Source organism: Mus musculus, chromosome 13 (assembly GCF_000001635.26).
Source record: "Mus musculus strain C57BL/6J chromosome 13, GRCm38.p6 C57BL/6J".
NCBI lineage: Eukaryota > Metazoa > Chordata > Mammalia > Rodentia > Muridae > Mus > Mus musculus.
The window spans coordinates 37615852-37687179 of record NC_000079.6 but is presented as its reverse complement, the minus strand read 5'-3'; the positions used below and the strand labels follow the sequence as shown (position 1 = coordinate 37687179).

General features: G+C 46.1%; 4 long non-coding RNA genes across 9 annotated transcripts; all 4 read left to right on the top strand.

The window, feature by feature from the left end:
- Nucleotides 1–19444: 19444 nt before the first annotated feature.
- Nucleotides 19445–30167, top strand: AI463229. 3 transcript variants are annotated; one of them, XR_382206.3, is made up of 3 exons: nucleotides 19445–19682; nucleotides 28410–28486; nucleotides 29019–30167. It is a non-coding gene; the product is annotated as an expressed sequence AI463229 (long non-coding RNA). The 3 variants fall into 3 exon arrangements; XR_382207.3 differs by having other exon boundaries at nucleotides 19543–19682; nucleotides 29563–30167; XR_873256.2 differs by having other exon boundaries at nucleotides 19451–19682; nucleotides 28410–30167.
- Nucleotides 30168–39080: 8913 nt separating this feature from the next.
- On the top strand, nucleotides 39081–43275 carry Gm40917. The gene is made up of 3 exons (XR_873257.1): nucleotides 39081–39129; nucleotides 39777–40011; nucleotides 42709–43275. It is a non-coding gene; the product is annotated as a predicted gene, 40917 (long non-coding RNA).
- Nucleotides 43276–43837: 562 nt separating this feature from the next.
- Nucleotides 43838–53388, top strand: Gm40916. Of its 3 annotated transcripts, XR_873254.2 has the most exons (5): nucleotides 43838–44453; nucleotides 44915–44998; nucleotides 46599–46823; nucleotides 50224–50345; nucleotides 53129–53388. It is a non-coding gene; the product is annotated as a predicted gene, 40916 (long non-coding RNA). The 3 variants fall into 3 exon arrangements; XR_873255.2 differs by lacking the exon at nucleotides 50224–50345; XR_873253.1 differs by lacking the exon at nucleotides 53129–53388 and having other exon boundaries at nucleotides 50224–50426.
- A 6220-nt stretch (nucleotides 53389–59608) lies between these two features.
- Gm40915 lies at nucleotides 59609–70579 on the top strand. Of its 2 annotated transcripts, none has more exons than XR_873251.2 (4): nucleotides 59609–59665; nucleotides 59790–60205; nucleotides 64162–64331; nucleotides 69295–70579. It is a non-coding gene; the product is annotated as a predicted gene, 40915 (long non-coding RNA). The 2 variants fall into 2 exon arrangements; XR_873252.1 differs by lacking the exon at nucleotides 69295–70579 and adding an exon at nucleotides 68387–68693.
- Nucleotides 70580–71328: the final 749 nt, after the last annotated feature.

Sequence of the window (71328 nt, the reverse complement as noted above, 5' to 3'; positions counted from 1 at the left end):
GCATATGTGAAAGTGTGTGTGTGTGTGTGTGAGCTCATGTGTATGTATGCGTGTGTTTATGCTCATACATGGCATGTGTGTGGAGGTCAGGGGACAGCTTTGTTGAGTCCATTCTCCCCACCCCCATCTTTGTGGGTTCCGGGGACTGAACTCAGTTGTTAGGCTTCCATGGTAAACACTTTTATCCGTCTGTCTGGCTATTTTATAATAGCCACTTAAGATAGAATTCATGTTTTCTTAGGTATATGATTCATGTAATAAGTTTATTCTTCAGCTATTTATCTTTCTTTTAAACTTATTTTTAAGTTTAGTTTATTGAATTATTGACAATTTGTAAACTCACAAACAACTTTAGCCAAGGAAACAACTGTGAACTAAGGTTCAGGCCTCTCTCTATGCAAGCCAGACTGGCCTGAGACTCCCAGAGATCTGCCTGTTTCTACCTCCTGACTGCTGGGATTAAAGGTGAGTGCCAACATGCCTGACCAACCGGTTTTAAAGCTTTTGAAACCACACTTAAACATCTAGGATGGACGGTTACTTTTTTTTTTCTCCTTGTCCCTACTCTTTTCTTCTTGATACAGAGTCTGTGAGGAGACTGGCCTTGAACTAGCCAGGCTCCAATTCTCAGCTTCCTGCTTCCACCTCCCAAGGGATTACTGGCACAGATCACTGCATATCAAAAGCCTGATTTTATTTAATATTTGCATTGTTTCTGCTCTTTTCTAGATAAACCTCTCCCAAAGGGTGCCTCTTTAAAAGCTGTTACCATTGGCTGGTACTGAATGGATGCCAAGCTTAGGTATCCTGCTGTATCCGGTAGAGGCTGTGACAAGCATCAGATCTCATTTGCATACAGCAGGGTAGGGCACAGCAAAATAGAAAGTAGGGCTTTATGGTCTTGGGTGGAGTGTGCCACTTTCTGAGGGAGCTGGGGAATACTCCTCTCGAGGCAAGGAAGTGCAGTAGGATGAAGAGCTGGGTTAGGTCAATCAAGGAGACAGGTAGACCTGGAAGGTGGGGGTGGAGTGGAGGGTGGAAGCCAGTTAGAAACCTCACTAAGCATTGAGCAGAAGGCTTCAGAAACTTGGAGTGATGTGGATGTGAACCAAAGTCAAGGTCAAGGCCAGGAGGAGCAAGATCGGAGAAGTGAGATCTAGTGTGGATGACAGGCTAAACAGCCTGCTTTCTTTGTGTCTTTGGATCACTGAAGAAATACATTAAGCTTTTAGGTTTTTAAACATTTTGATTTTTGTCTTGAGAGAAGGTCTTACTGTATTGCTCGAGCTAGTTTTAAACTTATGGGTTTGAGCAATCCTCCTGCTTCAACCAATTATGACCTCCAGTTGTCCCTGCACCTGGCTTGAACCATCTTAAAGATGAGTGTTTTATGGTTATCTCTGAGTAACAGGCTCGATGACAAACACCTTGGTGCCTTCATCCTTTTGGAAGTAAGATTTATCTTAAGCCCCCATGCTTAAAAATAATGTTCCTTTCTAAGAGGCATAAAATATTGAGAAAAAATATGATCTGGAAAATATAAAAAATGCAAAGAAAAATAATGACAGTAATTTCATCTTTTGATGACAGCCTTATCCATTTTTTTTAAATGACAGTGGCTACTTTTAGGGTGTATTTTCTTCCATTTTCTTTTTATTAATGTTTTATTACTAGAATAATAAGAGTTTTAAAAACATTTTATATATTTTTATTAGAGTGTGAAGAGGTATATATGTGTGCGTGCCCTTGAGCTCAAGTGATCTGAGATCACAGAGCATCTACATGGATAAACAGCTATTTTATTTCATCACTCTTTATCTATCTCTGATCCTTCCTCATGTCATTCTGACAGATGACAAGGAGTGAGTTAGCCTCAGATGCAGGTGCTGGCATATATGTGAGAAGTCTTTCATTGAACACGTGCAGTAAGTCATTAGGTCTTCATGAATGTAGCTGTAATAGCTATATGCAATTGCTTCTGTTTGCATGCCCTAGTTTATAGAGGCATTTGTCATAACCCTCTCCTTCTTATCAAGCCGCATGCCTTCCCCAGCTTTGACTACTCTTAATTTCTAGAAGGTTCTCCTTTACATTCTCACATTTTGTTCTTCTCTCTATATCTCCATGGGTCCTGCATGCCACACTAACTTGTTTTTGCCTTTTAGGTTCCAGCTTAGGGAGATATTTCCAGCATGATTATACCATGCCCTGCCCACAATGGCTAGACTTCTGGGTCCTGTGCACAGTGGCTAGACTCCTCGGTTGTGATCCCATGGCTTTGTGGCATATCAACCGCTCAGGCTCCTGCAGGAAACAAGGGCATCATCTAAGAAGGTCATAAAGTGTTCCTCAATGACTTGTCCTTGACAACGGGTATGGAGAAAGCTGTGGGAACATCACAGCCAGCTTGAAGCCTGAGGCACGAATTAATAGTTGTTGCAAGCTGGAGACTTTGTATAGTTGCTTCGTTGGGGAGCATGTGCTCCGCCCATCTTCTGCCAGATCCCTTCACACTCTGTTCTCTCCCTAGAGTCTTCTACTGCTCAACCACATAGGAAGCCAAGAAGTTAAGGAGCCCTTTGAGACCATTTATGAAGGACAGTTTTAGGGTCCTCTGATGTGGGAGTGTCCTCCCAGAAGGCAGACAGAGTGTCCAGTACCTGTTCACGTGTTTGTGACTCTGCATGGTCTCCCTTGTAAGACTGAGTTCAGAAGCCATGCATTACCTTTTGTGGGAAGTGTGCCACTAGGAAACTACTTGAAGAAGGCAAGATTTGCCTGTATTACTCAAATCTGTATTTATAATAATGAAGAATGAGAAATTACCCTCCTCTCCCCAAGGAGGCCAGCATGGTGGCAAGCCAGGACAGTCACTCTTGGACAGACAGGAGGCAAGTGTGGTGGTGCACACCTGTCTGTTCTGAACACTCAGGAGGCTAGGGTGTGAATGTCTAGAGTCTGAGGCCAACCTTGACTACATAGGAAAAAAGAAAAAGAAAACAAAGATTCTTCAATGGACTTCATTAACACGGTGTATTAGTGAGGGTTCTCTAGAGCCACAGAACTTAAAGAATGGAGATACACACACACACACACACACACACACACATATACACACACACATACATATAATATATCTTATATATATGTGGAATTAGAATGACTTACAGGCTGAAGTCCAACTAATCCACCAATGGCTAGCTGTGAATGGAAAGTCCAAGAATCTAGTAATCTCTCAGGCCCACAAGGCTGAGTATCTCAGCTGGTCTTCTGTCTATGCTGGGATCCTGAAGACGTAGGCTCCAATGCCAGTGAAGGAATGGATGTGCTAGCAAGGAGGGCAAGCAGGCAAAGAGGGACAAACCCTTCCTTTTTCCATTGTCCATAAATAGACTTCCAGCAGAAGGCATGACAAAGATTAAAGCTATATCTTTCTGCCTCAACATCTGGATTAGAAGCAGGTATCCAGATCAAAAGCCTGTGTCCTCCTGACTCAAGATCCAGATCACAGGCATGCCCTCCATTTCTGGATCGTAGTACATTCCAGATATAGTCATGTTGACAACCAACAATAGCTATCACAATCAGAAAAAAATGGGATTATGCAAAACAAGTAGAAAAAGAAAATTCTACTTCACCGTACATTTCTCAGCATATAAAACCCCATGTCCTATATAGGAAAAATGTTAAGAAAAACTGGGCCACATGCCAATTCTTATCCTGAAGAGATGGTAGTAAGTTTCTCAGAGAATTTGTCTTAGAAATATGTGACATGTAGCCAGGCTAGTAAGTGCTGACTCTGTTCAATATGAAAAAGAGGTTGACAGTTTACTAAAAGTTACATCAGGAACAGCTGGGTAGCTTTTCTCAATCATTCCCTGGCATCCCATCGTTCTCCTTGGATACAAAGCCCCATTTTCGACACACTCTGGCAGGACCAGGGTGAGTTAATTTACAGGTACAGCAACTTTCATACGCATGAGACTCTCCCACACAACACAGCAAGAATGAATGAGCACTCTGCTCTTCTAGGTCCAGGCAAGCTTGAAGACTTCCCTGAGTCTTTCAAAAGTTCCTTAGCTATTTGATGTGTAAGCCTGTGGACCATGTGCATGCTTGGTACCCATCAAGGCCGGAAGAAGACACTGGATCCCTTGGAACTGGAGTTACAGATGGTTGTCAGCTGCAATGTGGACATCAGGAATCGAACCCAGCATGCCACGGAAGAGTGGCCAGTGCTCTTAAGTGATGTCTAATTTGGGAACACAGCCTCTAGAGAGTGAGGTACAGCCAGCTCTCTCAGGCTGATGGGCAGTCCAGAAGACTGTGGGGTTCTCAGCTGGAGCACCAGGCACTTAACCAGAGGCACACCTCGGTCTGGAAGGGAGAAGGTGACAAGGATGCATAGGCTGTACATGTACCAACAGGCGAAGCAGGCTTTCAAAGTAATTAGCTGGGGACTAGCAAGATGGCTCAGCACCATGTGTCCTCAAATGGCTGCCTGGAGCGTTTCCTAGCACATACTATAAAGTTGAGTAGGCTTTTCCAAACTATATGCCTCTCCCTCTCTCTCTATCCCTTGTTCTCTCCCCCTCTCCCTTTCTCCCTCTCCCTGTCCCTCTCTCTATTCCTTTTCCTCTCCTTCCCCCTCTCTCTCAACACTCTTTTTATTAATATAGTGAATTGTTTGATTATCATGTTGTATCTTTCAAGCTGTTTTCATGTGAGAAACTTAAAATTGCCTCGATCCCTTCTACTTTAATGAATTCTTTCCCTATCCTATGGGGGAGATACGTGGCTTTAATAAACATAAAATTCCAAATAGTATTTAGTAGCCTGATAGGATTCAGCTGAAATCACAGAAGAAATAAGCTCCTGTTAAAGGTTTCTGTTCTAGCTGGGCGTGGTGGTGCACGCCTTTAATTCCGGCACTCGGGAGGCAGAGGCAGGTAGGTTTCTGAGTTCGAGGCCAGCCTGGTCCACAGAGTGAGTTCCAGGACAGCCAGGGCTACACAGAGAAACCCTGTCTTGAAAAAACAAATTGTTCTAGTAAAGCCTTTTGGTACTGTAATCAAATACTAGAGACAAGCAGCTTAAAAAGAACCTTTTTTTTTTTGGGGGGGGGGTTCTTAGTTTAGGGAATTTCAGTCCATAATCAGTTGGTCCATTTCTCGTGGGCTTGCACTAAGGTAACATGGAGGGAGCATGTAATGGAGCCATGATGTTAACCGTGTGTGTGTGTGTGTGTGTGTGTGTGTGTGTGTGTGTGAGAGAGAGAGAGAGAGAGAGAGAGAGAGAGGAGGGAGAAGGGAAAGGGAGGGGAGGGGGAGGGGAGGGGGAGAGGGAACTGCTGAATTCCCATAATCCTCTCTCACTGTTTATTTATTTTTATTTTTTATTTTTAAAGACAAGGTAGCATTTACTAACCTATAACTCTTCTTTATGTAGACCAGCTGGCTTTGAACTCAGGGAGATCTGCCTCCTTTGGCCTCTGGAGTGCTGGCGTCTTAAAGTCTCCACTCTCTCCTAGCACAGTCAAGCTGAGGACCAAACTTCAACCCATGGGCCTTGGGGAGCATTCCAGATTGAATTCTGGCAGTAGGCTTTTGTCATTTGTTTGTTTGGTGGTTTGTTTGTTTTGGGTTTGTTTCTGTGGTTCCCCAAGAAGCTTGGGATGGGAAATGGTCTAAGCAAGTCTTGCTGCAAAGTGAGCCTCTTACAGAAGGAAACAGCATCTACTCTCCTTGCTGCCATTGTGTATCAGCTGTCATCAGGCTTCTACTGAAATGCGTCAGCAAGGAACAGTTCTACCGTGGTCACAGTCAAGGTGTCTGGAGTCCCCCCTTCCTCCCCCCCCCCATTAATCATGTTTCAAGAATGTAAATTGAGTTTTCTTTTCATGCGTAGCCTTTGTTATTGGTTGTACTTTCTGGCTGGGATGATACTAAAATGTACTCTGTAGATCCAGAGATCTGAGAATAACCCTTTCCAACTGCCTGCCCCCTTCTACCTCCACCCTGCCTCACCCCACCTCTTCACTCCTCCTTCTCCCAGCCTGGTTGCTATGGAGCTATCTGATGGACAGCTGGAGAGAGGCGTCATCTGCCAGGATTCTAGAATCACCACAGCAGGTGCAGTCAAGGGGGTAGTTTCCCTTTACAGGGTACAGGTTGCCATGGCTGCCTGAGCTGGTTCCAGGGATGACTCTGGGATGGGGGTGAGAGGAAAAGGGCAGCATACTCTGTCAAGTAGTTCAGGCTCAGATGTTCATACTGTGTGTGCCCTAGCACTGTGTCCCAGACTGCTAAGAGCAAATTTTATGGATGGAAAGGTATAGATGTTTCTAGCAGCAAATAAGGAATATCTGATGCTCTCTCTCCTTCATCCCTCTCTCCTTCCCTCCCCCCACCCCTGACAGAATTCTATGTAGCCCAGGCTGGCCTCAAATTTAGCTATGTAGCTGAGGATATCCTTTCACCTTCTGATCCCCCTCCTGCTTCCATTCTGAGTCCCGGGACCACAACAATGTACCATTTTGGGAAGTTTTGTGCTGAAGAGGTCACCCAGGGCTACACGCGTGCTAGGATGGTATTCTGCTCTTGCTGACCTCTGTTTAACCAGAGGAATGCCCGAATGTGCTTTAAAAGCCACAGCCCGAGGTTAGTTTCAATGGGAAGTACTGGAGGTGAAGGACAGGGGTTTTGGGGGGACAGGGAAGTGAAGAGAAGAACAGCTGGAAAGTCCAAGTTCAGATACCTCCCCCTGCCCCCGCCCACGCTGGAAGTGACCTGTAAGCTCCTCAGGCAGGAGCCAGAGCTGGAGAGAGCCTGTCCCCCACCTACAGGGATGTACTGATGTTCAGAACCAACAGGAGAGTGTGGACCTCAAAGGTCATCTTCATCTTCCGCCAGTTTTTGGAAGGAGGCTGGGAAGTTGTGATGAAGTTGCTATGAAGACTGTTGTTAATCTGAGGAAGATGGCTGCGTGGCTAGGTGGGCTTTATGATCAGTAACACCTTGTCAGGAGGAAGATGAGGCAGTCACGTGCCTGAGAAGAACAAAGCTTCATGATATCTTTTTCTTTCCTTTAAGAACGAGGCCCTTTGAGATCCTGCAACTCACATTACTTCAACAGCTATGTACTTAGTCTTCCCGAGGAACTTGCTCTTATCACCCGAGTCTGAACCTGCCCTGATGTTATTGTCTGCTAGAGAGAACCTTGGAACTTTCCATCGCACCCCTCTAATCCACCAGATAGTGACCATAGTCCCCAGAGGGTGATTAGAGTCTTTGCTGTCCAGAAGTGTCCCTTAGATGTCTTTTCAAAGCTCCGATGAGCAGCTGACAGGTGGCACAATAGAATCAGAATTTGGAGGGTGGGTCCCAAGTTCAGGGGTGCTCAAAACTCCCTCCTGACTCTGATTAACACTGCCAAGGATGAAGGCTGGCCTGGGGTTATGAGTGTATCCTGACTACTTGCACTTGATTTTGTGCTGCTGGTCAGTTTCTCCCCCCAACCCCCCGCATCCTCCACCTCAGTTTCTTCATATGTGAAATGGGAACAGGAGTGCTACTACCGTACAGTGTGAGAAATAGGTGCATTAAAATGTGGCTGTCACAAGCCAGCACTCTCTCGGTGTTTGCCATTTATGATGTTCAGGAGCACATATTTAAGAGGGACAGGGACAACGGGAATGGGACAGGGTGGCCAAGGAACCCCAGCAAGGGCCTCGAGGGGTGAAGGTGTAAAGACTAGAGACACTTCTTCTGGGGAGGAGAGGATTTTGTTTCAAACATGGTGGCCCCAGATTCCTCTCAGGTGGGAGGGAACATGGCTGCCTTTGCTGAGCTATGGAGGAAAGAATGAAGGGTCGCAGTGGAAAGTTTCCAGAGCCATCCATCCACCATGAGGTTGACTGTGTCAAGTGATACTGTCCAGACACTGGGTCATCTCACTGGAGGGGAGCTGAGCATCCATGGACGTTTGGTAATTATCTCAGTGTTCTAGAGCCAACTTGTCATGGATATGAAGAAATGGCTACAATTCTCCAGAAATGAAGCTGGCTTCCCTTTTCATACGGGAAGCCCCTCTTCCATGCATATCGTGTGACCATTCAGTCACTTCCCTTGTACATGCCTGGCAGATGACCCTCTCCTTAGCTTGTGCCACCCTTCCCACCCTAATATTGTTCTGCTTTCAGACTAGCAGATCCTTCTTCTGGTCACTTCCTCAGCCTCTTCATCCTGGGCGACCTCCCCATCTTCCGCATCTCTGATTCAGCGCCTAGTCACACCCTTGGGACACGCCGCTTGTGGGAGGCTCTGCCTTCTAGATTTCCACCCCTTAAGTACCCTCTGTAGCCACAGCTCCTGGCCCTATCACTGGTCCCATTCCGATCCAATCTCCCGATGGCTTCTTCCTAGTTTTTGGCATCTTGGATTCATGCTGGCTGTTTCTGTCCCTCCCTTGTTGGAATTTGGATTCCTTGGTGAGGTGACTTAGCCAAGTTCTCAAAAGCACCTCATTCCTTACTCTTTGACCTTCTACTGAGTCTCCTTGGACAGCCCTTTTTTTTTTTTATCTCTTCCTCATCTTAAACTGCTGAAACCTGTTGAAGAGACCTGGGCCCCCAGCAGTAACCGGACCTCCTGTGTGTTCCTGCCTCGACTCTCCCAGTGCCCGCAGGCATCTTCCTTCAACTCCATTTTTAGCTCCCTATCGGATTCCAGTGACAGCTGCTCAGAATCTTTTCCACTCTGCTCCAGCCCTAGCTGACCCTGTTCTCCTCGTCTCTGAGACGGAGGAGGGAGCCGTCCCGACTGAGACTCGGTTTTCGCTTTTCTTTTAACTATAGACGACTTCTTTCTTTTCTCATCCTATCTGGGGAGGAAACGTCCCTAACTGTTTCTAGCTTTCTCTCTGTGTTCCTAACTTATCATCTATCTCTTTGTCAATTACGGCCTTGATCTGTTATCATCTCTTGTAAAGTCCAGCCTCCGTTGGCGCTGACTCTGAAATCTTGGACTTTCTCTCACTTCCTTTATTTTAAAGCACAACCCCAGAGCCCTTCCTTGGTCTCTCTCCTCTGTCTCTCCATCCTCTAGTGTCTTCCTGATTCTTTCCCTCCGTGTCATTCCTGGCCACACTCAGCTGATGTGCCTACAATATACCTTGCTGTTTTTATCTCCCCTGGGCTGCACACCATCTTGGGAAGTAGGGCCAACACTGATATAGGAGCCAAAGGTGCAGGGGTTAGAATCCTGGCTCTTCCCCATGTGAATAATAGAACCTCATTTAGCCTAACACTAAACATCCCAAGTTTTGTTTTCCTCTTGTGGACAATGGAAGCTGTGGTACCTAATTTACTGGGTTATTGTGAGTATCAAATGAGGATACGACTTTCAAATGCTAAACATCTAGTTGATGTCTACCCCTTGATTTAGCTACTGCTGATTCCTATGTGTGTGCTGTGTGTCTGCTTTCTTTGGTCCCCCTGATGAATGTTTACCTCCATGGCCAAGGTATACCTCTTTGCGTGTACCAGGTGGGCCCCAGCCTAGCTCCTTTTCCCTCTGAACTGTTTTCCTTTAGTTTAGTAGATACTGCATTCCATTTCTTTTTTTTAAAACAAGATCATTTGTACGTAGTTATGTGGGTGTTCACAAAGCAGAGAGGCTGTGGAGGTAGGAGTAATTGAGAATATTAAAAATAATAGCCTTTGGATAAATGTGATAGCTTATGGCTAGGCATACTCTGATAACCTTAGATAAATTAAAAACAAACAAACAAACAACAACAAAAAACCTCTAAGTTGACCTTTCTCCCCTCCGTGACCGTATTCTTTAACCATGTAGTATTTACAACAAAATAAAATGTGCAATAAAGGCTCTTCAAAGGACTCCTGAACAGGAGCACGTGATGGAGCAAGGCCGTGGGTGGAAAAGTGTTTCCCTTCAGGTTGCTGAGGTCGGATTGTGGCAAGTATTTAAGATAATCCTCACCTGATGGGACTGACCTCAGTTCATGCAGACGGAATGAAATGGTCAGAGAGCTGATATCTGAGACTTCGTCCTGCCTGAACCAGCTAAGACTGGTGAGCGCATGCTTTGGGTATGATGCAATTCTAACATGGTTATGGAAGAGGCCAAGGGTGCCTGCCCATCATAGCTGAGCTGGAACACAATTCTTTCAGGGACCTGACTCTTTTTAGCAGGCATGAGAGCTAATTTATTTGATCAGGAGATACATATTTAGCATGGCAGTGTGGATTTGGTTGGTGTGGGCCACTTGGAATACAGAGTCGAATTTAATCTTACTAAAGCTGGGGCTGCCCGGGTAGGCTCCTCTGGGGAAGGAAAGGCAGATGCCTGGAAGTGGGCTGTAGGCTGGGCGGCCGCCTGGGCTTAGTGGCTGTCAGACAGGACTGTGAGGGACAGTCTTCAGCAGCAGCCGCCCTTGCTGTCCTGGCAAGGCACCTCCACGTGGTTCCCCTTGTCACCAATCTCTGGGCTTGTCACATTATCTGTAGGCAGCCTGAGGTGCCTCCCGCTACATATATGGGTTTTCTCCCATTCATCTTTCAATCTGGAGGATTTTCAAAGGTTGGTACCATTAAAAGCAAGATCTCAAAAGCATGCCACGTGGGGGCAAAACATTTGTGTTCAGCCATATACGTATTATTCTGTAAACTTTCATAGGAAGGGACCCATTTTATGTGCCATGTTCTATGTAGACATTACTCTTCAAGGCCGATGACTTAGAAACCTGGGTCTATTTATTGACCTCAAGTCAATATTCAGCAATGAACACAGTTGTCTTTATTCAGGCAAATGGGCCTGGATTTTGTCTACCGTAGTTGTCCCTTGGTATCTAAGGGGATTGTTTTCAGGACTCTGACGGATGTTAAAATCAATGGCTGCTTACATCCCTTACATAAAGTAGTGCAGCATCACCAGAGAACCTGCATCCACCTTTCTGCATGAAATCACCTGTGGATGGTGGCTACGTAACACAGTATGACTGCTTCATGAATAGCTGCCATGCTGGATTATTTGGGAATTGACAAGATAAAAATAGTCTGTATATGTTCAGCAGGAATGCAGGTCCCCCCCCCCCCATACACACACACAATGTTTTTGATCCATGGTTGGTTGAAGCCACAGATGTGGGACTCTTGGGTTTGAAGGGACAACTGTATCCTTTCCAAACCAAACCAGATGGAGAGCGGTGATAACCACACTTTTTTTTTTCTTTCTGTGCTGTGACCTCTTCCTGGCTAAGCTGCTGCAAGGCAGAAATGTGCTTGCTCATCTTCCTCATGGCCCAGAGGCTAGGGCTTTGCCTTCTGCAGAGGTGGTGGGTAACCGGAACACACACACATACACACACACACACACACACACACACACACACACACACACACGAGCAATGTACTCAGACTGTGTAGTCACTGTCCCTGAAGATCATGCAGACATGCCTCACTCACTGCAGGATGCTGTACCCAAAATCCAGACTACAAGGACAGGGAATTCACACTACAGCCATCTAATAGGCAAAAGATGGAAGGGCCTTAAGGAGTCTTTATTAGTTGTACCTTCCTCAAGGAAGCTAATGGAGCCGTTTTTATACTTCCAGTTGTCTAAGGTAGGGGTTACCCTTGCCTAAGCGAGGGTACTGGATTTATTATGTCCGTCTCATTGTAGCAAAGCAGAGGAGGGGACTGGAGAGGTCCTGTATTTTAATGCTTCCTCACAATGAGTCAAGACGGGGAAGGAAGAGATTGATTGTAGCCTGAGAACAGGTGACAGTCTAAGCTTTCAAAGGCAGGAAGCCATCTTGAGCCTCATCTTGAAGTCTTGTCTCTGTTTCACCAGGAAGCTAACTAACAACGAAGACTTCTGCACATTTATAGACAGGTTGGTTAAAAGGCACTCAGCAATGCCCTCACGAAGCCCGAGTAATGATGTGGGATGTGTGGGTGGGGCTGACAGCTCCCAGGGGGCCGATTCACGTCTGACTTGAGGCCTCCTGCTTCTCTGGGGGCAGGGCAGGGCAGGGCAGGGCAGGAAGTACTGAGATGGAAAATGTCTTCAGAGTTTGTCCAGGAAGGAAGGGACACCATGTTTGATAGATTAGTTAAGTAAGCCGTTGCCTATTGGTAGAATGAAAAAGGAGGAAAAGAAAGTCAAATATACTGTCCTTCACAGTAAGCTTCAAACAGCACCACTGGTCTCAAGCATAATAATGTCTGCCTAGTGGGGGCGGGGCTTAGGTGGCTATTTCATCATGTGCCGTTGTGTAGAGTCAAATGTTTGATTTCGTAGAGAGCAAGAGGCAGCTGAGATTTACCTGGACGCGGTTCAGACTAGGGAGCAGTCAAGGCAAATAGCCAGGAGCCTCTAGAGAGATTTTGTTAGATGAACCACCCCACCCCAATCCAACTCACAGAGAGCCAAGCTCTCAAGAGAGTAGCTTACCCAAGGGCCCGTCTTCCTCTCTGACAGGTGCAATCTGGCTGAGTCCCTGCACGTGCCTGTCAGTTTCGCATCTTTTAGCTCTTCCTGGGAAACCCCCCCCCCCCGAGAAGAACATAAAAGAAATGGGACTCCGGAGGCATACCTCATCAATTTCTGATCAGCTAAAGAACACTTGGCTAAAACCCAACAAGTATGCTGGTGTCTGTTGTTCAGGGGGCCTTGATCCGGCCGGTTGGGAATGAGTGGAGTTTGAAACAAAACAGCAGAATGGAGAGAAGTCAGTCCTACTGCTCTTCTCTTTCTCTGGCCCGTTTTATTGGGTATCACTTATGTGTGCTCACTAAATGTCGCCAAGTGGTCATATGAGATGGGCCCAGCTGGCAGGTGAAACTCACTGGTCCACGTGTGGACAGCCAGGCTTGTTTGGATTCCCAAGGACCTCAACTAGCGCAGGTGAATGAATGCTCACTCGAGATTTAGAGTTGCATGTTTGAGAATAGAGTAGAAAGCATCACTGTAATTTGGGCATTATAATGTTTCATCATCAGATTAAGGAATTCCTTCCTTCCTTCCTTCCTTCCTTCCTTCCTTCCTTCCTTTCTTTTTTTTTTGAGACAGAGTTTCTCTGTATATCCCTGGCTGTCCTGGAACTCACTCTGTTGACCAGGCTGGCCTCGAACTCAGAGATCCGCCTGCCTCTGCCTCCCAAGTGCTGGGATTAAAGGCGTGCGCCACCACGCCTGGCCCAGATTAAAGAATTTATATGACAGGTGCAATAAGATGCTGTACTGTAGGGAACTATATCTTGCTACCCAAATGGTCATGGAATGATTAAAATCAGAACACACACACACATTACACACACATACACATATACACACATACACACACATACACATATACACACACACATACATGCATACATACACAAACACACACACACACACACACACACACACACACACACGAAATGGAATGGAAAGGAACAGATCTACTGTCTGTTAACAGGCAGAGCCTTCCTGGGTACATTTCTATAACAGAACCATCCAATTAGACTCTGGAGCTAGAAATGGTATCTAGGAGGTTGGCTGACCAAATTTTGGTGGAAGGAAGTGAGCAAAGACAGGAGGGATTGCTCACACCATATTGTGAGTGTAATTTAATGAAATTCAATGAAAATACTATTTTTTAGTCTAACAGGATGTATAATCTCTCCCACGTGTTAGCCACAAATAGTGAATGGGTACATTCCTGAGTGAGGTTTTTTTTTTTTCCTCCCCCTTTGAGAATTTTGAGTTTCACATAATGTATTTTGACCATATTCATCCTCCAACTTCGTGTCTCTTTTATTTTAAACTTTTCAAGACTAGCTTATGCTAAGTCCTCTCAGGTCTGTGGTCCTTTCCCTGGGGCTGCCTAGATTCACCAGGGGCTACACTCTTAGAGAAAACTCACTCATCTTCTCTCAGCTTCTAACCATTACCAATCGCTCCCCTAGCTAGGATGGCAGGGTGGCCCCAACACCCTTCCCAAGCTGGGATTCAGTTAGGCTTGGGCTGGCATGAGGTTTTTCTGTAAGAACCACACTGAGCAGGTTTTAAAAAGGGATCTTAAAAAAGAAAATCTGTTAAAAATCTTCGTTCACTTTCCAAAATGAAATGTTTTAGTGTAGTATGGAAGTAGCTCCCAGAGTAAAAGGTAGTCTGTGATGCTGTACAGGTTAGGGTTTTTGTGTTTTGTTTTGTTTGTTTGTTTGTTTGTCAGCTTGGCTTAAACTAGGTTCATCAGAGGAGAAGAGTCTCAGCTGAAAAATGATTCCACGAGCCTGGCCTATAGGCAAGACGGTGGGGGCATTTGTTCTTGATTAATGACTGATGGGTGGGGGCCTAGCCCACTGTGGGAGGTGCCACCCTGGGTAGGCAGTCCCAAGGGACGTAGAAGAAAGGTGAGTCTGGAGAGCAACCCAGTAAGCAGCATTCCTCCATGGTTTCTGATTCACTTCCTGTCTCCCAGGTTCCTGCCTTGAGTTTCTGTCCAGACTTCCCTCCATGACGGACTGTAACCCGTAAGGTGGCATGAATTTGTGCCACACAAGTTGCTTTTTGTTATGGTCTTTATCACAGCAATAGAAAGCCAACTGCCACAGGTCCTGGGCTTAGTGGCTGAGAGTGGAAATGCTATTCTTAGTATCACAACAGAATCAGTCGCTCTTCAACTCAGCTAAAATTGTCTTAGTGTGTGGCACCGAGAAGGGATCTTGGTGTTGTTTATCAAGACAAGATCACCGGTAGCTCAGGCTGGCCTCAAGTAGCATGTATAGAGGTTAACTTGGAGACCTAATCCTCCTGCCTCCATCTTCCAAGTGCTGGGATTATAGGTGTGTGCTCCCACACCCAGACCAACAGTATACCTCAATGCTAACATATGTTTTAAATGTTTATTAAGTACAGCCATTTAACCAGAAATGCTGACTAGTAGAAATGATTAGGTATGACACTTTTAAAAAGACAAGATAAAGCAAAATTTAGTTTTTGCTCACAAAATGTCTTCCTGACCTCCTATGCTATTTCTAGGCTTTTTTGGCCACATGGGAGGAATGTTGTGCAGCTCACTCAAGGATGCTCAGGCTGAGAGGATGAGGCCCATGGGATTCCTTTTCTCTTCCTCACTTCCTGCGCAGTCCCCCTTCTTCCTTACTTTTGGTTTCTAAATTTACTATTGTTATCACTATTATCAAAATTAATAATATTATATTTTATTATATCAATGTTAACATCACACAATTTATTATATTGACAGCAACTTAATATAACTGATATAATAGCAATATCATGTAAATGATTAATATCACAACATAGAATTAATATATAATTATGCAACACACAATTAACTGCATTATATAATTAATTGTGTATTATATATTATTAAATATATATTAGTATAACATGTAACATACAACATGAAATATATAATATAACATTTATTTACATTTATTTATTTTATTTTATGAAATATTAATTTAAACACTTGATATGTGATATTATTTATTACTATAATATACAATAATATATTACATGTATTATATATTACACATATATGTATATGTGATAAATGTAAAATTACATATGATATATTATATCATATAATTAATACAATATTATTATACTAATACTGATATTATTTATCATAGTAATATTATCATAGTTATTTGTATGTTTGTATGTGCAGACATGTATATACCATGATGAACATGTTGAGGGCAGATGGTGACTCTGAGGAATCACTTCTCTCTACCACGGATTCTGGTGATAGACAGGCTGCTAAGGCTTGCAAGGCAAGTACTTTGACCTGCCGTCTTAGTCATTGGTCTATTGCTGTTGTGAAACACCGTGACTAAGGCAACTCTTACTCACGGCAGGAGCTTGGCAGCACTCACAGTGCTAGAACAGTAGCTAAGAGCTACATCCTGACCTGAAGACAGACAGAGACAGAGACAGAGACAGAGACAGAGAGAGACAGAGACAGAGAGAGAGAGAGAGAGAGAGAGAGAGAGAGAGAGAGTCAGACAGAGACTGAACCTGACGTGGGCTTCTGAAACCAAAGCCAACCCTCAGTGACATGTCCAACAAGAACAGGCTCCCTCACCCTTCTCCCTGATGACTGAACATTCAAATATATAAGACTATAGGAGTCGTTTTTACCCAAACCACCACACTTGGAACCACTTCTCTCAACTCCCTTTTGGTTTTGTGTGGAAAGATCTCATGTATTCCAGGCTGAGTTTTACACTCTCTAAGTACCGGAGAGTGACCCTGAACTCCTGGACCTTCTTTTCCACAACGGAGCCTTGAGGTTCTTAGGTTCTGAAATTGGAGTTCATTAGGTAAGTGTTACCTGGGGCTCGTCTCATGCTAGCCAAGCCAACTGATAAGACAGTTAAGTGGTACACCAAGGACCTTGCCTTGCTCTCTGTGCTCATGACTGTGGAAGTGTGTGGCGGGATCAACTCTGTCAGTCTGTGTTTCGGAATGATTGTGGTGGACTGTGTGGGGCTGAAGAGGGAGAGACAAATACTCTTGCTATTTAATCTACAGAGAGGGTGGGAGTTATTTGTTTCATTTACAACCTAATCTATCCTGATGCAGCATCCTTTAACATGCTCTTGGTATGATTGGTAACTTCTAGTTCCAAGCATGGGAAAGAGAAATATAACTGAGTTCAAATAGGGTTTCCAGCTAATCTATGTGAAAATCTCAATGACTTGTAATCCAACTGATCAGCGCTTTTCTCTCCACCTTCCAGGCACTGGCCCAGGCCATGCACACTCTGGATTGTTAGGAAACCGTCTCTCACTTTCCTCCCAGTCTATCTTTGCCATCCCAACCTCCTTCCTGAATCCAGTCCCAGAACACCTTTTACAAAAGTCATGTTTTAGTTAACAATACATTTGAACTTTCTTGTTAACAAAATAGTTATTTTATTTTCTTTTTTAAGTATTTAAAAATATTTATGTGTGTGTGTGTGTGCATGCATGTGTGCACATGCACATCTGTTTGCCTATGTGTGCATCACACATGCACAGGTGCTCGCAGAGGGCAGAAGAGGGCACCTCCTGTAGCTAGACTTAGAGGTGGCTAACAGCCACCTAATGTGGGTGCTAGGAATCAAACCAGAATCCTTTGCAAAAGCAGCAAGTGCTCTTAACTGCTGAACCATTTGTCTAGGCACTTAATTAGTTATTCTTCGTCCTGAAGGGTCAGGAACAGCTTGGGACTCACTCTCAACCATTTGCCAAAGGTCCTCCCTCTGATTGGGTAGCTCATAGGGTTTTGCACAGAAGGGGAGGGCAGGTGGCAACATGATACCCAGAGAATTAGAACATAAGGCACTACCTTATCTGCCGGGGATATTTCCACCCAGCAGTGAAGCCCTGGTTGACTATGAGGCACATCCTGACTTCTAACCCAGTCTCTGGGAATACAATACATCGGAGGCTTGCTTAATCAAAAAGCCCGCCTGGCTGACACATCTTATTGTTCGCCCGTTTAATGGTGAGACTATAGGCATATTCTTAAGAGGCCTTGGGATATTAAAAACTAAATTAAAAAAACGATTGTTGGGATTGTTTAAATAGTAGGCATGTACACACCATTGCTATAGGTGTAAATGAAATGACCTTGGAGGCTCATGGGTAAAGACTTGGTCTCCAGTGTGGCGCTGTTAAAAGCTTGTAGAGACATTAAGAGATGGGTTTTAGAGTCTTTGTGCGTATGTCCCTGACCAGGATAGTGTGTCCCTGGTCCTCCTTTCTCTCTTTTTCACTTGTTTCCATCATGATGTCCTGTGTGGCTAATCAGTCACAGAGTGAAACTTCTAGAACTTATTAAAGCAAAACTCTTTTTCCTTATGGCTGTTTATTTTCAACACATGTTTAGTAATGAAAAGCTAACCTACCTACGGTTTTAAAAATTTTTTTTCTTGTAGATATTTTCATCATAAAGACAGTGAATTTATTTAGTAAAAGAAGTCTGTAACCAAAACTGACAAAGGCAACCTTACCATCACAGAGGGAACTCTGTGAAGCATACAAGATGAACAAAGTAATTAGTGTATTTACGAACCAGGGATTGTTGCATAGTTCAAGGATGCGGAAGGTAAGAAGAGAGGCAGAGTGGTACTTGGGCAATGAGCCACTGAGGCTAAGTGTGCCTGTGGCTTCTCACTCCCTTTGGTAGCAGGACCCAATTTGATCCTTTGAAAATGAAGTATGACAAGTGTCATGATTTGAATGCACCCCCCACCCCCAGAGGTCACATGCTAGATGAAAACTCATTTCCAATAAAATCATGATGGGAGGTGAGGCCAAATAGAAAGCCATGGAGGAACCACCATCATGAGTGGATTAAAGCCATCACTGGGGGTTGGGTTCTTCATAGAAGGACGACGTTAGGGCTGGAGGCATGGCTCAGCAACTCAGACTGCTTGATGCTCTTACAGAGGACTGCAGTTCAGTTCCCAGCATTCATAGGTGAGCAGCTCACAGATACTGTAATTCCAGAACCAGTACAGTACCAGATTCCAGCATCTTTAGTCTCCAGTGGCCCCTGTACACAATTATAAGGCCACATTCTCTAATGAGGGTTTATTGGCAGTTAATGGCTGCTGGAGAAAGGGGAGTCACCATACCCATGCTCACAAAAGCAACCCTAATTAAACTCAGGAATCATTAAAAAAAATGACATGAAAGTACAAAAGTCTTCTAGGAAGGCTGGGTTAAAGGATAAGAAATGGTTAAGGGGGGATACAATCAGATACACACTAAATAAATACTAATATTTCATTAAAACATGTCACCCTGGCTGGGTGGAGTGGTGCATGCCTTTAATCCCAGCACTCAAGAGACAGGCAGACAGCTCTGTGAGTTCAAAGTCAACCTTGTCTACCTAGCGAATTCCAGGCCAACCAGGGCTGCATCATGAGACCTCCCCACTACCTAAACAACAAAACAACAGCAAGGCTTGAATGAAAAGGTGTCCTGTGAGGAGTGGCGTTCTTGGGGTGACTACCATTTCTGGACCAATCAGCATAAAGGACACACATTGCTCAATGGGTCCTGAGCCACAGTTGGTTAGGAGCAAGGTGGTAGGGTGGCTAGAGGAAACAATGGTGCATTGTATAAAGTCTCTCAAGAAGGCATTTGGAACGGTTTCACTATAAGGAAATGGGCTGAGGGCCGGTTTAGCAAGTGCAGGATGTGAGCTTGATCATCTCCGGCACCACAAAAAAGAAAAAAGGATATGCTTATCCTATTTTAAATATTACCAAGTGTGTGCATGTACCAAACACCATATGGTGCCCTATAAGTGTGCACAGTCCTTATGGTTTAACAAATCAGTTAAAAGTGAAAAATTAAAATAAAATAAAAAAAAAGATTGAACCAAAAGAACATGCTCTTGGTCTTTCTAAGGTAGAGTGCCAGTCTCCATTGCAAACAGTGGCCCTTGAAAGAGCAAGCTTCAAGGAAGGACAGGCAGGGGGGGCATCCTGAAGCCTGTCAGAACCGTGGGCCTTATCCAAAGGGAAAAAGTAGCTGTCACTTGTTAGAGCAGAGTCCTCGGCACAGTGTGTCCGTCCTGTTTGGAAGTGTTCCCAAAAGGACTCGTGAGCTCTGTGCCATCAAGTACTTCCCTTCATCAAGCTGAGGAGGTGAGAGCTGGAAATGAGTACTGGACAAGGGAGGGGGGAGGGAGAAGGAGGGGGAGGGAGGGAGGGAGAGAGAGAGAAGAAAAGAAAGATGGAAGGAGGGAGGGGGAGGGGGAGGAGAAGAGAGGAGAAGAGGAGAGAGGAGAGGAGAGGAGAGGAGAGGAGAGGAGAGGAGAGGAGAGGAGAGGAGAGGAGAGGAGAGGAGAGGAGAGGAGAGGAGAGGAGAGATGTAGATAGGAACAGAGTGGAAGGAAAGAGGAAGAGCGAGGGAAAAGAGCGAGGTGCAAGAATCCTTCATATTCCCAGAGAGCAGGACTGCACAGACAGCTCTAGAACTGTTCGTGGTTGGGACGTCCAGTTCTGCGCAGTAGTTTAGAACCACAGACGGCTGGTTCTAGTCAAAGTCTTACTAAACCTTGGAGGAAGGTCACTTTTACCAAAGCGAAAGGCAGAAAGGCTGACTTGTAGCAGACGGGAGCTTGGTTCAGAATGTGGTTAACCCTTGTCCAGAGGAGACAGAATGTGCCCCTTCTGAGGGCTCGTGGAACCCTTCTCGCCGGTGCTTCCTCCTACGCAGGGCTCTGCCCTTACAGCTGGAATGCATCCCGCTGCTGGAGGCCACAGGTGCCACACACTTCTTCGTTGTGCCACAGATTAATCCACACGGTCAGGACTGTTGCTGGGGAACTCCAGCCGGCAAAGAATTCCAGTGGGTCAGAGACAAGTTGGTGTAAGTGCTGGCACGGCGCGGCTCACCTGTTGTGTGATTAAGTCATGAGCTGCCGGTTGTTGTCTTTGGGACAAGGCCAGGCAGCATTTGTTCAAGGGAAGAACGAGGCTCTGTGTGCTGTGTGACTGTATCAATAGTCACGGGCAAACAGATTCCCGCAGAAGGGTAGAATGGGAAGTGGGCGGTGCAGACAAAGCAGCTGTGTGGAAAGATATCTCCGTCAAGAATGGGTTGGTGGCGAGGAACAAAAACTCCCTTAGCCGGAGTAGAAATGGGATCTGTTGATGGTGTCGGGGAACTCAGGAAACATGGAAGGAAGGTGAGGCTGACGTCATGGGAACTGGAGGCCTCTCTAGGAGCTCCTCACTCCCTGACCTGCTCTCTCACCTCTTGGGTAGGTCAACCTCATTCCTCTTTCTTGACAGGAGGCTTCTTTCCAAGGCCTCTCTCTCTTATGACTTGGGCCTGTATGAGGATTGCGGTTGCCATGGTGCCCATGAGTCCTCCACCTCACCACAGCCTTAGGCTACTCCCCAGCAAGATACCCAGTGTTTGCCAGTGATGGACCCAATATTCCCAGGAAGGCCTGTAGTAGTCTTTAGCAAAGCACTCAATATTCTCCAGGGAGGGACTCAGTACTCACTGTCAAGATGGGCTCTTTCAGGAGTTCTTTGAAAATGACTCCGTGTGTGTGTGTGTGTGTGTGTGTGTGTGTGTGTGTGTAGGTGGTATGCCACAGGACAAATGTCAGAGGACAACTTGTGGGAGTTAGTTCCCTTGCTCTACCCCGAGGGTGGGTCCTGGGAATTGAACTTGGGTCTTCAGACCTTGGTGGCAAGCTCCTTTATCTGTTGACTCATTTTCTTGGCCATATTTCAGGAAGTCTTAAGATGGGTGCCCTTATGGTTCTAACCATTGGGAGCTAGCAAATGTGAGCCTAGGGTGAGCTTCTGGTCTCTGGCTTATCACTGGGAGTAGGTTCTCTGAGAATGAGTAGGGTGGGAGTCAAGATGGTAGATGCAGGGAATGGCAGATATATTTGTGTGAGCACTGATTGCTGGGTTGGGGTGGACACTGCTGTAAATGATAGCACTGATAGGATCTATCTGTACTGACTCTGGCTCCTGGGAAGCCAGGCTCTACAGAGGTCAGGATATGACCTTGGCTTGGAGTAACAGTGGTATAGCCAGCACTGCATTAAAGAGCCAATTGATACATAAAATGGCTGAGAAACTTAAGGAATAGTTAAGATCAGAATCTTGGTGCCTCTTAGAGGGCAGATGCCCCTGGCAGGGGCATCTTGGAAAGGTCGTGATAAGATGGAGTAGGGTTAGGTTAGACTTGGGTGAGCTCCCCTTGTAGCCAAGCAGGGAGTGATGTAAGACACTTTGGTAAGTTTTGTTAGTGTGGATGGCAGGGGAGAAGGCCAGGTGGCTTAAGATGGCTCACAAGCTGTAAAAGGGAAAGGCTGACTATACCCATAGTTGCCACTGGATGGTAGGAGGGAGAAAACTCTTCAGGGCGATTGTGGAGCCTGGGGGAGGGTGGGCAAAGGACCTGCATCATGGAAGTGGACTCACAGCAGAGAGGACAAGGAGGGGTGGGGTACACCTGAGAGGAGACGATGGGGAAGATGGGACTGATGGAGCTGGAGGAGGAGTTGCAGAGATATGACGGGGGCAAGATGGGACAACCTGTGCCTTGTAAAATACAGATAACTAATGTCACAAAAGCGTGTGGGGAGACAAAACAGAAGCATGTCAGAGCACATTCACAGGAGCACCTACATATACACTTTCACGTACACACACATACAAACACACAGAGATCCAAGATACTATGTCTGAGGTTAACTCAGGGAATGTGGAACAAGAAGAGTATTAGATCTTGTATCAAAGAAGCCCTTTGCCAGGGAGCTCAGAGCTTGCCCACACTGCATAAAGAGGGTTGAGATTCCTTGGGGAGCTGGGATGTGGCTGGGCTCTGGTGGCCTATTTTGGTCAGAATCTTCTTTCTGTCTGTCTTGGAAGAAAACCAATTTCTGGTTTGCTTTGTTGTTGTTGTTGTTGTTTGTTTTTGTTTATGTCAAAATATTAAAGAGTAAATTCTTCCTTACCCTGACTAATTCCAAGGCGTAGTTAGACTATTGAGAGCTGATCATTTTTTTGGGGGGGGGGATTGCTTCAGTAGAGGAGGGCATGTGGAAGCTTTAGGCAACATCTTTGAGAAGTGTAGTTGAAGGTGCAGGGGTTTTGAAGAAGCCATGCCTTAGAGTTTCTATTTCTGGGATAAAACCATACCCAAAAGCATCTTGGGAAGGAAAGGGTTGATTTGGCTTACACGTCCTGAGCTACAGTCCATTGAGGGAAGCCGAGGCAGGAACTGAAGCAGAGGTCATGGAGGAATGCTGTTTGCTGGCTTGCTCAGCCTGCTTTCTAATACACCCCAGGGCCACTAGCCATGGGGGGAGTATTATCACCCACAGTGTGTTGGGCCCTCCCACATCAATCACTAGTCAATCATTAGTCAATCAGTTATTAATCATTCAATCATTAGTCAATCAATCATTAGTCACTCTACACACACAAACACACACACACACACACACACACACACACACACACACACACACACACACACATTCTCCTATGGAGAATGCATTTACTGGGATTAGCTAACCCTGCCTCGTCCTCTAGATGTATATGATAACCCTGCCTCCTTGTTTATCTGTATACAGTAACTCCACCTTCCTGGTCACCTGTATATAATAATTACAGTGAGCTTCTGAGTTTGCCACAGCTTCTCCATCAGACAGCCCAGTCCATCCTATTGCAGCTTTTTTGTGTGTCCTTGTGTCTGGATTTTCTTCATCCCCTCACCTCCCCAGTTAGGTCAGGTCTTGGGAGCCACGCAAAGATACTGCATGGCTGACCAGCAAGCACTTGTAATATGAAGGAATCAATGACAGGTTCAAATCAACTGTAAAGATGACTGTTTATCAGCTGGGCAGTGGTGGCGCATGCCTTTAATCCCAGAACTTGGGAGGCAGAGGCAGGTGGATTTCTGAGTTCAAGGCAAGCCTGGTCTATAGAGTGAGTTCCAGGACAGCCAGGGCTACACAGAGAAACCCTGTCTCAAAAAACAAAACAAAACAAAACAACAACAACAACAACAACAACAAAAAACCCAAACCCAAACCAAAAAAACAAAACAAAACAAAACAAAAAAAAGACTGTTTATCACAGAAAATAAATGAGCAAGGCATGCTGGTACATGTTTGTGATCTCAGAGCTCAGAAAGCTGAGGCAGGATGGTTGGGAGTTCCAGGACAGGCTGGGGAGACTCTGCTTCAAATACTGACTGACTGACTCACTCACTCACTCACCCACTCTAGGAAAAACAACAAAACAAAATCTAAAACATAAGTAAGCAATTCGAACAAAGGACATGGTCAGAAGAGTCAGAAGAATTATAATAGATTAAATGTTTTTCTATCACGCACAGACTAAGAGAAATGCAAAATCATTGGGACCCTATGCCACTGTGTCACAAGCGTCCATGTCTTCTAAGGCTCAGGAAGGATTCAGAAAGGATAGCGCTAACTCCAGTAGGATGGCTGTGAGCCAACCTCTACGGTTTCAAGTGGGAACCTGAATAGTCACGGCTTCCATAAAAAGCTATTTGTAAATACATGTCAAATGTTATAAAAAAAAGTACACATTAGTTGCTCCTGCAAGATTCCATTTCTAATTTTATGACTAGATCACGGACTAACTATATTTCATTATCTTGAGTACTCCATGATAGTAGGGTATTTGTGAAGAGATGAGAACTTTTTTTTTTTTTTAAAGAAAACAGTGGTTGGAGAATCAGTAAGGTATTATGATAGAAATTTCTTGTGCATGTGTGGTGTATACATTTGTGTTCCTATGTCTTGCGTACATGTGTGTGGGATATACATGTATGTATGTATTCAGGCATGTAACTACGTACATAGTGGCCGGATGGGGATGTTAGGTACCCCTCTCCACCACTCTCCACAGTATTCTCTGTACACAGGGTCTCTCATTCAACAAAGAGTGCTTGTAGTTTTCAGGTAAGCAGGAGGCCAGCAAGGCACAGTAATCCTCCCGTCTCTTCCACCTTTTCTTGTTTGTTTTGGTCGGTTGAGACAAGGTCTCTCTACAGAGCCCCAGCTATCCTCGAACTCACTGCATGAGCCAGGCTGGTCTTGAATTCACAGAGATCAGTCTGCCTCCTCACAGGTGGTTGTGGTCACGTGACTTTTTCAAGTGTGCGTGTGATAGAAATCAAGATCCTCGTGTTTGCATAACAAGCACTTTCGAATTGATGAAATCTTCTGTAATTATTATTGTTATATACACAGAAGCACACATTCTTATCTATATGACCTACTGAGTCCAGTTGGTGCTGCCCATAGGCACATGTGTTTAGGGCTGACCACTCAGGGTTAAAACCTACTGGGACTTAGCCATGAAGTAATTGGAGTCTTCCTCTCTTGGCAGCTAAGAGCTGCTAACAGCTTTTCAGTTAGGGGCGGGACCTTATGAAATATTTCCTGTACATGTTGGCATGTCAACTGGTGTGGTCCTGTGAAGGCATTCTTATTTTTGAGAGTTTATGGCAGTAGCATCCTTACCATGTTCAGAATATACTGTCTCACGGCAGTTGGGCCTATCCTCTGGCTCTTTCGATCTCTCTGCCTCTCCTCGCTAAGGTTCCCTGAGCCTCAGAGTCAGTACCTCTGTTGTAGATCTCTCAATCTATCAGATCCCTCTTCTAAGGCCCGAGTTTCTACTACCAGTATTTTCTCCCCAAAAATTGATCAGTGAAATGATTATCCTAGAAACACGTTCCTGACAATGTAGTAGTTCTCGTGGGTGTTTTTGTTATTTTTATTCACTTACTATTTTGACAGTGAGTAAAATAACCAAGAAGCAAAACATAAACGAAAGCCAAAACCAAACCAATCCAAACAAAAAAAGACCCTAGGAGACCAGTTGCCAAATTAAGTACACACACACTCAGAGCCAAGTTATTCCTGTCATATTTAATCAACTTGCTTTTGTGTGACTCAAGTTTATTGTGTTTGTCAGTGTGTGTATCTGTTGTAGAGACCAGAGGAGGGCATGGCTTCTGCTTTACCCTCCGGCTTATTCCTTTGAGGCAGGGTCCTTCATAGAACCTGAATCTTGCAGCCTTTGGCTAGGCTGGCAGCCTTCCAGAAGAACCAATCCTGTCTTCCTCTCACTCAGTGCGGGGTTATTGGTGGGCTAGGAACCAGGTCTAGCTTGTTTTATAGATGTCGGGACCCAAACCCCAGTCTTAAGATTCGCAGAGTGGGTGAATGCCCTTAACCCCGAGCCACCTTTCCAGCCTGAGATTGGTTCGCTTTCAAAACATTCTAGTGAGCATTACTCTTAAGGATTCAATCATATTACTAGCGTATAGTCATTAGAATGTGTTACTGAGCTTTGGTTACATTGTGATCTGACTAAGGTCCTTCACTAGTGCATGGCTTCTGGGTGGAACCCCTGGGACTGAACTCCGCATCATTCTTTTTCATTCAGCATCCACGCACTGCATGGTAGAGCTGTTAAAAAAACAAACAAACAAACAAAAAAAAAAACAGTAAGACCTGCTGTTCCTGTACCAATGATACAGAATTCATTCTTCTTTAGTCTCAGAGCTAAATGCAAAGAATACATCTTTATTATCCTAATAACCATGGTCTGTGTGTATTTGGTGAGACTCATGGAATTTCTTTGTTTTGTTAATTTTCTTTTTGATGGACAAGTATGAATGCTTGTGGGGGGTGGGGAGGGACTGCTTGGGAACAAACCTCTGGGTTGCAAATGTCACACACCTGTCAGCCATGAATGGTCTTTTCTTTGGCCAGCAGTTGTGGTGTCTTTGTGCTTGGCTTCTCTTTCCAGCACCCTGTGAGTGAGCTCTCATCACAGCAAGACCTGCCTCCCCCCCACCCCCATCTGCTCTGATAGCCAGTTCCCTGTAAGCAAATGCTGAGAAAGTTCCAAAAGGTTGGGATCCAATGCAGGTTCAGTCTGCAAGGTCCAGAAAGCCCCTCCCACCAGACTCTTCCTTCTGCCCTTCCTCACTGCTCCGTATCCAATCTTAAAACCCCACACTGTGGGAATTTCCCAACTTTCAAACATAGCAATCCCCCCCCCACACACACACACAACTTATACCCATTATACAGCCGGACTGAGCCATTTAGTATGATTGTTCTTTGTCTATCACATACTATTATGCTCAGTAAATGTCCCGAGTAACAATGGGAGGAATACCCAAATTGAGCAACAACACCGAATGTACCAGACCATGTATTTTAAGTAAGATTAGATCAGGGAAGATGTCAATGTTGGCCATTTCAGGGGGTAAAGAACCTAGAGAAGGCAGAGTGCCTTGTGGGCCAGTTCTTGGCTTTTGCAGTTTGTTCCTTATTTCGGTTTCCTGGCTGCTTTTGAAAGTCCCTTCAGAGGTCACGCTGATGAGTTCTTGTAGGATTCTCTACTGGTCCATCTCAGACAGTCTTAGGATCTGGGGGGGAAACCATACTCTATGCTGGCTGAGAGCTTCTTGAACACAGCTAGGTAAACAACCCAAGTGCTGTTCATCACCTTCCTCCTCCTCCTCTTCCTCTTCCTCCTCTTCCTCTTCCTCCTCCTCCTCTTCCTACTTCTCCTCTTCCATCCTCCACCTCTTCTTTCTCCTCTTCCTCCTCCTCTTCCTCCTCCTCCTCTTCCTACTTCTCCTCTTCCATCCTCCACCTCTTCTTTCTCCTCTTCCTCCTCCTCCTCCTCCTCCTCCTCTTCCTCCTCCTCCTCCTCCTCCTCCTCCTCCTCCCCCTCCTCCTCCTCCTCTTATGTTTGTTTGTTTGTTTGTTTTCCCCAGACAGGTTTCTTTGTGTAGCCCTGGCTGTTCTGTTCTGGAACTTGCTCTGTAGACCAAATTGGCCTCGAACTCACAGAGATCTGCTTACCTCCGCCTCTGAGTGCTGGGACTAAAGACGTGCGCCACCATTGCCAGGCACCTTTCCCCAATCCCCCCAGGTCCCACAGCTCTTGATGCTTTTATCTCACTGGAGATAAAAGTAGATTCTGCACAATACAGCTTCCCACCACGGCAGCAGGCCTTCCAGGCACCAATACCAAGTCATCTAAGGAGAGTAAAGCCAGGGCTAGTTTCTGGAGCCTTGCTTACCCACAAGAGAACGTTTAATGTTTCTGCTGCTGGGTGCCAGGTATTTTGCTGGGGTGTGGCATCTGATGATGAGCCAAATGTGAGAAATAGATTATTATGGTCCTCTTTCAAAATGAGGTGTTTTTAGAGTTCATTAGTGTTACAGATGAGGTGGAGGCAGTAGATCCCTCTCTCCCTAGCTCATGTTTACTTGTCCTAGAGCCCTGAGAGATGGAAACTTACAGGTAGTCTCACTGCCTGAGCCCAGAGAAGGGGGCCAGTCTCAAGTCCCAACGTATTTGTTGGATAACGTTATGTCTTACAAACCAACGAGATGGGAGCATTTGGGACAGGGGGAAGTCCTAGCCTAAAAAGAGAGGATAGGAATTTCCTGTTATGGGCTGTACTGGGGGCAGGGGAGGAGACCTTAAAAAAAAAATCACAGCCTATGCCGATCAGCATGTTGACCATCTTTGCCCCGCCCCATGGTGATGTCCCTTTCTGCAGAATGGTGTAGTAAAACCGCTTCATTTTCACTAGTTTTAAATTTTTGTTCTTACACTATTCCCAACACAAGGACACATGTTGTTCCCTGGCCACAAGGATCCTAGGCCAGGGGGTCAGAAGGTACTCACGAAGCCTGGCTCAAATCCTAGCCAGGTGACACATCTTGCTACGGAGCTGTAGAGGTGGGACAGCAGGAACACAAAGGAGGGAGCAGGATGGGGCTGTAGACTGTGTGTGTCTCATCCTCCCCCTCCCCACCCCCGCAGGCCACAGCCTCCGAGAGGAACTGGTGAGTGCTTATGGAGCAAAGAGCATGTAGAACCTTCTAGTCTCTGACCACGTGGTAAGATGGAGCATCTGTCTCAGCAAGCTTTGCTCTCTCTTTTCTCTCTGGCCTATTCTGGTCCCCTTTCTGCAAGAGTTTGATTTTCCCTCTCTTTTCTCTACATGTCTGCAGGTGTGTCAGTACATGGATGGATAGACAAACACACACGCTCATGCACACATACTTAGGCACATACACACTTAGATACACACTTATACACACACACACACATGCTCATGCACACATACTTAGGCACATACACACTCAGACACATGCACACACTCACTCACATACACTCAGACACACACTCACACACACACATGCTCATGCATACATTCTCAGGCACACACTCAGACACACACACACTCAGACACACACATTCAGATACACTCAGACACACAAACACACTCAGGCACACACACACTCACACACACACTGAGACATGCATGTCCCATGTGGGGATAGGTTGCACTTCCTCTTTCAGCTGTGGCTTCTGGGCAGCTGCTCTACTCTGTCATTTCTGCCTTATGAAGCTTTGTCCCTATTCAAGTAACAGAAAGCAGAAAGTGGCCCGGGAAACTCGACCTTCAAGCACACAGAACAAAAGAGAGAGCCACTGTCTTCCTGGAAATGGTGCATCAAAACTATTTGCTGGGATTGGCTTAAAGCTGGCTTGATGGCTATGGTCTATTTTTGGATGGGTCAAGCTGGTATAAAAAGGATGTGTGAACGTGAAGATGAAGAAATGCACTTTCTATGGACAGAACTAAGACTCACCTGAATGAGTCTAGGAAAGAAACTTAACTCAGTTACAAAATGCTGGATAAAGCCAAGAGACTTAATAAAGTACTTTCTTGTCAAAAAAAAAAAAAAGAAAAGAGAAAAGAAAGGAAGGAAGGAAGGAAGGAAGAAAGAAAGAAAGGAGAGAAAGAAAGAAAGAAAGAAAGAAAGAGAAAGAAAGAAAGAGAAAGAAAGAAAGAAAGAAAGAAAGAAAGAAAGAGAGAGAGAGAGAAAGAAAGGGAGGAAGAAAAAGTGAAACTGTGTATCTAAATGACAAAGAGCGATTTCTTTACTTTGTGGGTTTCATGGCTCAGGCAGAAGAGGAGTTAACGCGCCATCAGTGCCAGGAAGCAACAGACCAAAAGTCACTCTGGCTATTGCTTGGAACAAGTTCTGCGCAACCAGTTACCGTTTCTCAAGTGTTCTGAAAGTGAGCCAAGAGCAGTCTGCAGAAGCGGCGGCCGGCCGGCTAAGCAGCAGCGTGGACTGTTCTCATCTCGGGCAGACGGCCGAGCAGCTTGTACAGTTATCTCTTTAATTGGCATCTCCTTTGCTTTTATTTAAAGCAGAGCCTTCTGGTGCGAAGTGCACTGAACTACCAGGGTGCTTGCCCCAGCAGACCACGGCAAAGTGACCTCGCTTCTGGAGGTGTCAGAAGAGTCCATCCACGGAGGCAGAGGCAATTAAGTCAGAGCCCTTTGACTATCCTTCCCAATCCAAGACTGCGCTCAAGATGAAGCGTTGGCAAATTGCGGTCCAGAGTGGGCCAATCCTGTCACAAGTCGAGCATGGCCTTTATGTCTCTCAATGGGGAAAAAAAAAATCAAGAACAAAGTCGTACTTTGTGATTCATGGAAATGATCTGACTTCAGATTTCAGTGTCTACAAATAAAGTTTTATTGGAATACCAGTGTGCACATCCACTTGCCTATTGTCTATGGCTGCCTTTCCAGTGAATGGAGTTGCTGAGTGGTTGCAACATAGTCTAAGGACTCACTGTCTGCTACTTTCGAGAGAAACTGTGCTGGTTTCTGGTGCCCCCCCCCCCCCCCCCCAGAAATCTTCCTTCCCTGAATCTCTGAGAACATCGTTAACTCACTGAGCTACAGTCAAGAATGAAATGAGAGAGTGAACATAAAAGCCCTGCTTTTAAAGCTCAACCCTTGTACATTCTAGGCGTGCACTCACATTTCCAACCCTATAAAAAGTCTGAGAAGCTTGAAGGCACTTGCACATATTCTTAATTCAGTTGTATCGAGAAAGAAGATCCGATGCACACATACCCAGCCACTAGGTATTGCTGGAAAGAGAAAGAACAAACAAGTCCTTCCTAATGCTTTGTATAAAATAAGTTCCATTTTTCTTCTTCAGGACTGGAAACAGTGTAAGGCTACAGATGTGTGAAATTATATACATCTGGAGGAGAGAGAAATAGCAACATGCTCATGTATGCCTCAATGATTTAAACTACTTCTGTAGTTTCATTTATATTTTAAAAGATTTACTTATTTTTACTTTATGTGGATGGATACTTTGCTTGTGTGTATGTATGTGCACTATGTGCAAGCAGTGCCCGTTGAGGCCAGTAACGGATCTGTGGAAACTGGAGGTACATATGGTTGTGAGCAGCCATGTAGGTGCTGGGACTCAAACCTGGGTCCTCTGGAAGAGCATCCATTCCTCTTAACTGCTGAGCCATCTCTCCAGCCCCATAATTCTGTTTTAAAATAAATAAGAAGAAAGACCCCACACACACACTTAGTTCAACATTAATGTTTCAAAGTCTCTCTCTCTCTTAATTTTCATAGTAAATGTATATCTGTTATGGATAGGAACTGGTTGACATGCATATCATATTAAATCCCAATGCCATGTTCCATGCAGTTGAAAGATTCAGAGCTAAGTATTAAAAGTTAAATAGAAACCAGCTATAAGCCGGGCGGTGGTGGTGCACGCCTTTGATCCCAGCACTCTGGAGGGAGAGGCAGGCAGATATCTGAGTTTGAGGCCAGCCTGGTCTACAAAGTGAGTTCCAGGATTCCAGGACAGCCAGGGCTATACAGAGAAACCCTGTCTTGAAACCCCCCCCCCCAAAAAAAACCAAAAAACCAGCTATAGTGGTACATATCTTTAATCCCAGCACGTAGAAAGGATAAGCAGGTGGGTCTCTGGGAATTAAAAGTCAGCCTAGTCTATGCGTAGTGAGTTTCAAAACAGCCAGGGCTACAAAGATGTCTCGAAATCAGAAAAATATAAAAAAGAAACTAAATAGATTTTTTTAGATAAATCATATTACTGTGATTTATATTTTCATGGCAAAATATCTGAATAACTTGCAACTAGTTAGTTTATCTTTTTGAATATGTTTAATTAAAAAGAGCAAAATTCTTCTTTTTAAAAATTTATCTTATACAGAAAGTTAGAGATTGTCAACCTTTAAAATGGAGTTATAGTTTCACAATGGCAAATGAAAACTGGTTGGTTTGCTATGACAGGTTCAGAGGTGCCCAAGAATAATCTAGAAACATCATCAGATGCATAGGTACATGTTTCTTCTTCTTCTTCTTCTTCTTCTTCTTCTTCTTCTTCTTCTTCTTCTTCTTCTTCTTCTTCTTCTTCTTCTTCTTCTTCTTCTCCTTCTCCTTCTCCTTCTCCTTCTCCTTCTCCTTCTCCTTCTCCTTCTCCTTCTCCTTCTCCTTCTCCTTCTCCTTCTCTTTCTTCTCCTTCTTCCCTCCTCCTCCTCTCTGTTCTTCCTCTTCTTCTTCCTCCCCTCCTTCCTCCCCCTCCTTCCTCCTCCTTCCTCTCTTCTCCTTGCTCCTCCCCACTCCCTCCCACACCCTTCTCTGTGTTTTCTGAGACAGAGTCTCACCATGTAACTCTGACCGGCCTGAAACTCACTATGGAAACGAGGCTAGCCTCAAACTGATAGAAATCTCCCTGCTTCTGCCTCCTGAGTGCTGGGATTAAAGGTGTACCCTACCACGACTGTTCTAGAACTTCTATTTGAGTTTCGTTTTCTAACCATGACTGTTTCTAAAGCTCCCAAATCAACGTAAACCATGCCCCCCTTGCATACTGCTAGAAATAGCCATGTTCTTTCCATTAGAGGCCAGCTGTTGTGTTCAGCTGGTGGGGCTTGCCATGTGGGCAGCTTTGCTGTGGGTTGTCATCTCTAGGAAGAGCCTAGATCCTGCTTATTCTCCTGAGCTGTGGAACAACATCAAGCCTGGAAAGGCAAACCTCAGGAGGTGGGAACATCAAGTTAGGCTGGTAATGGGGCTCCTGGGGCAGCCATGAGATGTGGGGTAAGCCATGGCATCCTAACTGCTCCTCATCAAATGGGGGTGACAACAGACTCCACAGCATCATACCTGAAGCATTCCATGGAGGAGCGCTCGCACCATGTATGGTGGGAGGGACTCTTCCAATAAATGCTAGCCATTTTTACTGGCATCATAAGGCAGTCAAAAGTAAAAGACTAATACATTTGTTTTCAATCCTGGGGTTGCTGGGTGGGTGGTTGGGTTTATCAGTGAGCTCAACCTCTAGCTTCCAAACACGCATTTCTTGATGGTAGAAGGAAGGAGAGCAATAGTTGTCTTTCTGTTTCCTACAAACCCTAAATCAAGGGGTGACCATCAGCTGTCTTGCTCACTCATTGGTGATGGACGGAAATGCCTGGAAAAACCCATTATCCATCTTAAGTCAGCATCGAATGCCTTAGACAGAGACGGCTCTTTAGTGTTGAATGAGTTTTGCTTGTACATTAGTCTCCATCCAACAAAATGATGAAGTACACATTGGTTGTTGATGTGTCGGGAGTGGCCAATAAACAGTGATAAAGGATCTTTTGTCTCCTTGCAATAAACAGGGGAACTCCTCTTCCCCGACATGCTTGATAAACACCATCTGGAGTCATCTTTCTCAAGAGGGGCTCATTGTGTGATGTCTGCTAAGTGCTCTCTCTCTCTCTCTCTCTTTCTCTTTCTGTCTTGGTCTCTCTTAGCCTCTGTCTCCCTCTCTCTATATCTCTCTTTCTCTTTCTGTGTGTGCATGTGTTTGTCTCCATCTCTCTCTATTTCCCTCTGCCTCTCCCTGCCTATCTCTGTCTGTCTGTCTCAGTCTCTCTTATCTGTCTCTCTGTCTCTCTATCTCTGTGTGTGTCTGTCTTGGTTTCTCTCAGTCTCTGTCTGTCTCTATCTCTTTCTCTGTGTCTCTGTTTGGTCTCTCTCAGTGTCTGTCTCTCTCTGCCTCTCTGTCTCTGTCTCCTCTCCTTTCTTCATTCCCTCCGTTCTTTCCTCTTCCTCTCTTAAAGTGTAGTAACTAAAGGGCTCCCTGTGCGTGGTCCCAGTTTTTAATGGATTCCCTCCTGACTCAGAAATTCAGCTATCTTTAAATTTAATTCTCTGCATTAAAAGGATGGTTGATCTAGAGGCAGGGTGTTGGGCATTTGAAATTGTTAGGGCAGGGCATAGATTTGGAGAAGTTGTATGTGGATGATTAATGGCTAAGAGAGGAAGAAGTATTTAAAATATGAGTTGTATTTAATGAGTGGACACTCCCTCATGTGCTTTTATTTCAAACAGTAAAGAGTGAAAGAGAGCTTTGGATGTTGGATGGGTTTTTAATCAAACACTACAGTAGACATAGAAGACCACTGCGTTGAGTGTCTGCCTCTATGCATGACGTCTGAACTTCAGTAACTGTTGAAAGAATTTCCATAATCTTGGTTCCAGGCCACAGACCTCCAAATGTGTGTACTTCAATGCAGGCGGCCTTCAAATCTTTTTAACGGTGAATGAGTCATGATCATCTCTCTCGGCCTTCCTTCTTGCTTCAGTACATTTGGGATGTATAGCAAAAGTCCCTTTGATCACAATGGCTTAAAATGGTTTATTTGTATTCTCTCTCTCTCTCTCTCTCTCTCTCTCTCTCTCTCTCTCTCTCTCTCTCTGTGTGTGTGTGTGTGTGTGTGTGTGTGTGTGTGTGTAGGTCACACCAGAGTTGCAGGAGTCAGTTATTTCCTTCCAGCTTGTAGGTACCGAGGACTGAACTCAGGTCATCTGCCTCTGAAGCTAGCATCTCTACCCACTGAGCAATCTTGCAACCTTAGGCCTTCTAAATTTTTGCAGCAGAAAATTATTGGTTACAGTTCTAGAGGCTGAGAGGCTCCAGACCAAGGCACTGGCAGTTATGCTGTGTGCAGGGGCCACTCTTTGATTAAGGGATCACGTCTTCTCACAGTCCTCGCATCCATGAGCAAAGAGGTGCTCTTTCATGAGAATACTGGTCCATTCATGCGGACTCTGCCCTCGTGACATAATTTCCTCTCAAAGGCCATGCCTCCCATGAGATTTACAATTTCAGTGTACCGGTTTTGTGGGTGACTCAGGCACTCCATCCCTACTGCTTGCCTTTCCCCTCCTCTTTCTAAATTCACATTCCACATGCATCTTCACCTGTCTACAGAAATCAGGCCTTACTGTCTCTAGGCAGCTATTACAGGTTCTGACCTTGTTTCTTTATTACCTAACAGGGCCCACAATGATATTGGAAAGTTAGAAGATGGCATCTGGATAAAGACTAGTGAATATAGAGCTAGAGAGGTGGCTCAGTGGTTAAGGGCATTTGCTGCTCTTATAAAGAACCTGGGGCTCAGTTCCCAGGACCCACATGTTGGCCCACATTATCTTTAACTCCAGTTTCATAGGCTCCAACATCTATGTCAAACTTTCTTCAGCACTGCACATATGTGTTACACGAACATATATGCAGGCAAAACACCCATAGACCTTAAAGAGGAAGACTAATGAATATACACAATTTTCAGGATTTAGTAAAAAGAAACAAAAACCTGGAGGAAGATTTTTGTGGTTGTCTATTTCCAAGCTATAATATGGTGGAGAATGTCACATCCTACAGAGGGCAGCTGGCTCTGGTTGGTCACCATCATGGGTGAGACTCTGGAAAGATGGACAGTTGCAGGTTGTGTAATGGAGTACACAGGGTTCCCACCTCAGTGAGCTCGAAGTCAAACAAACATAGCCAAGACATAAAAAGGTAGAGAAAGATTTATTACCTGCAACAGGTATGGAGAACTTGGAAGTTACTTCCAAAGCAAGCCCTCCACGAATGAGGCAAGCATGGTGATTTTAGTTGGAAAAGCACACTAGAGGTGGGGCCATTCCTGAGCATGCTCAGTGAGTCCCTTGTTCGAGACGCTGGAATGGTGGACAGATGCCTCTGGGTGTGCTCAGCTGGCATCATAAAGTTTTAGGTGAAGATAAAGGACCCTTCAAAGGTTTCCCATAAACAGGCTTGCTTTGCTTAGTAGAGAGCAATTATGCTCTTCAGATGCAGGGGTGAAGCTGGGAGCACAGCGTTTCATAGAAACCTGTCCCTCCTCCCCCAAACAAAGAGGTGTGTGTGTGTGTGTGTGTGTGTGTGTGTGTGTGTGTGTGTGTGTGTCTGGGCAGGGGAGAAGGTGAGTCACACCCCCTCCTCCACCCAAGCTTCGGGCAGCATACTGGAGAAGTTGGTCCTCCTCTTGGCTGAGTGCCTGCAACAGTACATCTACTGCCATCTTGTGAATTCAGTCCCCTTCAGCACTTTGAGCTGCTCAAAGTTCTTAGAGGAACATTCTAGGGGTGGTGGCATCCATCCACGATGCGTTTTTTTGCTCTCAACGAGCCCTCTGTCAAAGCGAAAGTAGTACCACACCCTAGATCAAGCTCCAGCCATGGCCAGATTCCCCTCGTGAAATCCGTAGACCAGCAGCTTGTCATAGTTGCGTGGTGCTTCAGTTCTTGGCTGGAGGGTGAGTGCATCCACTATGACCGAGGTTGCATTACTTGCCCTCAGAATGGCTCTGAACCTGACCCTGCACACAGTAGGCCCTCCCTAAGCCTTGCCCTCTGACAGAACCACTCATCAAGGGTGAGGCGCTTGAGTCTGTGGGCAACAGCAGGCCATGCTCCGGTGTGAGTTGACTGTGAAGAAATCCCTTAAGGAGGGCTGTCTATTTATAATATGGGTGTGCCCCAAGACAGACAGGGGCAATAGAGCAGAGCTATGATCCCTCAGATGGGTGGGTGGAATCTTTTCCCACAGGCGTCTTTTGAATACATGTGACCCTTACGTTGCTATTTTGGGAGACTGGGGAACGTCTAGGAGGTCAGTCCTGGCCAGCAGAAGTGGGTCACTGGGGTGGGCCTGGATGAATACCTGAAGATTAAAGTACTTAGAATAATGTCTAACTCAACAAGCATTCTACATAATATTACTTTTTATGATGATTTTTTTCAAACTACTTAAATTATCTAACCCCAGGGGCCAGAGAGATGGCTCAGTGATTAAGAACACTGAACAATTATCAGAAAACCTGGGTTCGATTTCCAGCACCCACAGGACCACTTACAACACCTGAAACTCTAGTTCCAGAGGGATGTAAGGCTCCCTTCTGGCTTTTTCCCCACTTTGGGGCACTGCATACATGAGGTACATAGACCGACATGTAGTCAAAACAAATGTAAAAGATTAAAAAAACCAAAAAACAAAAACAAAACTAATCCTCTACATTTAATACCTTAGAGACTTTTGAAGGAGAAAAGAAGATACGACCAGATAGGAATAGATGTGTTTAAATTTTTTAAAATTATGTTGTTTTTGGTAATATGTATGAGGTACTGTGTAAATAAATGGGATTAACTAAATAAGGTGTAGTTTCTATTCTAGTGGACTCAGTGTTCAACTGGGGACACACAAACAAGTTTCAGGGCATAATGGCTTGCAAGTCTTCTGTAGTCCACTGTAGGAAAAGTTCCAGGACCCCATCTGGATAAGTGGGCGCCAGAAGCTGTGGGTAGTCCCAGCCTCCATAAATACAGGTTTTTACTAAAGCCCAACATAAATTAGTCACAGAAAGAGGTAACAAAATACAGAAGGAAAAACTGAGGATAAGGGTCGTTTGAAGCAAATGCTGCCTGGAGAAGATTGTGTGGGCGTGTGTGTGGGGTGTGTGGAGGGGGGAGAGCCCCAGGCTGAAGAGAAAGATGTCAGCTACGGATAGGGGAGCTACGGATAGGGGAGAATGGTGCGCCTGTGAAAGACAGATCAAACGTGTGAGAGATCTTAGGTTGCTGGCTGATAACAGAAGTTGCTCATAGCCCAATATTCAAGACTGGCAGAAGGAAAGAAGAGTTCTCCTAGACCAGTTCCTGGAGCCTGGAATTACCAACTGGGAGTTTGAACTTCACCCTGACAGCAAAGGGCAGGGGTGAGGACTGAATCAGAGTCCGTGTCTCAGTGTTCATAGTAGTTGGAGAAGATTCTGGAATGGAGATGAAAAGGAGGCTGGCGAGACTGTCACGGGGTGGGGGAAGAGGAGGGGGAGGGGGTCTAGAGCCTTGCTGGTTTCCTCATTCCATCATTACTGCTCAAAGAGGGATCTAAGGACCAGCAGGGCCCTCACACTGCCCAGAAAAGCCTGTCAGGCTCACGATTTCCCAAGCCCTTTCCAAGATCGACTGAGGGGCAGTGTTCTCAGAGGACCCTCAGTTCACAGTGAAGGACAAACCAGTCCCTTGCCTCAGGCTGCATATTTAAGCTCTGAGCTGAGCTGCAGGAGCCGGAAGTGCTAGTGGGCTTGTGGTCCAAATTTGCTCAGGTGAAACACTGGCAGAGGGGCTGTTGGCCTTGGAAGATGGTGACAGCGGATCCTGGTGCTTCTCAGCCCAGGCATTTGTGCCTACTGTGGGAACAAGGACATGCTTCAAGACACTTCTGCTCACGAGGCTCCGAAGAATCCGATCAACCTCAGGCCTCATCTCAAGTTAAACACGGCTCCCAAGGTGCAGCGCCCCATCAGATTTCTTCTGTACTTCACTAATGGTTCCATTTACAACCACGGTTTTGGGACCCTTTCTTGACTCTAAGCTTCTAGATGATTTTTATATTCTCCTTTTTTGTAGGGACAAGGCAAGATCTTTTTAAAAAAAAAAAAATTCAATCTGCCAGCACCACTTCCGTTTGGGAGCAAAGCCGTTTCCATTTTCCATGAAGTTAGCTGGAGAGAAACAAGACTACAGACTTGGGGAGAAAGAAAGAAAAGCTACAACCTGATGTCTGGATACCCTGTTTCCTGGTTGAGACTCAAAGGCCAAGGCATAGGAGATATCCAGAACACCACCCCTAGTGGACGAGACCTCTCTGCTATGATTTGAATGTGCACTGCAGAAGCTCCTGTGTTGAAAATGAACCCCAAGGTCTTGATATTGAAGGTTTGGGGAGGAGGAAGCTTTGTGAGGTGATTGGCATTGGATGAGGTCATGAGGGTGGGGCCACCTCAATTGCTTGTGTGACTTCATAAGAAGAGGAATTGCGATCTGAGCTAGCAGCCTGTTCCATCTCTGAAGATGGGTCCTTCTCAGATGATGGGCAGGCACCAGTGCCATCTCCCTTTCCTTTCTAGCTCTAGAAGTTCAAAGCCAAATAAGCTTCTCTTATTAACTTGGTCTTCTGTGTTTTGTTATAGCAACAGAAATAGATTAAGATGATGTCAAAAGCCTTTAACCCTGCCATTTTTCTCGAGCTACTGTAGAATGGTATGGCATGTCACTGCATAGGAAAAGCCAGAAAAATCTTGAGTGTTTTGTTTCCTTTCTTTTACATGGCAATTCAAAAGACTGCTTGGTAAAGCTCGTTGGGTATATCAACCTTGCCACTGGCAGCTCACCACAGAACATTTAAGCTTGCCACTCTTCTCTTAGAATGAAGGCTCTGCCAAGCAGCCAATAATCCCTTCATTGCAACTCAGGGAGAAGAGAGATGAAGTAGAGTGGGTGGAGGTGTGCGGAAGAGTTTCCCATCCTAATACGTCAAAGGTAACTCTGAAAGGAACGCTTGGGACATAATCCAACAAAGGCATCTTGCCAAATAGAATGCTACAACAAAAAGAGGAAAGGGTTAAGACAAAGAGTCCCTGGTAGATCTGGCTTGTCACTTTGGTTCTGTTGATAATAGATGCTAATTCCCTGTCATAGTATGTGTATGTGTGTGTGTGTGTGTGTGTGTGTGTGTGTGTGTGTGTGTTAGAGTCACTGTAGGATGTTTAGTGTCCCTGGCCTTGAGTCTCAGTTATGGGAATGGAATATCTCCCTAGGACGTGTCAATGGCTCCAGGGCAGGGAATACAGAGATCCCTGCAAAGAACTGCTGTGTTGTCTAGTCTTCATTGTTAACTTGATGTAATCTACAGTCACCTGGGAAGAAGTCACCTCAGTTGAAGAGTTGCCTTAGTGAGTTTAACCTGTGGGTGGTTGTGGTTGAGTAGGAGTGGCCCCCATAGGCTCATAGGGTCATTAGGGAGTGACAATACTTGACAGGGATTTGGAGGTGTGACTAGGTCTGGTTGGGATAAGGTCTGACCTTGGAGTAGGTGTAGCCTTGTCGGAGGAAGTATGTCACTGGGGGCAGGCTTTGGGATTTCAGATGCTCAAGTCAGACCCATTGTCTCCCTTCCTGCTGCCTAGTGATCTAGATGTAGAGGTTTCGACTACCCCTACAGTACCATGTCTGCCATGTGTGCCACTGTGCTTTCTGCTATGATGATAAAAGAAGTTTATAAACTACACCTCTGAAGCTGTAAGCCAGCCCTGCCATGGTCATGGAGTCTCGTCACAGCACTGACTAAGACAATGCCTTTGGGTCATTCTCCTGATTGATGACTGACATGGGATGGCCCACTGTGGACATGGGATGCTCACTGTGAGTAGCACCATCACTAGGCGGTAGGTCTTGGCTGTATAAGAAAGCCAGTTGAGCATAAGCCAGTATGCAGCATCCCTCAATGGTCTCTGCTTCAGTTCCTGCCTCCAGGATCCTGCCTTGAGTTCTCACCCTTTCCTTTTCTCAGTGATGACCTGTTACCTGAAAGCATAAGCCAAACAAACTATTTTCCTCTCTCACTTGCTTTCGATTGGAACCTTTTCATCACAATAAATATAAAACCAAGCAAGAACAATTGGATTAATGGGATGCATGTCCCTCTGTGATGCTGGCCAATTTCTTGGCCTTTCTTGAGCTTCGTCTCTTCATCTGCAGAAACAGGGTACAGCTGCTTGAATGTGGTTTGTGTTCCCATCCCTCAAAGGTTATTAAGTAGGGAACTTGCTGTCCAGGGTGACAGTACCAAAGAATTGTGTGTACCTGTAGGAGAGGGGGCCTATTTTGTATGGTGGAAGTATGTGACTTGTGCGTTGATTCTACAGGGGCTCGCTTTACTGCTTCTTAGAAGAGAATGACTTTTGAACAGTGGCAGGACTGTTAAAGACCACAGGACTTTTGAAGTCCAGATGAATATGCTTTTCATTACGGCTGTGAGTCTATGAGGCCAGAGGAGGAATGTATTAAAGCCAACATGTTCCTTATAGGCTCGTGAGTTTAGATACTTGGTCCCTCATTAGTGGTACTGCTTTGGAAGGTTGTGGAACCTTTAGGAGAAAGAACCTTGCAAGAGAAAGTGGGTCACTGGAGATAGACCTTGACCCTATATAGTCTGACGTCACTTCCTGACGTTACTATCAGCTTTCAGACAGAGACACAATGTGACAGGTGCCTCATGTTCCTGCCACATCTGCCCTGCCATTATGTATCTCTTCTTCTGTGTTTTGCTTTTGAGACAGGGTTTTTCTATGTACCTGGCTTCCTGGAACTCAGTATGTAGAGTTGGCCTCAGATTCACAGAGACCTTTCTTCCCCTTCCAAGTGAGGGAACTAAAGGCATACACTGCTTTGCTAGACTGGCTGTGTCTCTTCTTAAACCATGACCAAAGTCAACCTTGCCTTCCTTAAAAGGGAGTGGGAGAGGAGAGGAGAGGAGAGGAGAGGAGAGGAGAGGAGAGGAGAGGAGAGAAGAGGAGAGAGAGAGAGAGAGAGAGAGAGAGAGAGAGAGAGAGAGAGAGAGAGAGAGAGGAAGCCTAGGAGGAGTTCTTAGGCCATTGGGCGTGCATCCTTAGAAGGAATTATGGGACCTTAGCTTCTGCTTCCTGGCATGAGATGTGATTTCTCATTCTGACACACTCTTTCTGACTTTGCTTCAACTATTCACCAATCACCATGAGGTCCCTGCTAGAACTGACCTGTTGTAGGCACCATGTCCTAGGACCCCCCCCCCCCAAAAAAAACCTGTAAGCTAAATAAACTTCTTTTATTTATAAGTAGGTTTATCAGGGGGGTTTATTATAGTAATGAAAAACTGGCATAGGCATACATCATAGGATCAAGTCACAGGATTCAGGACTTCAGTATCACCTGGTAGGTAGGGAGCAGTCAATAAACATGGACTGTTTTGGAGATTATAATGGCATTTCATCAGCTGAAGTAAAACACTGGAACCAATAAAGTGAATTAACTCCCTGATGAAAAGATTAAAGACCTGTGCTTCATCTTATCTTCCGGCTGGAGAAGCACGGTACAGTGAACAAAAGCCTTGACGTGCCCTCTATTAGTGATAAGCTAGAACAAAAGCATTAGGTTATTCTTAGCAAAGCTCTAGAATGCTGAAGGATTCAGCCCTTATAGCAGGGATGCTGGACCAAACCTTGGGAGTCTGGAAAACCACAGGGCACATTGTAAAAACAGAACAAGGGTCTCTAGGAATTCTGTGAGGTTAAAACCAAACCAAACCAAAACCAAACCATTTTCTGCGAAAGCCCCGCTCTCTCGCACTTGGAAGGTCTTGGTAAGGTCTGAGGCAATGCTCATCCTTTCTACACAGCGAAGGCATCTTATGCCACCCGGAGAGATGCCAGAAACCATCTGAAAGACGAGCTCTGGGCCCAGGCTGGGGGTGGACTGTGGAATAGAGTCAGGTGACTCAGACACTGCTGGCTTTTTGATTGATTTTATTATGGATTCATAAATCAAGCAAGATGTGAACTTTAAACTGATTGCAACACTCTGAGTTATCAGTGTGTTCTTGGATTATTCAATTTCTGGGCTGATCTTATCTCCTGTTTCCCAAGACGCGTCGGAAAGGTTCTGTGCCCATGGCTTCACGGGCCTTTCTTTTCTCCTGCCAGGGTTCCATGTTCCCAGAGCCCGTGCAGATGGGGAAAGTTTTATATAGTACAAATTAGCACCTTTGGGCCTCTCCCTTGCCTATAGCACATTCTTCATGGTTTGGAAGAAAACTCCATCCCGTCATGTTGCACTTGGTCTTTGGACATATTTTAATTGCCACAAGTCATCTATCTCAAGGCTCCAGCTTTATTTTTATGTGTCACTTATCTGCTTATTCATCTAGGATTTCATCTGATCCCATAAGTCAGTCTTAAAACTTCACTATCATCCTCAGTGTCGACAGGGCTATTTTTCATTTCAAAAGCCCCAGAAGCATCAACCTAGCTAAGCACCTGGCTCTAGTTTTCCTTTTTTTTTTTTTTTTTTTTTTTTCCATCTCAGGCACCCCACTATCACTCAGGATGGGAAGATGAAGGCTGAACTGAAAACATTTACTGATGAGCCAAGGATGCTGAGGGACCTGGGACCAGAATCAATGCAGCTGTCACCACCCTGAGGCTTGAAGGACTGGCAGGATTGTCAGAGTCTGATAAGAAATGAGCTATGTTAGGGGGAACCTCCCACAGGAAGGTGGCTTATGGGAATGGAGCAGCAACATCTGTAGACTGGGGGAGGGTGGAAGGAGCTGGTGGAATGGGTGCCTTCTTGGCTTTCCTGTCTTTTGATTTCCTGATGGCACCTCTGGTTGACCAGCATGGGCGGTCCATTTCGGAGACTCTAGGAGTTCTGGTCCAGGGAGGAGCTGAGAATGGATGAGGGGTTGAGACCTAGTTAAGGCACACACAGCATCTATCTCCTCATCAGCTTCTTCACTTTAGCTGTGGGATTTCTCAGGCGATTGCCCTTCAATGAATAGTTCTTTGTCGGCTTTTAGGGGTGACTGTATGTCAATTCTATTTTTATTTCTATATGTAATTATTACATATAATATTATACATATTATTTTGTATACACACATATGTACCTCATATATTTTAAAAAATTTATTTATGTATATGAGTGTTCTACCTGCATGGACACCTGTGTGCCAGAAGAGGGTATCAGATCCCATTACAGATGGTTGTGAGCTATCATATGGTTGCTGGGAATTGAACTCAGGACCTGTGAAAGAGCAGCCAGTGCTCTTCACTACTGAGCCATCTCTCCATTCCTGCATATATTCTTATTTTTAAGGAAATTATTATTATTGAGCAGCCTGTACAGGGCAGATACATAGGGTATTAGTCAGATTACTATTGCTGTGACAACACTCCTGAGACAATAAAATTAGAAGCAAGAGAGGTTTACTTTGACCCAAAATCCCAGAGATTTCAAACCATAGGCATTTGACTCCACTGCATCGGGTCTGTGGTGAGTCAGGGCTTTAGAGTGGGGAGGCATTAGAACACATGACAGAGAAAGGCTGTTTCCCTGTAGCAACCAGGAAGTTAGGTGTGTGTGGGGGGGGGAGGGTTGGGCTGGAGGAGAGAGAGAGAGAGAGAGAGAGAGAGAGAGAGAGAGAGAGAGCAGAGAAAGGAAGAGAGCCAAGAGGGAGGGAGAAAGAAGGAAAGGAGAAAGAAAAGAGAAGGCAGTACTGTCAAATAACTCCTTTAGGGTCTGTCCCATGACCTAACCTCCTCCCAGTGGACCCTGCCTTTTAAAGGTCCTGCCATCTCTCAGTGGTGTTACAGGCTTGGGACCAATCCCTTAGCATGAGAGCCTTTAGGGAGCATATAAGCTGCAAACCATAAAGAATATCTTAAAAGGCTTTTGTGCCCATATAGAGAACATACAAGAAAGGGCAATTCTCAGACCCTGCTCCTGCCTCCCTGAGGTGACTCTGGGGTTGGGGGCCTGGTCTGCAGCAGCATGTCCGTGGACTCAGTTTGGGGTGCCCTGGGATAGATGCTGTGGAGAAGGAAGCTGATGCTTCTCTCAGGCCAGTGTTGCTGTGGAAACCAGCTGTGCACAGGTGCAGCCTTACTCACACATCCCCCTGCTGCACCAGCGTTTGTTTCTTCTCTGCCCCAGGCTCCTCTGCTGTACAGGAAGGGTGAGCTGGGAAGCCTGCCGAGCCATTCCAGGCATGTGCAAACCTGGAGATGCTGAGGGGTTGATGAACAGCCCTGGGGCCTCCATGAACCAAGGTAAGAGTCAGTAAAGGAAAGAGCAAACCGAGCAGTCAGACGTCTCTACTTCCTGACCATGGCTAGAGTGTGACCAGCTGTCTCAGGCTCGGGCCACCACGACTTCCCTTAACCACTGAGTTGTCTCCCCAGCCCCACCACGACTTCCCTGTGGTGACGATGCTGTCCCCTTTCTGCTTCTTTAACGGCTACTTGTCTCAGCAATTGTGCAAGTAACAAATGCATGTTTGAAAAGCAGAAAGAAAACACTGGGGTTCCAACAGAGATGGCTAATGACGTAAGCCCATCGCAGACTCCTTTGCGCCTTCTCTGTGCCACTTAGGCTGAAAGTGATGACCCAGAAGGACAAGGAAGAAAAGGAGATCCATAGATCCTTTTACTTTCTTACCATTGACGTGGGAAGGGCTGTGGAATGTATGTATGCCAATGGACAAGAGCATTTGCTTCTCTTACGGATCCAGGTTCTGTTTCAAGCATCAAGATGGCAGCTCACAGCCATGGAACTCCAGTTTCAGGGGATCTGGTGCCTTCCTCTGACCTCCAAGGTACCCACATACATATACATACACTAACACACGTGTGCATGCACATGTGTGCACACACGCGCGCGCGTGCACACACACACACACACACACACACACACACACACACTCTAAATAAGAATAAATCTTAAAAACCAGCAAAAAGTGTGTCTTAGGTTGTGATCAACCGTATGGGAAACAGCAGGATACATAATTTTATGTTTGTATCTTTAAATATGTGAGCTACAACTACCTAGCATATTATTATGGTGATTACATGCACCAGTTGAATGTTCTTATGTTTAGATTTAAATTGCCATCATACAATATAAGGATTATTGAGAAGATTGTAATAGACCTGTGCTGGCTAATTTTATTTGTTTGTTTGGTTGGTTGGTTGGTTGGTTTTTCGAGACTGCGTAGCCCTGGCTGTACTTGAACTCACTTTGTAGACCAGGCTGGCCTCAAACTCAGAAATCCTCCTGCCTCTGACTCCCAAGTGCTGGGATTAAAGGCATGTGCCACCACTGCCTGGGTTGTTTGTTTGTTTGTTAATTTTATGTCTTGATACAAGCTAGAGCCATTAGAGAGAAGGGAACCTCAACTGAGAAAAATGCTTCCATAATATTGATCTGTGGGCAAACCTATAGGGCTTTTTCTTAATTAGTGACTGATATGGGTGGTGCCACCCCTGGGCTGGTGATCCTGGGTTCCATAAGAAAGCAGGCTGAGCAAGCCATAAGGAGCAAGCGCGTGTGCAGCACTCCTCTGTGGCCTCTGCATCACTCCTGCCTCCAGGTCCCTGCCCTTCGTGAGTTCCTGCCCTCACTGCTTTTGATGACGAACTTTTACATGGAACTGTGAATGAAATAGACCCTTTCCTCCCCAAGCTGCTTTTGGTCATGGTGTTTCATCGCAGCAATAAAAACCCTAACTAGGATAACACTCAGACACGAAAAATTCAAGTTTAAAAAGAAATGAAAACACCAGACGTGGTGGTACGTGCCCTTAATCCAGCATGGAGGAGGCTGAAGCAGAGGTTACGGATCTCTTTGAGTTCGATGACAGCCTGGTCCAAGTAGCAAGTTCTAGGATATCCAGGCCTACACAGAGAGACCTTATCTCAAGAGAAGGAAGGAAAGAAGGAATGAAGGAATGAAGGAAGGAAGGAAGGAAGGAAGGAAGGAAGGAAGGAAAGGAGGGAGGGAGGGAGAGAGGGAGAGAGAGAAGGAGGGAGGGAGGGAGGGAGGGAGGGAGGGAGGGAAGGAAGGAAGGAAGGAAGGAAGGAAGGAAGGAAGGAAGGAAGGAAAGAAAAATGACCCAGTGGGAAAGGCTCTTACACAGTTGTGACAGTCTGGGGTTGACCCACGGAACCGTGTAAACACAGGAAGAGTGCTGACCCCCACATGTGTGCCGTGGCTTACGATGTCCTACCACCCCCATAGTAATAAATACACAAACTTAGAAATTAAAATATAAAGTAATGCACTGAGCATCCTGTGTGAGGCAAGCGGTGTGCACATTGTACGCACACAACTGTATACAGCTAGCTGATGGAAAGTGCTGGAATGCATAAGCAATACCGTGACCCAAGCTCCTTATCTTTCCACTTGAAATGCACCAGTCTTTGGAAACACAAAGATAAATCGACTGTCCCTGCCAAGGACTTTACAGATTGGTGGAGGAGTCGTACCCTCCAGAAGAAAGTGTGTTGAGAACCCAAGCTGGAATTCACACGAACCACCTCTCCGTCACAGCCTGATGGCATTGGGGTAACCTTCTGACCAGCTGTCTTCTGTGGTGGTTCTTGGCGCAAAGCAGGATCTTGATGAGCAGAGCCACGGATCAGGTAGTACGTGGGAGGAGGTGGCTTCTGACCCAAAAGTTTGATCCCTAGATTTTCACATGCTTCATTGCTCAGTTAATCTCCAGATGTGTAAATGTGACTGTGAACCAAGGGAACCACAAGAGACCTAGGTGACACACCTCTCCTGGTGGAGATAGTCACTCCAAGGTCACTGTAGTAAGGAGACACCAAAGTCTGCCTTTGCCTTACATGTTATTTTTATTCACAGAGGTAGTGTTTAGTATGCCATTACATAGTTTGTAGCTTAAAACTGGAAATGCTTCTATATGTTCCTACTGTAGATGTGCTATAGTCACTCTCCTACACTGCATAAAGTCATCGAATCCACGCTCCCTGCTCTGCTGTCTCTGTGTACTTCATATGTATTTTTTTCTCTCTTTTAAAAAGCAATTTTAAAATTTATGTACATGCATGTGTGTCTGTGCACATGAATGTAAATGCCACTAGCAGCCAGAGATTACATCAGCTCCCTAAAGTTACATGTAACTGTTAGCTACTTGATGTGGGTGCTGGGAACCAAATTCTCACCCTCTGGAAGACCAGCAGTATATGCTCCTAATGACCAAGCCACCTTTCCATCAATGGGCTTTACATTTCTTTGCTACAAGAACCTGGGCAGCTCTCCCTTCATCTGACAAGTTTATCCACTTCTCTTGCCTTGTTTTGTGTCTCTTCTACTTGGTGCAACTGTTTCTAGTGCGTTTGTTAGTTAGTTTATCTTGTGGGCCACTTGCCATTTCTGTGTCTTCCTGGGGACCTAGCACAGTGCTTATTACATGCAAGGAGCACAATAAATAGACTCCATTGAGAGGATGAGTCAATGCTATCTGTTACGGTTTGGACAGCTGATAGCATGTCCCTAGGAGTTCCTGTGTTAGTTGGACCTGGAGAAATAGCTCAGCATAAGAGGACTGTCTGTTTTTTTCCAAAGGACCCAGATTTGATTCTCAGCGCCCACATGGCTGCTCATTTATAACTCAAGTTCTAAAGGATCCAATGTCTTCTTTTGGCCTCTGCAGGCATTAGATGCACATGTGGTATATGGACATGTAGACAAAACACCCCACAGGCATAAAGTGAAATAATTTTAAAAAGAGTGGATGTGTTGTAAGCTTGGTCCCCAGTGTGGTGATGCTGAGAGGTGACATGGAAGCTTTGAGAGCTTGGTTCAGCCCAGAACAAGGGACTCGGGCCTCTGAAGGTGCTGCTGGAGCAAGAGGTTCATGTGGTTCACAAGGGACCCTGGTTAGTCCCTCACCATGGTGTCCCCTCCCTTGTGCCTCCTGTTTCACTGAGACCTCTCTGTCTCACACACTCTGTGCTATAATGTCAAGTGCCATGATGCTGTGCAGGCAGGCCTTCCATATACCCAGTATTGTGCAGTTTGGACCACCTCCCCACAAAACCATCAGCTCCATACAAGTCTTTTCTTGACAAGTTTTCTGGTCTCAGGCATTTACTGTAGCAATGGGAAGGGTAATATAACATCCAGGAGACCCCAAGCTTCTTCAGGACCCCACCTCCTTGCCGTATCCCTCACTCTTTTTCTGATATAAATTAACACAGACACACACACACTCACATACACACACACTCACACACAGACACACACACAGACACACATACTCACGTACACACACACCCATACACAGACCCACACACACACTCACACACAGAACCACACACACACTCACACACAGACACACAGACACACACACACACACTCACATACACACACACACACACACACACACACACACACACACACACACACACACACCACTGACTTTTTCCATGCTTAGCAGAAACTAACTATGAGATTTACTTGGGCCGCTTCCACGCTTGCTGAAACAGTTCACCAAATGCATTTAAAAAAAGTGATTGATGGTTTAGTCCACCGCCCTTCTCCTCCCCCGCCCCCATTTCAGCGCGGTGCTTTCTCCCGGCTGCCCGTGCTTTTTCAGCACACCTGTAGAGCAAGTGACAGCCTAGGCTTCTGTAGGCTTCTGCATGGAGATAGGAAAGCTCTTATTTGTTATGAAGCTAAAATTAAACTGCAAGCTTTTACATGTCTCTTTGAGGTGGCAGCTGAGGCCCATCTTTGTCATCTCAGAACTTTTCACACCCTGGGTTCAGCCACAGTAAGTGGATTACCATGGGGACAGATATCAGGTTTTTTGGCATTGAAAATGAATGAACTCACATGGGGAAACTGAAAGTCAATGCCTTTCCTCACCCTTTGAGCTTAAAGTCTTTTCATTACAAATAAATAAATCAATAAATCAGACTCTTCTCCCCCTCTTTGCAGTGTAGCCAGGGTGTCTGAATTGAAATGAGAAACACACCACACAGGGAGGTGTTTTTCTTCTTGCTGGGGCCCCAGATGCTACTTTCATCAAGGCCTGTGTGTGGTGTTAAACCTTACAGCCAGTGGGGCTCCGCAGCCTCCTGTCCCCACACCACTGCCCACATGGCTTGGATGCTGGTCTATCCTTTTGTCATGTGGCGGTGACACTCATTGCCCATCTTTTAAAGGCAGATCTAAAGCACATATTTATTATTTATTAAACTATGTAGTCTAGGCTGGGATTGAAGTCTCCATCCTGCTGCCTCCACCTCCCCAGTGCTTGGATTACAGGAACGAGCTGCCATCGTTGGTCTTCTTTAATAGGGCATACTGTACACAGTAAAAGATTCAGGATGGAGACCCAGGAACCTCTGTGTTTACACCATGTCCTTCCTAGTGCAACCTGAGTCTATTGTCAACAACCCCCATGCATGGTGCTTCATAGAATCTATAGAAAAACAGAGTCAGGGAAGCCAGGACTCTTCGATGCATACTTTTGCAGAGGTGGCTGTGGGGGTCAGAAATAGCTTGAGAAGCAGATGAAAGTGTGTATCCGTGAGCTTTGGGCTCCATCCGTGGATCAACTGGCCCCGGTCTCTTATGGAGAAGAGGTTTGTTTGCTCACAGTTCGAAAGTTTCAAAATCTGAATGGCACAGTTCGGGCTCTGGAGAAAATGCCAGGTCTGTGACAGACGGCAAGTTCAGGAACGTGCATTAAGACAAGTATATGATGACACAGCCAAGCAGGAGGGGAGCAGTGGAGAGCGAGCTGGCAAGTGGGAGCAAACCACTCACTGATTCCACCAAAGGTTCTGGCACCTACCAACAGCACCACACTCCGACTCCAGCCATCACTGGCAGGTGATTCTTGGAGAAAATACAAACCACACTAGGCTGTAGGTTTACAACATCAAGGGCCCGGGGACAACGTACAGTGGGTGAGGTACTTGCTGTGCAGGTGCAAGGACCTGAGTTTGGATCCCTGGAAGTGCCACAAAGCTGTGCACATCTGTAATTCCCATGCTCTTGTTGCAGGCTGGGATGCAGATATGAGAGACCCTCTTCGAAGCTTGTGGGCCAGCTAGGCTGACTTGTGCAGTGCTGAACAAGAGGCTCCATTTCCAGCAAGGTCAAAGTTGGAGACCAACATGTCTGAGGTTGTCTCTTCTGGCTTCCATACATGAGCTGAGACACAGTGTGCCCACCAATCACACACACACACACACACACACACACACACACACACACACATACACACACACTCACTCATAAGGTGATACACACAGAAAACAGATGAAAAATAAATAATAGGGATGATGGAGGAAGAGGGGGCCAGAAAGAATGGAAGAATCAGGATCAAAATTGTGTCTTCTGGACACAGCTAGACTGCTGCTGTCATGGGCTCACTGCAGCTGTCCTTGCTGGCCACACAAGATCAAGCCAGCCAACATTCCAGGATTGAGGGGGAGGGTTTCACGAGCTCCCCGCCACCCTCTGAGGATCTATGGGCAGTTAATAGCTTTTAGGGGAGGGACGAGTCATTTTTCTTTAAAGTTGTGTCCACTGTCAGGTCAAGAGTGTTCCGCACCCAGGAGCATATAAGGAGCACAAATTGGATCTTATTATTGTTATTATTGTTAATAAAACAGAAACCCCAACAGTAATACAAACCACAATTACTGCTGGAGTAGTAATTAACTGCTGCAGCAGTTAAGAGCACTCACTGCTCTTGAGGAGCACCTGGGTTTCAGTCTCAGCACCCACATGGCAGTTCCCACAGGTCTGTGAATCTAGTCCCAGGGAATCCAAAGCCCTTCCATGACCTCTACGGGCACTAGGCACACCCATGATGTACACACATACATGCAGGCAAATCACTATACATATAAAATAAATAAATAAATCTAAAACAAAAATATGGGGTGTGAAATTTGGGGGGTACGTAGGTGTGGTAGATCTAAGAGGAGTTTGGGGGTGAACATGACCAAAATACTTTGTATGAAGTTATCAAAAAAAAAAAAAAACCCAAAAAAACAAACCTAATAGCCAAATGGAGTTGGTGTGTGGCTTTAATCCCGGCCTAGGGAGGCAGAGTCAGGCGAGTCTCTGTGAGTTCGAGGACAGCCTAATATACAGAGTGAGTTTCAGGATAGCCGGGGCTACCCAGAGAAATCCTTCCTCAAACTTTCCCTCTCACACCCCCCAAAAGTTCTAATAAAACATTCTTAAAATTAATAAGTAAAGTAAAAATTGTTGTCTCAAAAATTGAAGCTATGATGACTCTCAAGCCAAGTGCTGGATGAACTACATGCATAAAAGATGCTAGTGATGTGGGATAAAAGCTCTGTGTGTGTGTGTGTGTGTGTGTGTATGTGTGTGTGTGTGTCTGTGAGTGTGTGTGTCTGTGAGTGTGTCTGTGTGTGTGTCTATGTGTGTGTTTGTGTGTGTATGTCTGTGTGTGTGTCTGTGTGTCTGTGTGTGTCTGTGTGTCTGTGAGTGTGTGTGTCTGTGTGTGTGTGTGTCTGTCTGTGTGTGTGTGTCTGTGAGTGTGTGTGTGTGTCTGTGTGTGTGTCTGTGTGTGTGTGTGTCTGTGAGTGTGTCTGTGTGTGTGTCTGTGTGTGTGTCTGTGAGTGTGTGTGTCTATGTGTGTGTGTCTGTGTGTGTCTATGTGTGTGTCTGTGTGTGTGTCTGTGTGTGTGTCTGTGTGTGTGTCTGTGTGTGTGTCTGTGTCTGTCTGTGTGTCTGTGTGTGAGTCTGTGTGTGTGTGTGTCTGTGTGTGAGTCTGTGTGTGTGTCTGTGTGTGTGTGTCTGTGTGTGCCTGTGTGTGAGTCTGTGTGTGTGTGTCTGTGTGTCTCTGTGTTGTGTCTGTATGTATGTGAGCATATGAGTGTGTTGTGTGACTGTGTGTATGTGTGTAAGTGTGTGAGTATGTGAGAGTGTGTTTGAGTGTGTGAGTATGTGTATGTGTGTGTGAGTGTGTGTGTGTGTGTTTTTAATGATTGTGGCGTTTTAAACATTTGTTGGCATGATTTTTTTTTGTACAAGGTCTCTCTATGTAGCCCTGGCTGGCCTGGAACTTGCTATGTAGAAGAGGCTGACTTCAGACTCAGAGATCCACCTGCCTCTGTCTCTTAAGTTATGGGATTAAGGTGTGTATCACCACACCAGGCCTTTTTTTTTTTTTTTTTTTTTTTTAGACATTTTGCTCTTATAAAACATTTTTTCTACTTACTTGTTTATTTACAAATTAGAACTCTGGGACCCCTGTTCTTAGCAGGGATGAATAAAATTCTCCCGGGACCTCGGTTAGTTGGTCATAAAGAGGGGGCCTGACCCCACATCTCTTTTGCTTCCTGTGTTGTCCTATGATTCCTCTGCAGTGCCACCTGCCATACTATGATGTCATGACAGGTAGAATCTGCTGGGGGTCGGTCACAGTCCCCTAGCCCCTGGTTCTGGCCTTGCTCTCTGTCCCCTTCATTGTTATAGTGTGGGGATCCTCTGCCAAATGTTCCCATTGCCCTGAACTCTACCATGTCTCTTATTTCACAATGAACTAGAACCAGGGGCCCAAAAAAACCTTTCCTTCTGTTTTAGTTAGGGTTTTACTGCTGTGAGCAGACACCATAGCCAAAGCAAGTCTTATAAAGGACAACATTTATTTGGGGCTGGCTTACAGGTTCAGAGGTTCAGTCCATTATCATCAAGGTGGAAACATGGTAGCATCTAGACAGGCACGGTACAGAAGGAGCTGAGAGTTCTACATCTTCATCTGAAGGCTACTAGTGGAAGACTGACTTCCAGACAGCTAGGAAGGGGGTCTTAAGGCTCATACCCACAGTGACACACCTACTCCAACAAGACAGCACCTCTTAATAGCACCCCTCCCTGGGCCAAGCATATACAAACCATCTCACCTCCCTTCATTTATTTCTGTCAGGTATTTTGCCAGAGTGATGCAGAAATAACGCATGCTGGAAGACTCCCACCAGAGTTCAGACACTTGCCCGATGTTCTTGAACTTTTAAGACTGTGAACAAAGTAAACTCCCCCCCCCTTTAAAAATATCTTGTCATAAGTGTTTTGTTATAGCAACAAAAATGTGCTAATATGGGGGGGGGTAAAGCTAAGGATGATGGGACATTGTCAGCACTGTCAGAGCAAAAAGACCTGGCTGAGGAGGCTGAAGAGATGGCTCAGCAGTTAAGAGCACTAGCTGCTCTTCCAGAGGTCCTGAGTTCAATTCCCAGCAACCACATGGCTCACAACCATCTGTAACGGGATCTGATGTCCTCTTCTGGTGTGTCTGAAGACAGCTACAGTAGTGTATTCATATAAATAAATCTTAAAAAAAAAAAGACCCCCAGTGAGTGAAGGATACTCTGGTCACTAAGCACAGGTATTATATACCAGAGAAGATCTGGCACCAGCCTCTAATGCTGTTGTATGTATCTATATGCTGTACATATCCGTATGTCATACATATCAAATGTATCCCATCAGATGAAACAAGCCCTTTGTGGTCTAGACAAACTCTTGGTTATAAATGTCATTGCTATCTGGCAGGTAAAGTCAGTAGTCTGATCTGGATACTAGATACTGAAAACAATTAGAAGAGTTTGTCTTTAGCTTCAATATCAGGGCCCTGGCTAACTCAGGCTCTTAGTGAGTGAGGTTAGCATGAACTGATTCTCCAGCACCAGCACCCGTTAGGTGGCAGAGTTTCCATAAGACTAAGCACATCAATTCAGGATTCTGAGCTGGGTCTGCTAGCTTACTTTCCCTATGACTCAGTGTGAAAGAAACCCATGTGATCAGATAGTCCACCAGAGTTGTCTTTCCCCAGGAGCATGTTTGAAGGGTTCTCTGCAATCTCTGCTTCCCCAGCTTCCCCATATAGCAATCCTGTACTAAGTCAGAGCTGAGTGTCTGACCTCTCTGTTTGTTCTCTTTGGGATAGTTCCAGTTAGAGTTTGCCTTATTCGATTCATTGACCTGAAGGTTTTCTGTGTCTAAGTTCATTTCTCTACAGCTACACAGAATGAACTGATTCCATTCACACGGAAACCTTTTAAATATGACCATTGCTATTTACACACAAGCTGGGAGAATTCCTTATACGGGGTTATTCTTTAATCTTTAACCACTTCAGGATCGTAGTAATTTTTATTTTCTCAGATGTTAACTGTCTCGGAGGCTTGCTGCCTCAGTCTGCTAACCTAGGTCTAATCTTGAAAGCATCTAGCCTCCCTACAACCTAATCCACCTCTGAGACTTACCGATGAAAAAGCTCACCCCTTCCTAGCTCTTTCTGAACTCTGGCTGGCTGATCAGCTCTGCTGTTCTGCTCAAAACTCCTCTCTAAGCTGACTGATTCAAACTGGCTTCTTTCGGCTTTTGACTGAATTGTTCTGTTTGGGTTCATACTAACTACCTAACTAACTTTTGCCTATCAGTTCTAATCTGACTCCTCATTCTCTGGCTCATCCTGTCCTCACTTGTGTCTAGCTTGTTCTCTCTTTGCAACCTGTCTCTGAACAACTATCCTAGTAAAACTGCCCCCTTTCCCTTGTTGCTCTCTTAAGTAGCCTCTCTTTTCTCTCTGTCCTCATGATACTTTGTCATGTCCTATTCTGCCAAATCTTTCTCTGACTCATCACTTTGTCTGCCACTCAATTAGACGTTACTTTCAAATGTGGTGTTTCTGTCTACAAACTAACTTTACCTTCATTGTTTGGGATTAAAGGTGTGCACTAAGGGTGTATCCACAGTCCAGCCAGAGGGATTAAAGGTATGTGCTGAGGCTGAGCCACACCACAACTAGAAATAGTTTTTCCAGTATACAACACAGTCTGAGGGTTCACAGTGGGCTCAAATGTCCTACAACTTTTCAGGACTGCTCTCTGAACAGAAGAGTTTGGTCAGGTGGTGTTTTTATTATAAGCAGAGGAACTGTCTGCCTCAGATGGGAGAGGGATGCTTTCATCTTTGTGGCTACTGCCAGAGCTGCAAAGGTTCTGAGATTTCACTTCCTCAGAGGATCAACAATTCAGTCTGCTGTGCTAAATCTTGAGTGTGCTGGCTAGAGATACACAGCAGTGCCCCAGGCTAGACAGAAAAGACACTTTAAAGTGCCCACAGTAACAACCAGAATGCTGCAGCTTTTAAATGGTGGTTCCTCAGGGCCATGTGACAGACACCTCTACACACAGAGGGTGAGGACATGAAGGAGCCCCAGTCCTTTATTATGGACTGCCAGGAAACCTGTACCCTTCGCCTAGGGGTGACATTGCTGTTATTAAACAGGGCAGCAAGAAAATCAGGCCTTTGCTCTAGAGTAGTGGTTCTCAACCTTCCTGGTGCTGCCGCCCTAGAATACAGTTCCTCAGGTTGGGGTGACCCCCTCCCCCACCATAACATTATTTTGTTGGCTACTTCAGTAACTAGTTTTGCTACTGTTATGAGTTGTAATGTAAAGGTCTGATATGCAGGACATCTGATATGTGACCCCTGTGAAAGGGTCACTCAACTCCCAAAGCAGTCGTGACCCCATGAGTTGAGAACCACTGCTCTTTTGCACAAATATCCTTAAAAGACAGTGGTAAGCCAACCCCTCTGCTCAAAAGATGTACTGAAGCGTTTGAGGCTATGAAGCTCTGGTTCCCTTCCAGCTTTTCTTCTAGTCTCCATGTCGCTGGAACCAGGCTGTATTTCACTCAATCTTTTATACACCCCAAGCTCATGGCACAAGACACCCAAGTGAGGAGGATGAGAGGGAGGGCAGTGGCGGTATCGGACCATTATTTCCCTACTTCACTTACGTCTTCCTCTACTTCATCCTTTTCATTCGCACCTATGAAATGGTTTCCACTCCAAAGGATACGGATTTTCAAATCCTACTCAAGTTCGAATTGCATGAAAAGCATGCTGTGTGGCATGCAGAAGGTAGAAGTTCCAGGTGCCAAATGACAAACTTATTAAAAGTCAGGGGAGATGCTCGTCACAGTGGCACACATGGTGGTCCCAGTTACTTGGAAGGCAGAGGCAAGAGGAATCCCTGTTCCTAGGAATTCAGCGCCAGCCTGGGCAATGCATCTCAACTCACTCCTGCCAGCCAACCTGCTTCTCCCTCGGGTAGCCAGACCCCTTGGACAGGAGCTGGGCTGTAGTGAGGGAAGCTTTACTGTGTGCTGGCAGAATCTTGGTTGGCTGTGAGTGCTCAGGCAAAGAACACATACATACATACACACACACACACACACACACACACACACACACACACACACACACACGAGAGCAACTTTGGAAAACTGGTTCAATTTGTTGGTGGCAACAAAGACCATTTAATATTTAAACCTTTGAGGGGGTGACTATATATCATTGGCTGGAGACAAGGTGCTGGGGATGTCTCATTTGCATGAGGAAGAATTCCATGTACTCATGACCTCTTAGAGGGAAAGGTAGTTTAACCTGGCTCCTGGGTACATGATCTCCTCTGCTGAGGAGAAGGTTAGGGACACAGGGCTATGTGCACTGGGACATGCAGGCCCGGGGCAGGGCATCCTACTCCTGTGGATCTCAGGACAAGATTTCCAGGGTTTGGACATGTGTAGATCACATTCTTGTTCCAGGCCCACAGCTCTCCAGTCCCCACGCACTCCCAAACCCAAAGTAAGAAATCATGCCTTTTTGAATGAGAAGCGTAACGGCTTAGTGGTAAAGGCCATGCGATCCATCCCAACACTGGTGTTAATTATTACTACCACTGGAGTAAAAGAGAGGAAGAACCAGAAGTAGGTATTAAGAGGAGAACACAGCAATTCCAGGGGTACAGGAGGCCACTCTTCATATTAAGGAAATGCTAAATGGACCTTGGGTGACCTGAGCATTATACATCTAAAAGCAACCCTCTCAAGGAAATCTTTTGGTGTTTCTTGAAGTAGTGGTCCCTAGACTGACATCATTATCATCAGGGAACTCATTACGTGTGCACATCTTGGGAGCCTGATCAGGACGTGTAGACTCGGGCCTCAGCAGCTGGGCCACCAAAGCAGTAATGGGCCTTCCAAAAAGGTTTCTGAGGTGCACTGAAATTTGATGAACCCAGGCCGGTGCACCTCAAAACTGAGCATCCCTGGAAAGGATGTGAAGCTGCACAGACAGAGTGATCAGGAACAAGTGAGGTACAGCCCAAGACTGCATTGCTTACAGGTTTCTGAGTCAAGACTATGCTGCAACTTCTCTGGACACTTTGAGTAATTTCCTGGGGTGGGGGCGGAGTGAGCTTTCAGTGAGAAGGGCTTTGTAAGGAAGGTATTAAAGAAACACAGCACAGTGGCATCCTTCCATTGTCTCTGGTATCGTGAAGGACATGAGTGAGAAGGGTGTGATGACTCTGGCTGGCTTGTGGCCTGGTCATCTGAATGTGCTAGCTCAGATGCCCTTGCATGCCTGTAACATGGTTGTTGAAAACCCCACATGCCAGCCATGGCTCCTGATGCTTTGTGGTACATTCCTCTTCCTGGATGGAGAAGCTGAGGCTGGTCCACAGAGCTATTTGTGTCCCAAGGTCACAGAGACCTCAGACGGATTGGGCTGGCAAAGGTCTCTTGAAGCCTGGCCAGAGCTCTTTCCTCAAGGGAGGGTGGGGGGCAAGGCCGTCTTCCTCAACAGTGGGGAGTGACGGAGCTTGTAAGATTAGCACCACTGTGCCTCCCTTGTAAAAACAGGACCTGCTCAATCTCCAGGCCCAGCAGTGAATAATAGGAATCTTTATCATCCTTTCCAACAGAAAGCATTTATTTAAAACCCTTGGCTAACTCACGAGGTGAGCTGGCCTGTTACCCACCATCACATGGCCTGGAAACTGGCAATTAAATTTAGCAACCCACCTCGGTAAATTCAGACCAGGATGTTTATAGGCCAGGCCAACCCAGGAGCAGCCAGGGGCTTTGTTCCCAAATCAAAAGGTCTCCAGAAAAAAAAAAAATGAAACGAGGCTCAAGAGAGTTATGCTGAGTTACACGAACATCTGTCCCCATCAGTAATGTGGCATCCTCAGACCGTGGAGGGCCAAGAATGCCCCTTCTGTAACACAGCCCAGGGGATGGCTGTTGGCCTGTGTGGTGCCACTGCTCAGGAATGGAGAGGCAATGGCTCCAAGGACAAGCTGTTTGTTTACTGACTCTGGGGACCACAATCAGAGGGACTTCGTGAACTAAAGAGTCATTTTCCCTAACTGGGGGGCGGGGGGGGGGGAATTGCAATCGCTACGTTCATCTGCAGCCTTGTGGGGGAGCGGATGGTAAAGGACCATCTGGCCAGTAAGCAGGGCTTTGGGCGTTTGAGGAGTCAGGATGCTAGGTTACAGGATGCGGTTAGAATGATGGCCAGATGTGCAGGGAAGTTTCCGTCTGCCTCCTGGGGAGCTTTTCTGTTACATACACCTATGAAAAAGGACATCTTCTTGTGATACCTCTGGAGTGAAAACTAAGCAAAAGTACGATTTGCATGCGTTTTCAGAATCTGTCTGCACAGGTTGAGCTGCCCCAGCAAGAGAGGGGTTTCTAGTTGTAGCCAAACCCAGCCCGAGTTCCTGTCCTACACATGCATTCGTGTAGCTGGCGGGAATAGAACAAGCTTTGCTCGTCTTCCCCAGCTCTGGGTGTGCCTGGGAAATGGTCTTTGTGCCATTGCAGTAAGGACTGAGGCGTTCTGCTGTGGGTGGGGAGGATGGGATGCTTGGGAGCCCCAACGCAAGTTCCACTTTCTGCTAGGAGGCCACTGTGGACACTCAGGTAAATACATCCAGTGTCCATGCCGCATCTCCCTCTGCCTTGTATATCAGCGCCTCCCAGAAAAGGAAACAGCGCCCGCCCGAAGCATCAGCCCCAAGAGAGGAAAGGGCTGAGAACGGGTGTTCTTCTGGCTTGGGAGAGAAGGGGAGTGGCTTTGCTCACTTAGAACCTTCAACCTCTTGGATTTCCAGGGGTAGGGGATGGTAGGGGAAGGGCACCACTGCTTTTCTGGAATGGTGAACCTCAGCTGGCAAGGCTGGGCCCGCCACGCACCATCATTCCAGGGAGTTACCATCTCCCCTGCCCGCCATGGGTCCCTTCTTTATCTTTGACTGCCTTTCCATCATTTCTTGTTTTTAAGCCTTTTCTAGACACAACAGCAATATCAGTAGGGACATCCCTCGACTGCACCACGCACTGTGGCTTTTGAGTCCAGTGCCACCTTGAGCCTCTGTGCTGGCCCTTGTCTGTTTTCCCGCACTATGAGACAGGAATCATGGTCCTTCCCTTCCTCATTCTTGATGAGCTAACAAGGTCAGAGTAGCCTGGAGGGACAGGCAGGCATAACTGTGCCTCTTGTGGCTGTTTTCTGTGACATCACTTGCATCTGCCTCATCCAGTAAGGCAGGTTGTATGGAGGGCTCAACCAGGCAAGGTCAGATGCTTCCTCTGGACTTACAGTAAGAACAGTTTCATTTTTAATCTATGGTCCAGCTGGGCCCTGCTGACCTACGTAACCTCTGGCTTCTGACCCTGGGAGCCCAGCTTTTGGCCCTTATCTGTTGTATCGCACTTTCTTCCTAGATGAAAACTTTCTATCCTGGAAGGAAACTTCTGAAGACAGGATGTTTACAGGGAGGTGAAATACTACAGGGATTATAGGGATACAGGAAGCAAGCAACTCAAAATAGCCTCAGGAAGTCCCTGAAACTGATGGAGATTCAGCAGGCCCCTCCCTCCCCAGTAGTAAGTAAAGGTAATGACTGATGGGAGTCACTCTCAGACAAGCCAATCTGCAAAGAGCCACCAAGCAGCTTGGGAGAAGCAGAGACCAGCTGAGCTGCCTGGAAGAGACTCAGACCAACCGAGTCATCTGGAAAGGACACTCTCCAGCCTTCGGAGCTGTGCAGTGTGCTCTAGATCTCCAGCTTTTGTGAGATGCCACCTATGCTAGGGGTGGGCTTTCATGTCATAGCTGTCGTTGGGTCATTTCCACTCCAGTAAGTAAACCCTCAACTATGTTTCTATAAATAACCCCAAAAAAACTCATGGGTTCCCTAAGTTGGACTTAGATGGTCTGCACACTTTGATCCATTGTCCGGTCTCCATCTAGGGCGGGTAGATGTTTGTTTGTGTCTCGGCAGACAACGTCCACCATACAACAGTCTCTCACACAATTGTCTAGTGGGCCCGTATTTGCAGGGCAAGGGATCTCCACGTAGGTGGTCAGCCTAATAAAGGGAACCAGAGGTGCAAACTACTTTGGAAGTTCACAGGTAGAAGAATCGGAACATGAGGCTTAAATTCCGGGAGCCCTGTGTCTGTGGGTCAGTCACGTAAAGCAAAAATACCAGACAGATGAAAAAATAACAGAGACACTCCCCTGAGTTGGGGCCATTATCAGATTTGGGGGTTTACCACTGTACCCAAGTTAGGTCTGGCCACTTATTCTCAAGAAGCCTAAGGCAATTAAAAGCGCCACATTAACAGTGCAAAGCAGAAGAAAGATACCTATTTAATATGGCCACAGTGGGAAGAAGGGAGAAGAGATGCAGCGAGTCCCTTCCCTAAATCTGTCTTCAGAGACCTGGAGGGAGCTCAAAGCATACATAGAGGGCCAAGGATGGGCTGGTCAAGGTGTGGTCCTGCCCACTACTGACCTGTCTCTGGGCTTCAGTCTCGTTCTATAAGGTGGTCTCACAAGTTGTTAGAACCGTGTGGAATCTCTTTCTCAGACCATCCCCCCCTTTATTTTGCCTATCGTGAGAAACCTGGGGTAATTCCCACATCAGTAGGCCCGTTGTTCCAGTAGCTGATACTGAAATTGAGAGACAGGGTTGGAATATCTTTTTAGAATATCTTCATTTCTAGCCAGGACAGTTACAGGGCCACCACTGCACTTGCACACATCGGACTTTGGGCCTCTTTGTCTACATACCTGAGGGACTCTGGGTAGCTGATATTTGCCTATTGCAAAATGTGTTCCCAGTGTTCATTGCCTCCGACTTTTGGCTGGTTTAGAGCCAGTGAGGATGGGTGAACAGAGGAGCCGAGGCAAGAGGGAAGCCAGGTATCTCTTCCTTGCTCCTCTGTGGTTGAACGGACTGCTTTGAATCTGGGGACGAATGAAGTTCCTTTTCCTGGCCTGAGGGCAAGCGTCGGAAACTCTACCTCTGCTGGGCTATCCCACTCCCACTGGGTCTTTGGTTCTTCTAATGTGTTGGCCACTGACCCTGTGATCCATCCCTTCCCTGAGCAAGGCTGGGCTTGTCTTTTTAACTGGTCTGTGGGTACACAGGAGGAAGCCAAAGCCCACAGGAGCCCTGGGGTGTGCGTGAGCAGTGAACAGGTTTTGTTGTCGGATTGGAACTTTACAGATACTTGAGGCTCCGCCTCCCTGTTGGGCAGGTGCTCTTGGCGCTGGAAGATCATCTTGGGCCACATTTTATTGGAAAGGAGGGAACCTCAAATAAACTGTGGGAACCACAAAATCAGTCTAAATTAGCTGAGCAAGAAAGGCAAGAAAAGCACTTCTTTTGACTTTAATGGGGAAAAAAGTGAAGGAAAAAACAAAACAAAACAAAAAAAGTCCAAATGGTAAAACCCGAGGGTGAAGATTTGCCTCTTATTCATTGTGTGGGATCCTCATGAGGGACACAAGGGGTCTAGCTCAAACACCTCATTATGACTACTTACGAGTCATCGAGGAGGCTGGCACTTGTGACAATCTGGGCTCATGGTCCACTTGGTCAGCACTCCTGGTACCAGCATCAGGATTGGATTCTGGGACTCTTGGGCTCTGCATCTGTTCCCAGAGCTTACCAGTCCTCACTGACAGCAGCTCAGATCCACTGACCATTCACTCGACCTTGCCCACTGTCCTGCAAACCTAAAAAGCCTCTGCCCTGGAGCCATTTGCTTTTGCCTACTTCTTTGACCATGGACAGGTTGTATCCCTTTGTATCCCTGCTTTTAATTCCTTTGTGTGAGCATTGTGTCTAAGCTCTGCCCCACAGTTACCTAGCAACAGCCAGGTGTGCCTGACTCATTATAAAAGGGGCTGCTTGCCCCCTCCTTGCTCTCTTGCTCTCTTGCTAATGCCTTCCCTTCTCCCCTCCTCTCTTCATGTGATCATGGCTGGCCTCTACTCCTCTACTTCTCTATTCTCTCCCTCTCTCTGCCTTTCTCTTCCTCTTGACTCCTCTTCCCATGCCCTGAATAAACTCTATTCTGTATGATACTGTAGTTGTCTTCATCGTGTGGCTGGACCCATGCTGAGGCATTCCTTCCCTCCCCTCCACCACTCACCACAGCCCCATAGAACATACCCCCCTCCCTTATCTCTTTATAAACACATCACTTTGGACATATACCCAAAAGTGGAATTAATGGGTTATGCGCTTCTTTTTTTTTATTTCATTCACTTTTGATGTTTTATGTATGTGGATGTTTTGACTGCATACGTATCTATGTGCCACATGTGTGTCATGCTCTCAGTAGTCATGAGATGGGGTGGGATTGCTTGGAACTGGAGTTAGAGACAGTTGCGAGCCACTAAGTAGGTGCCAGGAATTGAACTTTGGTCTCCTTCAAGAGCAGCAGCTCTTCCCTGCTGAGCCATCTCTCTCTGTTGAACTTTTGGAAGACACTCCGTACTGTTTTGCACAGGGTCTGCACCATTTAGATTCCCGTTAATGGTACAGAGATTTGAATTTTCAGGGACTCTTGACACAAATACGGTGAATCTTCCTTTCTTCCTTCTGTCGCTCACCACTTTCCTCCCTTTCTCCCTTTCTTTTTCTGCTCTCTGTCTCTCTGTCCCTCTTTGTCTCCCTGTCTCCATCCCCTCCTCCACTCCTCTCTTTTCACAAGGTCAGTTGGCCCAGGCTAGCCTTCAACTCATAGCCGAGGCTGACCCTGAACTCCTAACCCTCTTGCCTCCACCTTTCAAGTGTTGGGATCAAGGCCTGTGCCACCAGGCTCAGCTCCTCCCATCGTGATGGGAGTTAAACATTTATTAACCCTTTACTTGATAATCTTACAATGTGTTTAACATGTGGTGGGAGCATTCCACTGTACATGAGAAGTGTGCCAGGCAGCCTCAGTTTCCTTCTGCGTCCATCGCAGTCCCTTCTCTCCTTCTGCAGGCAACAGCGACTCCAATGCTTCTTCCTAAGGCAGCCCCTACACAGATATGTTTATGTGCCCTCTCTTACATCCAGGAGCAGGCATTTGGAGTCGCTTCTCGCTCCTCGCTCAGGTCTGTCTGCTTTGGGGTCTGCTATGATCTGAAAAGACTCCATGGTGTGTTCTCGCTGCAGTGAGCTATTCTGCCATGATGGGCTGAAACTCTGAGCCCAAGTCCATCTTCCCTACCAAGTTTCAGTCAGTTATTGTCACAGCAATGTCACCACAATTAATACAGCCAAAAAGAGAGAGTTTCAGCGTTCAGGGGATATCTGGATTCAGAATTGCAGGTAAGAGATTAGATCTGCAATATTTAGCCCGTGCCAGGCCCTGGGTGGGCATCCTTTTACACCTTTGTTTATTTAGCTTCAGAATATAAAAATATGGGGCTAGAAAGACGGCTCAGTGTCTCTTTTTCCAAAGGACCCGAGTTCAATTCTCAGCACTCACATGGCAGCTCACAATGGTCTGTAACTTCAGTTCCACCCTCACACCAATGAACATAAAATAACGCTAAGTAAACTATTAAAAATATATAAATATACTCTAGCTGTGCAGAAGTTGGTTAAGTTGTTTAGACTTTGGGTTTGGCTAATTTGTGTGTGTGTGTGTGTGTGTGTGTGTGTGTGTGTGTTTTGCAACTTTTTGTTTCAAAATAAATAAAAGAGTAACAATGTTTAAAACAAATAAAAGTACTTTAAAAGTTTTCTTTTTGTTACTAGTTTTTATGTGTTTATGTAAGTGTGTATTTGTATGTGTATGTGTTCAGGTACCCTTGGAACCCAAGAAAAGGAGTGAGATTCCCTAGAGCTGGTGTTACAAGCACTCTGAGTCACCTGGCATCAATACTGGGAACAGAGCTAGGGTTCCCTAGAAGAGCCACAAATACTTCTAACCACGGAGCCATCTCTCCAGTCACCTGACAGAAGTCAGCACATGGTAAGACAGACTAACAAATGTGCTAGTCTGGGTCTCTCTTCCTCTTCCTTAAGAGCCACACATACCATCCTAGGATTCCTACTCCCACCTGCCCTAACAGCCTCCTGGAGTCCCCACCTCTGCACCATGAGCGTGTGAAACTGGAGGTTAACTTTCCAGTCTATGATGCTTGAAGGACTACATTCAACCCTAGTATGTCTGAGTCCCACACAATAGAAAGGAAGTGTTTGACTGGTGAGTCAATATGACCGGGTAGATGACCCAGACATGACATTTTGTTAAGGACCTGTAGCTGTCCTAGGAGTGGAGAGGCTGCCAACCACGAAGAGCCTTGAAGTCCAAGGCTTTAACACCCCAGGGCGGCTCCACCCACATTGTCCGTGTTAGTTGATGGCATGAATTAGCTGGTGGTTTGTTACATTTAATTAGAAAGTAGATGCTAGAAACTGGTCTCTCTGTCTCTCTCTCTCTCTCTGTGTGTGTGTTTCTGTGTGTATATTTCTCTGTGTGCATCTCTGTGTGTATATCTCTGTGTGTCTATGTGTGTGCATCTCTCTATATGTGTTGATTTCTGTGTGTCTCTCTGTAGTGTCTGTGTATCTATCTATGTATGTGTGTGTGATTATCTCTCTCTGTGTGTGTCTGTGAATGTCTGTATCTCTATGTGTGGTTATCTGTGTATGTCTGCGTGTATTTTTATGTGTGTATCTATCTGTGTGTGCATGTGTGGTGTATGTGTGTCTATCAGTGTGGTGTGTGTGTCTGTGTGTATATGTATCTATCTCTCTGTCTCTGTGGTGTGTGTATATCTGTGAATGTCTGATCATTCCTACACCTTGAATGTTGTCCTGTCCAGGGGATAATAATCTTTCTCTAGTGTGCACTGCCTCAAGAGGACACTGTGGCTATGCTAAACTCTAAGCCTAACCAGGCTTCAAGTAGAAAAAGAAGTCTTGAGCCTGTCTCTCTCTCTTCATGTGACAGTGAGGAGAGCTGGCTCTGTCTGGCTCTGTGAGTGATTTTTTGGCTTGAGGCCACCATAGTTATATCTGCCCTGGTCCAGGGTCTCCTTCAGGTAGCTGCTATCTGCTATCTCTAGTCATCATGGTTCAGGTTTATCATCCTGTTTTATGTGATGGAAGAGGGAGTGTGAGAGGACCTAACAAGAGGATGGGCCTGTGTAGCCCAAGGAAGAGAACTGTTTGTGACCTGGTATGCCATCAAAGCATGGCTGGCTCATAAAGTCTAAGTCTGAGTGACTCAAGCTTATTGCCTATTATATTTAGATGCCCAGAATGGTACCCTGTCACTCCTGTCCTCACACAGCAGCTGCGTGCTGGCCTTGGGCTACGTCTTTCTCATGTAGTGTCCTGGCTGACTTAGCAGGAGTATGCTGGCTAGAGTACTTTCACAAAGCGTGCCCACCGTGCACTATCTGCAAAGTATCAGCCTGCACTGTCAAAAGATCACACTTTGATGCTCTGAGGTCAGCCTGGTGACTTTGAAACCGTCCCATCCAATACCACTCCAGCTTTGCTGATGGTCAAACCGGTTCCCATCACCCATCACCATCTTTTTTTGTTTTTTGGTTTTTTTTTGGTTTTTCGAGACAGGGTTTCTCTGTATAGCCCTGGCTGTCCTGGAACTAACTTTGTAGACCAGGCTGGCCTGGAACTCAGAAATCCGCCTGCCTCTGCCTCCCAAGTGCTGGGATTAAAGGCGTGCGCCACCACGCCCGGCTCACCCATCACCATGTTGACCATTCTGGAAGTTTCTATGTACGAACAGGAAACATATAATCCAGGTGGAAGAGAGGGAGGGGCCACAGTTCCAGGAGCTCAGTTTTCTTCCTGTTTCCTGATTTTGGATGAGTTACCAAAAGCCAGTGGAAGGCATCTGCAACTCTTTTTAATGATATAGAAACCAGGCTAGGCCCTGCCACCTCTATAGCACATGGTGACCTACTGTGGTCAAATGTGGAATATTGCAGAAAGAGCTCAGGGCTTGGTCCATCTAGTCCCAAACCAGTGCAGACTCAGCAGAAGCGAGTAGGAGATTAGAACTGGAGTGACCTGGGTTTGCTGGCGGCGGGGTGGGGGTAGGGAGAGGAAAGGGTAAATTTTCGAATTTTCTAAGATGCTGGGTCAGCTCCCAGCCTATCTGGGATGTAGCCTGCAGAGAAGGCTGGGTGATGAAGGAGGCCATCTGGCTGTCAGGCTAGTATAGACATGGGGTGACCTTGGGTCTGTCTGCTTGTCAGCCTGGAGGAAAAGGAGGGGGAAGAGGAGGAGGAAGAGGAAGAAGAGGGGAAGGCCAAAGAGCCATTGGCCAATGAGGGCTATGTGTGTGAAAAGGGACTTTGGGGTTGGATTTGTCTGTCACGAAGGCAGGGCTCCCTTTGTTCTGTGCTGTGCAGATCCAAGGTGAGCAGCCAGCCGGCCTCACTCCTCCTGTGGGTGTATTTTAAGCTCTCAGAGCGCTGGTACTCTGTACCCTTGTGGACTTACTGTCTGCGTGGGAGCCTGGGCTCCTCTTGCTTCCCCACAAGGCAAGGTCACTCCAGGCTGGTGGTTTGTGCAATCCTGAAGTTTGACTGTGGGACAAAAGTCACAAGTCCTCTAGTAGCTCTCATGATACCTGCTCTGAAAAGTCCCTAGCTGGTGGAGACTGGTGCCATCCTGTCCAGTCCTCAGCTGTCAGCTCAGTGTGGGGGGGGACACACACAGGACTGTCTGTCATCCGGCCAGGCTGTGGCCACAGCTGTGGTACTGGAGGGCTCCTGAGGTGGGAACCTGTACAGGGTGGCACAAAGCACGAAGCATCGGCTCAGACCTCCTGGCAGGAGCCTGTGAGTCTCTCTGCTCACTTGCATAACACTTCCTGTGTGTGTTTCCTCAGTCTCAGCAACGGTCAGGTCAGCAAGTGACCTTTAAAACCACTGAGAAGCCGCCACTTTCGGAGGCCAGGCTGTCACAGAGCCACCCCTTCCTGCCACCCTTCTTCCTGCTAGGGCAGCTGCACACTAGAGGGCCGATGAAAGAAAAAAACAAAACAAAACAAAACAAAACAAAACAAAACAAAACAAAACAAAACAAAACTTAAAGTTTTAGGCCAAACATGGTGATCCTAACCTGAAATCCTGGCATCAGGGGACAGGGAGGAAGAGAAGGAGGAGGAGGAGAAGAAGGAGGAGGAGGAGGAAGAGGAGGAGGAGGAAGAGGAAGAGGAGGAAGAGGAAGAGGAAGAGGGGGAAGAAGAGGAGGAGGAAGAGGAGGAGGAGGAAGAGGAGGAGGCATTTGAAGCCAGCCTAGGCCACAGAGGAAGCTGTCTTTAAAAAAAGCAGTATTTGTGTGTGTGTGTATGTGTGTGTGTGTGTGTGCACGTGCGTGTGTGTGTGTGTTGTGTGTGTATGTGTTGTGTGAGTATGTGAATGAGCGAATGTATGTTGTATGTATATGTGAGTGTGCATGAGTGAGTGTATGTTGTGTGTGTGTGACACTCTCTATCCATTCATCCATCAGCAGGTACCTAGGCTGACTGCATCTATAGTTCAGCTCCCTTGAATTGTGCATTTGTGTGATTGCACACGTGAAAGTCAGAGGACAACCCCAGGTGTCCTGTCACACCTACACCTCAAGAGTTGCTTACCTTGATTTTTTTGTTTTTGTTTTAGGTTTTGTTGTTGTTGTGTTTATTTGTTTTTGTGTTTTAACACGGGGTCTTGCTATGGAGCTTTGGCTGGCTTGGAACTTGCTGTATGAAGCAGGCTGGTCTAGAATTCAGAGATCTGCCTGCAGGTGCTTCCCAAGTGCTGGGGTTACAGGCGTAAACCAGTATGCCTGGCTGCTTCCCTTGTGTTTAGATATAAGCTCTTCCCTGGATCCAGGGTCTCCCTGACTCTACTGATCAGAATGGCCGGCCAGTGAGCTGCAGGCTACACCCCTCTCCTTGTGCAATGCACTGGAATCACAGGTGCATAGAGTAATACCCGTTTTATTTTTATTTTTAAGGTTTCTTTTTTTTACTTTCGAGTGTCTCTCTTGTGTCTCTCATAGTGTCCACAGATGCCAGAAGGCAGCCTTGGATCCACTGAAGCCGGAGTTACAGGCGGTAGTGAGGCCTCTGGCGTGGGTTTTGGGAACTGAACTCAGGTCCTCTGGAAGAGCAGCAGGCTCTCTAACCTCAGAGCCCTTTCTTCAGGCCCCATGCTCAGCTTTGATTTGATGTGGGTGCTGGGGATCAAATCTGGGTCTTCATGCTTAGGAGGAAACGGTTTACCGTCCGAACCATCGGCCTAGGCCCATGTGCATTTTATTTTTATTTGCTCATTTTTAATCTTTTAAAATCACATTTATTCATTCATTGCATGTGTGTATATGACTCGTGCATGTGAGAAGGACAGAGGGCAACCTGTAGGGACCAGTTCTCACCTTCTACTATGTGGGCACCCGGACCGGGAATCGAACTCGTGTTCTCAGGCTTGCCTGCAAAGCCTTTCTACCCACTAAGCTGTATCAAGCACCCCACTCACTCACTTTTGAATTTCACTTTCCCCTCTCTATTTTAAAATTCATTATATTATTGTTCACTTTAAAATTTTACATACATTTGAGCCTTATTTTTTTTTCTATTCCAAGAAAATTATTTTTATTTATTTAGAACCTACTGAGCATTTGGCTGCCAACTGGACAATTTCAATTTCCACGACTTCTATGCTATTATTTAATATTTTATTCTGCATCATTTTAAAATTTTACTTTATTGTAGTGTGTTTACATGAAAATAATGGTAACTTTTAAAAAATGTATCTTATATTTCATCCCAGTGGCCATATGCCACTTTCGGCTCCGTGAAGACCCGGGATTTCTATTTTCCAGTTTCACATCACTCATCCAGAGATGCAAAGGCTTTGCAGCGCCCACCTCACATGCCTGGCTCTGGTATTTTCTACTTTCTTTTGCAGCGGGAAGCTCTGTCTTTATGTGTTCTCTATGACTTGGAGAAGATTCCAGTGACAGGGGAAAAGCGCAGTGACAGAAGCATGGCAGAGCAGCTGTGACTACCCAAGGAACCCCTCGAGATTGGCCCTGCTGAGTTCCCCCACAGAAGGAGAGTCTGAGGGGGCACCTGAGTCTCTGACTTCAGAGTCCAGTCCTCTCTCCCTCTCCCACTCCCTTTCAGCTGCTTGTAATCTGCACTAACTGCCCATGGTCTGGTTGTAGAGAAGAAAGGTTAACAAGATGTGACTCTATTCATACAGCTAGGGGGAAATGGTCACCCATGCTTAGGGGAGGCTGTCCAGTGACTGTGGGACTTACAGGTGACTGGAACTGGCTGTGGCTAGAAGCCCCAGGGCAGCCTGTCTACAAGATGGAGTGTCAGATGATGGCAACACATACCTACAGACCAATGCACAAAGACATTGGTAGTGTTATTCTCAAACCGAGGCCTAAAGTCTGAGAATTTGGGGGACTGTGCTGAAAGTTTTAGGATCCAAAGTCACAGAGCCTGGAATCTGCTGTATGAGGCAGCAGATTCAGACACTGACAGCTGTGAGGGAGAGGCCAGCTCTCCTCTCTCCTGGTGGAGGCAGCCCCAGCAGAGTGAGAGTGTGTGCCCACAGTCCACCCACGTGTACACTCAGTCCTCTGGCAACAGCTTTGTCCCAAATGCTCCTTAATCCACTGAAATGAGTCCCCCAGCAGACAGTGGATCATGCTGACCCCAATTCTAAAGGCATGGTGTGTCTAGCTTGCAGAAGGCCTTAGAGTGTGTTTTACCCTCGGAACAAGCAACTGCTTCTCTCAGCAGCCGGTTCTGGCTCCCAAGAGTGTCTGTCACGAGTCTTCCCATTGCTGAGCAGACCTCCAGCAGTCAGTATTGATGAGAATCAGGTCCCTAGTGGGTTTTGTTTTTGTTTTTGTTTTTGTTTTTTTTGGGGGGGTAGCTGTTTGGTGTCACTGTGGATACAACATGCCTCCAAACTGGCATTCCATTTAGCCATGGGACGAGCTACCTGGTTCTCTGTCACTTGGGCCGCAGGGTGCTTCATAAAGTATCACTTGGACCTGCCCTGCTTTGAGCCTGGATGGAAAGCTTAGATACAGCATAGAGTTGCGGTGAGGAGGTGGGGGATAGGCAGTTTGCTTCTGGGTGGACTAAGGGTGGCAGCCGCCATTGAGGGATGGAGCCCAAGCCCAGAGGTTCAAGGAGAGAAGAGGTGAATGCAGAGTTTGAAGATTCCTTGTCAAGGCCTGAAGATGACCTTGTGTGTGTGTGTGTGGGGGGGGGTGACCTGGGTGGGTGCTTTGTGTTGACCAAGGCCTAACACACTGAGTTATGAGATGAGAAGCAGAGACGCAGATGTGCAGAGCCCAGAGGTCATCAGAGACACGTTAGACACAGGCTGCCAGGCATCAGAGGGAGGGAACAGTCTTTAGATCCCACAGGCCAGGGTAGGGAGGCTGAAGAAGCACCCCAACAGTACTGGGAAGAGGGGTGCCGGGCTGTACTGGGGCTCTCTGCATACAGTTGATCTGAATCCTGGGTCTGAGCCATCTCCAGGTGGGAACCTCTCTGAATAACAGGCTGATGACGTCAGCCGCCTGGTGGAGTGCAAGCCCAGCATCCGATGCCTCTTTTCTCCAAGGGCGCAGTGGAGGGAGGAAGGCTGCACAAAGGCCCGGTGTGCTCAGGACCACTTTCCCAGCTCCTTTACAGAGCTCCATCCCACTCTGAGACAACACACACTTGTGCTGTTTACCCTTGCGGTGGAATCTGCCACAGGCATCCGGAGACACACAACTTTCGCCTCCTTCTTAGTACCAGTAACCTATATTTTTAGCATGCCTTTCTGGAACCAGAGCCTCTTTTCCCAGACTCTGCAAAACTAGGTGTGTCCATGGGGTAAAACCGTGGCCGGTGGACTAAAATTGGAAGTATCGTGTCCAGCTTCTGGGAAGCAGTATTAAAGAAAAGGGATTCTTCTACCTTCATG